The sequence below is a fragment of the Glycine max genome, chromosome 12, assembly GCF_000004515.6.
Source record: "Glycine max cultivar Williams 82 chromosome 12, Glycine_max_v4.0, whole genome shotgun sequence".
Lineage (NCBI taxonomy): Eukaryota > Viridiplantae > Streptophyta > Magnoliopsida > Fabales > Fabaceae > Glycine > Glycine max.
In genome coordinates, this window is record NC_038248.2 from 1673899 (window position 1) to 1744408 (window position 70510).

General features: G+C 32.0%; 9 protein-coding genes and 1 pseudogene across 13 annotated transcripts in view; 5 read left to right on the forward strand and 5 right to left on the reverse strand.

Annotated features, from left to right (window-relative positions):
* Window positions 1-15103: 15103 nt before the first annotated feature.
* Window positions 15104-19346, forward strand: LOC100793408 (lysine histidine transporter-like 8). The gene is made up of 5 exons (NM_001370949.1): window positions 15104-15429; window positions 16367-16500; window positions 17173-17618; window positions 18405-18536; window positions 18658-19346. Exons 1-5 carry the CDS (start codon window positions 15104-15106, stop codon window positions 19141-19143), a joined length of 1524 nt encoding a protein of 507 aa, NP_001357878.1. The 3' UTR covers window positions 19144-19346.
* Window positions 19347-21433: 2087 nt separating this feature from the next.
* LOC100783160 (uncharacterized) lies at window positions 21434-24260 on the reverse strand. Of its 2 annotated transcripts, XM_003540399.5 has the most exons (3): window positions 23644-24253; window positions 23380-23565; window positions 21434-21902 (listed from the first exon to the last, which is right to left on the reverse strand). In XM_003540399.5, exons 1-3 carry the CDS (start codon window positions 24121-24123, stop codon window positions 21615-21617), a joined length of 954 nt encoding a protein of 317 aa, XP_003540447.1. In that variant the 5' UTR covers window positions 24124-24253; the 3' UTR covers window positions 21434-21614. The 2 variants fall into 2 exon arrangements, with proteins under 2 accessions (XP_003540447.1, XP_025980332.1); XM_026124547.2 differs by having other exon boundaries at window positions 23380-24260.
* A 6778-nt stretch (window positions 24261-31038) lies between these two features.
* LOC100793934 (L-ascorbate oxidase homolog) lies at window positions 31039-35530 on the forward strand. The gene is made up of 8 exons (XM_006591972.4): window positions 31039-31445; window positions 31573-31682; window positions 33302-33572; window positions 33690-33789; window positions 33909-34254; window positions 34413-34778; window positions 34889-34967; window positions 35073-35530. Exons 1-8 carry the CDS (start codon window positions 31290-31292, stop codon window positions 35277-35279), a joined length of 1635 nt encoding a protein of 544 aa, XP_006592035.1. The 5' UTR covers window positions 31039-31289; the 3' UTR covers window positions 35280-35530.
* A 3201-nt stretch (window positions 35531-38731) lies between these two features.
* Window positions 38732-42123, forward strand: LOC100789706 (rop guanine nucleotide exchange factor 1). 2 transcript variants are annotated; one of them, XM_003540412.5, is made up of 5 exons: window positions 38732-39142; window positions 39231-39365; window positions 39697-40217; window positions 40547-40903; window positions 41456-42123. In XM_003540412.5, exons 1-5 carry the CDS (start codon window positions 38887-38889, stop codon window positions 41891-41893), a joined length of 1707 nt encoding a protein of 568 aa, XP_003540460.1. In that variant the 5' UTR covers window positions 38732-38886; the 3' UTR covers window positions 41894-42123. The 2 variants fall into 2 exon arrangements, with proteins under 2 accessions (XP_003540460.1, XP_003540459.1); XM_003540411.5 differs by having other exon boundaries at window positions 38734-39142; window positions 39249-39365.
* A 6983-nt stretch (window positions 42124-49106) lies between these two features.
* Window positions 49107-53211, forward strand: LOC100794455 (uncharacterized). Its single transcript, XM_006591973.4, has 5 exons — window positions 49107-49450; window positions 51175-51441; window positions 51643-51861; window positions 51950-52078; window positions 52863-53211. The coding sequence occupies exons 1-5, from the start codon at window positions 49232-49234 to the stop codon at window positions 53082-53084; spliced, it is 1056 nt and encodes a 351-aa protein (XP_006592036.2). The 5' UTR covers window positions 49107-49231; the 3' UTR covers window positions 53085-53211.
* Window positions 53212-53636: 425 nt separating this feature from the next.
* XIP1-1 (aquaporin XIP1-1) lies at window positions 53637-55248 on the reverse strand. Its single transcript, XM_003540423.5, has 2 exons — window positions 54874-55248; window positions 53637-54488 (listed from the first exon to the last, which is right to left on the reverse strand). The coding sequence occupies exons 1-2, from the start codon at window positions 55000-55002 to the stop codon at window positions 53679-53681; spliced, it is 939 nt and encodes a 312-aa protein (XP_003540471.1). The 5' UTR covers window positions 55003-55248; the 3' UTR covers window positions 53637-53678.
* Window positions 55249-55981: 733 nt separating this feature from the next.
* LOC100794978 (probable aquaporin PIP2-6) lies at window positions 55982-59756 on the reverse strand. Its single transcript, XM_003540577.4, has 4 exons — window positions 59593-59756; window positions 58215-58257; window positions 57752-57841; window positions 55982-56735 (listed from the first exon to the last, which is right to left on the reverse strand). The coding sequence occupies exons 1-4, from the start codon at window positions 59754-59756 to the stop codon at window positions 56046-56048; spliced, it is 987 nt and encodes a 328-aa protein (XP_003540625.1). The 3' UTR covers window positions 55982-56045.
* A 1492-nt stretch (window positions 59757-61248) lies between these two features.
* LOC100795509 (type III polyketide synthase B-like) lies at window positions 61249-63347 on the forward strand (annotated as a pseudogene).
* A 303-nt stretch (window positions 63348-63650) lies between these two features.
* On the reverse strand, window positions 63651-66761 carry LOC100803652 (ER lumen protein-retaining receptor erd-2.2). The gene is made up of 6 exons (XM_003540435.5): window positions 66323-66761; window positions 65646-65845; window positions 64740-64880; window positions 64573-64653; window positions 64010-64134; window positions 63651-63872 (listed from the first exon to the last, which is right to left on the reverse strand). Exons 1-6 carry the CDS (start codon window positions 66543-66545, stop codon window positions 63824-63826), a joined length of 819 nt encoding a protein of 272 aa, XP_003540483.1. The 5' UTR covers window positions 66546-66761; the 3' UTR covers window positions 63651-63823.
* Window positions 66762-67732: 971 nt separating this feature from the next.
* LOC100796039 (probable alkaline/neutral invertase F) overlaps window positions 67733-70510 on the reverse strand; it is a 3705-nt gene continuing 927 nt past the window's right edge. For 2 of the 3 annotated variants that reach the window (XM_014764424.2, XM_006591975.3), the window contains exons 2-5: window positions 70105-70510; window positions 69430-69861; window positions 68627-69185; window positions 67733-68329 (exon numbers count right to left, since the gene is read on the reverse strand). The exon at window positions 70105-70510 is cut by the window's right edge and continues 60 nt beyond it. In XM_014764424.2, coding sequence (XP_014619910.1) covers window positions 68040-68329; window positions 68627-69185; window positions 69430-69861; window positions 70105-70497 — 1674 coding nt within the window. In that variant the 5' untranslated portion in view covers window positions 70498-70510 and the 3' untranslated portion in view covers window positions 67733-68039. Of the gene's footprint in view, window positions 68459-68626; window positions 69186-69429; window positions 69862-70104 lie in introns of all 3 variants that reach the window. The other variant, XM_014764425.2, reaches the window with a different exon arrangement.

The following is a 70510-nucleotide window of genomic DNA, read 5'->3' on the forward strand; positions in this document are numbered from 1 at the left end:
ACTACACAAATCAACATATTAAAAATATGATGTTTACTTAAGTGTTTTTTTAATGAACCTTTACTTAAGTGTATTATTTTTACTAAATTTATTTTTTTTATCCATAAAAATTAAACTTAGATATCAAGAGAGTTTATAATAATTCATGCACATTATTCAATTAATCAAACTAAATCTACTTAGTATTTTAAACTTGATTAGAAATATTATAAGAAATTATATAAGATTAACAACAGAATATACAATATGAAAAGTATAATAATTGAAATTGAACAGTATAATTAAATTATTTTTCTGTAAATAAAAAATTATAATATTTTAAAATTAATTTAAAAAACTAAATTATAAATACCCAAAAATATATTTTCATCGATAAAATAAAATAAAATTTGATATAAAAATATTATTTAAATATGTATATTTATATCATTTTATATTTATCAACCAAGATAATTTCACCAAACATTACAATTCAATATGCTAACTTACCAAATACTTTAGAGATTTACCCAAATTATGATACAAAATATTTCCCATATTGTTTTTAATGACTCCTAACATTAATATTGTGGTTTTGTGTTTTTATCAATTAAGAACAAATTGATGTATTTTTTTATCCATTAGAAACATGTGCTTCTTACTATTCCTTCCGGTCTTCTCTTCACCCACAAGACTCACAACCACCAAAATATTTAAGAGGTCTTCTTTTGTCTAATTACTTGATAGTAAATATTGCTCAAGAGCCTCCACATGATTAAAAATAAAAAGAAAGGCTAATAACACATTCTTTAACATATTTTTTATGATTAACTTAGATGTATAAAACATCACGATTTTTGTAGATCTCACTGATTATTTAATGACTTTCACACTTTATTTTATAATTTTCAATAAATTCTAACAAATTATAGAATGTGTTTTAGAAAGAGTTTGATAGAGGGTATGTTGTGAGTATTTCTCAAAACAGAACTATTAATGCTTCAAGATTTGATATTTAGGTATATATTCAAAATTTTACATTTTTGTGATATATTTTGAATACAAAATAAATTTTTTGATTATAGTTTTGTTGTTAATGTTACGAATACTGTTTTTCTTTTTCTTTGAAGAGAAAGGAGTGAGAAAATGATAATAAAAAATACGTGAAGTTATGTGTATGTTGCCTCCCTATATACAAACAATTAGCCATGTGGTGTTGTTAATGGTAGACAGGCGATTTGATGTATTAAATAAGACTTTATACATATATAACTGTTTTAATTTCTGCTCTTTGTTCACATTCATGCATCTTACAAAAAGTGTATAATAGTGTGGATTTATCCTATATGATATTTCAATTATTTTAGGAATATGTTACCTCCCGGCCAGATGCCTGCTTCCTAAAATGCTAATGTATGGTTCGTGTACCTTCTAGGAATAAATGACCCTACAAGCTCAATTCCCTGTTATGTGGTTTGTGTATGATGCCACGTGGCACATGCACCATATCAGCACAACACCCCGTATGCACTAGCATATGGTGCTGTCTAATTTTGTGCATATAAATACCAGAACAATTGGTATCCCATTCAACAAAATTTGCATCAAACTTAATAACTCTACATTCCTTTTTCTCTTCTATCAAGTCGTCACAAAGTTCCATCATAATGATCATCAGCACAAATAATGTTGATCATCATATATATGCATTCTTCAACAGCAAACAAGGGACACTTGCTTGTTTATATACCCCTTAAATATCTTAGCACAAACGTGTTCAGGGAGCTACTAAATTGGTACGAAGAGGAGTTTGGGTTACCTTCCAATGGACCTATTACGTTGCCTTGTGATAGCGTGTTATTGGACTACGTAATCTTGTTATTTCGAGAACACGTTCCTGAACAAGTTGAGAAGGCTTTGATCACTTCAATGGTTGCATGTCATCACGAGGCTTCATCATCATCATCTTCGCTTGCTCTTAGGCAGAGCAACGAGCCAATGATTATCTATGGCTTTTGAAGAGATCTATATATTTTGAACTTGTGTATACAATAGTACTAATATAGATAATTAAATTGTAGAGCCACTATATATTGCTTGTTCTGATGCTTCAGAACCAATTTTGTAATTAAATATGAGAACGAATTGAAGTATCTCTCACGATTTATGCTATCAAATCTGTGTATACCACTATACTATGCCAGCAATAGCCGTGCATATATATTGCTCTATGGATATCTTGTACATACCATCCAAAAATCATTTTTACAGAATACCCTTTCCTCTACACTTTCCAAAATGATCTCCTTATAGTCATACAGCCACACGATGCATCTATAATTATCTAAATTCTATTGATTATTAAAGATGAGATTGTTTAATTTTTTTTACTTAAGATTAGTCACACAAACCCTTTTTCACACAACCACACACATCATTTTCTCTATCATTTGCCTTCCATTTCTTTTTTTATATCTCAAATATCAAACACATGGTTGATAAGTGGATTGATTAATATTAATGGGTTTTTTTAGATCATAATTATTTTTATAGGAAATTATTGTGTTTGAAACGATAATATACACCAGTGAATTTTCTATACATAAATTTTAAATCTGGGACCTTATATTAAAATAAGAATTATACATATATATATTACTTATACACTAATGACTCATCAGTAAGAAGGTTGTGATTTTGAAGCATAATAATGTTAAAAAAAAATTGTTCCCAAATAACTGTGTACATGCATATTTTTTATTTCTAAATCATATTTTAATATATATATATATATATATATATATATATATATATATAATTATTTTTATTTTCTTCATGAACCTTCAAAAATGTAACTGCTGTCATTTTCTTTTAAAAAAATTATTACCACTTTTTTTTTAATATAGAGACACGAAGTGGGTGTCTCTTTTTCAACTAATAACAATAATGCAAAATGTCACGGAAACAAAATCATACCTGTATGAATGATTATGAATAGATATATAAGTATATCTTTTTATTTCCAATGAACACCTTTCTTAAACTTGCTCCGATCTTTATTTCTGTCTCCCATTTGCAGAAAATAAATGTAGCAGTAAATAGTGCATTAATTAGATAATAGGAGTTTTAAAAACTAAATCGATTTAATTAAAATTTAAAATCTGATGAGTGGAAAAATTGAAAATTAAACAAACTAGAAAACAAAAAATAAAATTAATTGATTGATTTTTTTAATCTAAACACGAAAACCCATCCAATCTAAATGTAACCAAAATTTTATACATATATTTTGAAATAACTTTTTCTTTTTGCTGAAAATTTACTTAATAAATTTTCATATTATCTATACTTCAATATTTTTTTATTGTTATATGTAACTGAAACCAAACTAAAGCTTTAATTTTTCTTTAATTCTAATATGTACTAATTATAAGATTTAAAATTTTATCTTACGCACACGTTTAAACTTTAAAGTATCATTATGGTTTTTTTAAAAATATTTTTATGAAAATATACTATTATAAAAAAAAGAATCCAATAAAAATCTAATTGGTTTGAAATAAAAAAAAAATGTCTTTGTTGAACCAAATAATCGAGTGAGATTATAAAATAAATAAATAAAATTAAAATTGGTACTTTAGGCCCAGTAAATATTAGGCTTCAGCTTGACACAGTATTATGGTCGTGGAGCTTAGCCTCCACACACACACACACAAGTGGATACTAATCCAGGTCTATCAATAGAATTATTTGAGCAACGTAAGCCTCTTGAAATAATCTTTCTTAAACTATTGATGCAGTGAAAAAGTACTATACAGTGTACATTTGATTTAGCCATGAAGTTCTTGTGTGAGACAGTTCAGAAACAATTCGGGCCCAACATGTCCCGTATCCTTACCTTTTTCATTTGGCTCATCACCATCATGGCTTTGAATTGTCCATTAGTCGGCGAATGCCTACAAATTTCACAATTAGAGGCATGAGCACATGCTTGAACAATATTTGTACAAACTTTGGAAAGAGTTAATACAATAATATTTATTTTCCCTATGGTTCTTGGCCACCATTCAGTCCTATCTTAGATCCAATAAACCATATAGCAAGTGGGCAGTCACAAATATTGCATACATATCAATTTGATTTGGGACACACTCGATATAAATCCATTCCCTAAAGACCAAAACAACGTCCATGCACCCTTGCAAATTCTACTATATGTTTATGTATACGTCACATGGTTTTGCTTCCACATAAAAGTAGGCATAATATCAGCATCATTGAAGAAATTGTCTAAGTGGGGCTCTTATATATTATATAAAGAACCAACGACTTCATAGTATCCCATATCCTATAGTTCACTATATCAATAATCAAAGGTAATCAAAAGAATATGATTAGTTCCAAAAAGATCATCCAAATGGCTTGGAAGTGGCAGAAAGAGGTGACAAATTACCAAATGAAGAGAATCCTATGGCCAAAGACTCAAGAAAATGTAGCAAAAGCAGAGAAGAAGGGTCACTTTGTTGTGTATAGCTCAGATAAGAGGCGCTTTGTGCTTCCTTTGCTGTATTTGAACAACAAAATCTTCAGGGAGCTTTTCAAATTGGCAGAAGAGGAGTTTGGTCTCTCTAGCAACGTGCCCCTAACGTTGCCATGTGAAGCCACGTTAATAGAGTACGTAATAACGTTGATCCAGAGAAACGTAACTAAGGATCTGGAGGAAGCTGTGTTAATGTTCGTAGCTACTAGTCGATGCCAATCGCATGTTGATCTTCATCGTGAACGAACCAATCAACATTTGCTTTGCAGCTATTAATTAAAGCAGTATTCGTAGATGGTTTCATTTTTTATTTTGTTTTTTTACCTTCTTACTAATAACCTATTCTTTGAATTGATTATTGCTATCAACTGAACCTGTTTGACAAATGTATTAATAAATGAATCATACATTGATCATTCGAATACGATTCACCTTTCATTCCAAGGCATGTGCTATAGACATTTGTTTAGTGTCTCCAACTCTTGATGTTTGCATGAAATATATAACTATATTTAGTCATTGTCTATATAATTCATATAGTATGAAACACTATTATGATTCATAAAGGAGTTGTTTATTGAATATATTGTATTAGAATAGGGATGTCATATAAAACAATAATTGATATAAATGGTAACTACTTGTATTTTATAACTAAATTTTTTATGGTTCAAATCTTGATTAATTTTTATCAATAACATGATCGTAAAAAAATTATTTTATTTTTTTTTGTATTCAAATTACATTAATGCTATTTATTTTTATAAAAATTTATTTTGATTTTTTAATTGGTAACCTTAAGTTAGCATTCACTCATTCACTTTTTCATGTGATAAATAATTTTTTTTTATTTCTATAACTTTTCATCATATATCTATAGTCTATATACATACAATAAACATATCTTATATAGAAGTATAGAACAAAATTAAAATCTAACAAAGATTTATCTTGTTGATAAGAGTTAGACTTATATCTTATAAGGACACAAATTCAAATCATGTTGTCATTGTGAGTCTTTTAGTGAATGATCTATAATACATTTATAAGTGTTTAATAAACCTTAAGATATCTTGATTCTAGTAAATCTCGAATTCCTAAGATCCAACTTACTTAAATTTATTAATAAAAAAAAAACATAACTAAAAAAACAGAAAGAGAGAGAGAAAATGAAGAAAGATTACAAACTAGGAAATTATAAATTTTAATTTGAATTTATATGGTTTCCCCCTAATATATTTTTAAAGGGCTACGTTTTCCACTTAAATATAAGTATACGATATTTTGATTTATTTATTGGTACAAGTTGTGTATATGTTTTTGCTTGTATTTTGATTTCCTAACAAGTGGTATGAGAATGAGAGTCACTTGATTCAAAATGTCAATACCAAATTTTGAAGTGGAGAAGTTTGACAGCCTCCAATGACTTCATTCAGTTTATGGAAAAATGAAGTTGCTGGCGTTGTTGGACGACCAGTAAGGTTTTTTTGACAAAGGCATTGGACGACGTGGATAATTTATAAAAAAAATAGTGGCACTTTCTTCTAATAAAGTTAAGCTTGACAAACAATGTGCTACGAGACGTATTGGGAACGAAAACTGCAAATTCACTATGGAAGAAAAATACTCCAAACTACCTTTACCAAAGAAACTGACTCTGTAGTCTGTACACACTCATATACTTCAGAGAAAAATCGCTTCAATATCATATTTGATTAATTACATCAGATGATACTGGCCGATGAGCAAGTAGTTAGAATATAAGTTATACAAATTGACAAAATTACCATGATCTTATTAACTTTCCTCTCTCGTCCTAGGTATCATAAAAAAAATTACCTTCTTCAAATGAATACTAATATATGGGACTCAAAATGAGTTAAATTAAACTAAATTTAGCTCGATTCGTTAATATTTAGTCTAATAGTTTGATATGAGCTTCTTTTTTTATTTTAAACTTGATTCGATTTAAATTTATAAACAACTTGTTAGTTTGAATCATATGAATCAAGAGTTATTTTTTAAAAATCTTACACATTTCAAATTTTTAATTTATTAGTAAATTTTAGATAAAATGATTGTTCAAAATTTTAAAAAAAGTATAATTAAACTTATTTTATTAGTTTTGTAAGACCACAATGCATGACCAAAAAAACATAATTAAAACTAAAGGTTTCATTAATAAAAATTATCTCCCTCTCCATATATAAAATGATAAAAAAATTCAATCAATTATATAAATTTAATATATATATGCAGCTCAATGTTCATTTATTTAACGAATGTAATTTTAAGCTTAAATTTAATTTATTTGGTTCACAAATAAAATTCAACTAGTTAATTATTGAATCAAATTTTGAATTATTTTTGAATTGATTTGGTTGAATGTAATTCCTACAAATATATACCATGTTTGCGTGCTGAAAAGAAAAACAAAAATACATATATTTGGAAAAATATAACCTGTACGAACTACAAAGTAGTTTTGCTGTGAATGTATGAATTTTGACGTCAGTTCCTTTCAACTTGATGCACAATGAGAGAAAATCGATTCCAAAACCAAATGAACTGAACTCATACACGCATTGCCTTTCCTGAATAATTTGATTATCACCTTAAGAATCTCAACCGATTCACTATTCATTACTTCAATGTTCTTTATTATTATTATTATTATTATTATTATTATTATTATTATTATTATTATTATAAATAGCTTTAGAATAAGAAGGCATTCCCATTAACTTAGGTTTGGTTAATTTCAGCTACCTAGACTAGGAATTGATAAGGGTATTTGTGATTTGGTTAAGATAGGCTTTTGAGCAAAAAAATTATTGAAATTTGCTTTATCCTGTGTTTATAGAAAAAATTGTTAAAAAAATCTAATTTGATCATAAAAGAAAATTGTGGTTCAGTTTGAATGATTTTTTTTAAAATATCAAAATTAAATCAAGCTCATACTATATTTATAGTTTGGATTGGATTAAAGGTGCTTAAAAAATAAAGTCATTAATCTTTTGGAATTAAAAATTTCAACAAATTTATCATGTTAATTGTAATTCAATGATAATGCACGCGTACACACATATATATTTATAATAAATTATCAATTTTTGAAATAATAATAGTCGATTTTTCAAACATCTAAACTATTTATTTTATTCTTGCTCACTTTAGACTAGCTAAATTCTATTTTTTGGTCAACTGGCTAATGAAATTTTGTTAACAACTTCTAGAAAACCAACTTTAATATAACTTTCCATAATCCGAATATTTTTCCATTGTGTAGTGGTTCAACATGTCTAGAAAAAGGGTATACATGTAATCATGATCTCCACGAACAAGGGCTTATATTTCAAACGAAAAAAATTACGATATGGCATGCCTTACGCGATAATGGATTTGCGGGTTCACATTGTGCAATGGAAAATGTTAAGATGCAGAAACAGCAAATCCATTATCCAATTCGTTTCCCTTATGGAAAAAATGTCCAAAATAGTTATATACAGTTCATTTATTAGGTTGGTATAGAAATTTTGAGGTTTTATATGAAATTTATGTTCTTTAAAGTTTATTTTAATATATATTGTCTGTTTTTTTGTCGACTGTAAAATTATTGATTAGAGTTTTACAATTAAGTGTTTGTAACATTTCATTATCAATATATAAAATAAAAAAATCATTTAATCTTTCTTTTAAGATAGTTAATAATAAATAAAATTTAATGGTTTATAAGTTACTATCAATTGATCTCATTCCGTTAAAAAAATCAATTGATTTCCTTCTAAAAGAAACAGGTATTATAATTATTAGTTTATCTACTTTATATATTAAAGTTTGATTATTTGTAATTATTTTCCTATGAGTATACACGTGTTCGTGGGTTTATGCATACAAGTTTGCGTTGAATTGGGTTAAGTTTTTAAAATTAAATTCAAAATCCAATTTAATCTAACAAAAAAAATGTCAAAGACTAGTTTCTTGAAATATAAAATTCATCGAAGAGGCCAATTTTTCTAATAGATGTTCTTTCTGCTAAGTATTTTTTGAAATGTTAAATTTTTTCTATTTCTAGAAAGTACTTTTTGAATGTGTTAAAATTTTGACATTTCAAAAAGTAGTTTTCAAAATAATATATATATATATATGTTTTGTAAAAAATATATATATAAAAGAAATCATATTAAAAAAGTTGGGAGGTGAAAATAACAATTATCATGCTTTTTTTGTCAAACAAAGAATTACCATGTTTTATTTGCGTGGTTCTTACTTCTTAGCTCTTTTTGGCCCCATTTTTGCAGTTAACATTAAATTAGATAAGTTCAGGAATATTCTTATTGTATATTAAATTTATTATAAAATAATTAAAATATTCAATTTATGAAGGTTAATTATTCCGTTGTCAATATAAAACAATCTTAGTACTAATTAACGCGTTTTCATCTGAAATAAACAATTTAATAATTTCGCCAACAACCAGTACAAGATGACGTATTTATTAAGAGAATAAAATTAATATAGATATCTCTTAAAAAAAATTACACACACACACATAATATATATATATATATATATATATATACACATTCCTTAAGAGTTTAAATTTAAAAAACTGATGTTTTTTTTTACATAACATCTGGTTTAGTTTAACTGGTTAAGTAGCTTGTGAGACATAAATTGTTAGTTTAGAAATGTTTCATATATTTTCACTTCCTTATCTCCTTTCTAATATAAACTATAAAATATACCCTCTCGTTAAAATAATATTATATTTAATATTTTTTTTGTTAAATTTATATTTAATCATTTTTTGATATTTAATGGCACTGAGTATAATCTATCAACTCATGCATATTACTTAAACTCTCTCTACAGCTAAATTTATATCTAATATTTTAATCACATGTTTTACATCATTAAGGATTCTTAAGTAATTATTATAATAATTAAATAGTTTCTTTGATATTTTTTAAATGAGTGAATACAATTAATTAATAATATAGTACACCATCACATATGGACTCAAATGACAGTATTAAGGTTGTCTGAATAAACTCATATTGGTTCGTCTTGGTGGCTTTTTTGAATGTCACATCATATCTGGTTTACATTGTTTTCCTCCACTGAAGAAAAAGAAACTACATTTTTCTCATGTATTTGGTTGTTGAGGTGTCTGGTCTCATGCATGACTCGTACTGCTTAATTTAATTCATGCTTCTGCCAATTGTTTAATAATCAAACCTTTAATATATATATATATATATATGAAAAAGGATTGCCACTTGTATTAATTAATGGAAATGAAAAATAGATCTAGCTATTGTATTACTAGTAGCAATGCACTTAAGAGAGGATGTGTCACACTTAGATAAAGATACATTTGTCTGTTAATTAATTGCGACACTCATAGTGCTCATGCCCCTACCATTATATTGTCTGCAATGTCACAAGGGTTTCCCTTAATAAATAAAAAATCCTACTGAATGTGATATCGATGTATTTATATTTTGTTGTTTTATATTTGTCGATTGATGTTTAATTTAAAACGTAGTTTTATTTTATTTTATTAACATATTTTATTGTTTATTATTTATTTTTTAATTTTCAAAAAAATATTTGTTTTCTCTGTATACTTTTTTTTTTGTTTTGATCCTTATTACAAGTTTCAGTTTAAAATATTTTTTATATTAATGTTTTTTTATATAGATTCTCTTAATTAAATATAATTGAGAATAACATAATAGTACTGAGAAAAGTGCAATTTATTAATATTTGTTAATTTTATATACATGGATAGTTTTGAAAATAATAATTAATTATTTGAAATTTATAATAAAAAGCAGCGTGAGTATTTTTTATGAGTTCACTGGATTTATCAACCTTTCCTGATTAGCACTAAAAAAAATGGGAGATTGTGAAAGTGGCTACTCACTCTGTTCCAATTGTGGTTAGTGGGAAACGGTGACAATGCATAAAGAAAGGAATCAAAATGGATATAAATAAATAAGTAAATAAATAATAAAAATAGAGAATATTTTGTATATTAAATATATAACATTCAAACAACAAAATAATATGTGCAATTAATTCAAAAAAAAACTATAAATTAAAATAGGAATATATTTAACATTATAAAATGTTTACGTAATTATTTCATAAAATTAAAAATAATATATTTCATTATTTAAAAATTAGATTAAAAAGTAAAATTAAATTAATTTACAGTAAAGAGTGAGAAAATTTAATTATGCTCCTAAATCACTTAATAAATCATCCACATAAATAATCAGAACTCACAGAAGAATGAGATATGGCGTATTCAAGATTTATATTCTATTTATTTTAAGGGCAAAATATCAAATTATATCACTTTGATTTTATTTTTTATAATCTTTACGGGTTAATTTGATTTTAAAATAAAATTGAAAAAAGTCTACAAATACTAAAATAAATTATGAAACACATAAATTAATCCAACACCAAACATATACTTTTTTAATGACTACACCAAACATATAGGTGAAATTATACATTCAAATTGTAAGTTAAAAATAACTGCACGGCCTCTCAAAGGAAAAATGCACAATCGATAACAAATTCTTCGATCGTTCAAACAAGTTTTTGAACATGTATTAATTAATCTATTTGTTTACAATTTAAAATACACAACTTGAAATGTGAAGTTACTGTTCTCTTCAAATTTTGTATTAGACATTTTTAATATTCTTTTTTTGGGTGTATATTTCATCAACTACTTTCACAATTAGCCAACAAAATTCTTTTTCAACCATCTCAAATATTCTCCTTTTTTTTATAGCTATACTTAATCTGATTAATTAGTTATCTCTTTCAATTCACCCTCATCTTTAAATTAGACTTCATTAATTATTTAAAATAAATTGTCAATAATTAAAATAAATTATATATCTCTTTTAAATTATTTATTATAAACTCAAAATATAATTTATATGTATAAATGTATTTATTTATTATAATATAATTTTTATATTAATATTTGTTTATGATAAATTTTAATATATATATATATATATATATATATATATAATTTATCCTATTAGAATACAATTGTTGTATAGTTTTGAATAATTATGAAGTTGGATTTAATTTGAATTGGATTCATTTTCAACACAAAATCTTAAACTTATACAATCCATTTGAAAAAAAAATTGATTTTCTCAAATTTTAATTTGTTATAAAATTAGTTTTTCATCAATTATTGTGGTTGGTATTATTTTATAAACACCTTTAGAACATTCCACACAACACACTTTGGTCCACTACAACTCAGTTGATCTTACTAATTTATTATTTTATTTAATTTTATGATCTCATAGATATGAAATATTTATTAATTTTATTGATTATTATTTTTTATTGAAAAGCTTTAATGACTATATTTTTTAGGATCTCATCTCTATTATGTTTTATTTATTATTAAGTTATACAACAAATAACAACAAAACAAGAGATGTCACTATCAGTATATAACTAATTAATGTAAATAATTTTTATTTTCTATAAACAACGTCTCAAATTTGAAATTAGTGTATCAAAATTCTCAAAAAAAATATTTTTCATATGTTATAAATGTTTTGAATTTAAATAAAATTCTCTCTCTCTGTGTATATAAAATTGACTTAAACATAAATATTAAAGGTATATTTTAATCTCAATTTTAATTTTATTAATTATGTATTGGATATAGATATAAATTTTCCAAACATTTCTTCTCGGGTAGCGTAACTTATCACTCTCAGAGCATTTTTAGTTTTTTTTTTTTTAAAGACTAATATTATTTGTTAATATGATAGTTTTGGTCAAAATTTTCTTAGTTGTAATAGTCCATGAGGCAATGACACTTAATTCAATTTGATAGTATTAATATTTTTTCCTTAATGATGGCCTCTTTAAAGAAGTGTACATAGAACTACCATTAGGTATAAGGCTCTTGACAAGATCGAACTTGATCACTTCATCCGAGAATTAGTTGTTGTCAACACTATCAAACTGGTTAATGTTCCGTGCTAACACCTATTAGCTTAGTTGTTTACCAAAACTCTTCCAAATTTTAATTTTTCAATTGCTAACAAGAAATCCTAGATATTTTTTTTTCTGACATCAAAATATCATATTAGAGTAGAAAAATTATGAGACTGATTTTTTAAAGAAGCAAAATACCAATTAATTAAGGGAAAACTTCTCTCCTCACATGTGCTGCTATATGTATTCACATAATTAATTATCAAATTCCTAACATATACTTAAAAGAGCCAAATTTTACTTGTCACTTGTGTTACATATTGTGGGTGAAATTGTAGATATTCACTTCTCACCTTTGCAATTTCTCTTAAAAATTTTAATTAAATCAAGAGACAATATATTTTGACATGATTAAATATTCTTTAATTTAAAAAATTATTTTAATTTAAATGTAAAATAAAAAAATTTCTTAGTAAGAAATTAAGTTATACCTCTATCCTGTACTTGTCTTTCTTTTTGTTTATATCCTTATTATTCTTCTCACTGATCCTACATCATAATAGTTTTCAATATCTTTTTTTTTGGTTTGAGATAATAGAAATGTCAAAAGTTAATTAATTTTGTGTTTTTTCATAATTACAATTAGTTGTGTAGCATCTAGTGGCATATTAATGGTAATTATAATTTTAATTCTCTTTTAATTTTTAATATTTAATTTTTGTTCTTCTATTTCTTTGACAAATTCAGTTTTCATATTTAAAAAATTTACAATTTTAATTCAATTCGCAATCTTGTAACTAATTTTATCAACTAACTTAATTGTGCGTTTTTTAAAAAATTAAACTTGAGATCTTATTTAATGAAATTGAACTCAATTTTATACGGACTAACTACTTGTTGATATATTATTATATTTAGCAACATATAACTCATCTTATTAAATATATATTTTATATTATTAACTTGTTTATAAAAAAAACAGTATTTAATAATTTTCAATGACATATTTTTTATTATTGAATTAAATTATTAATTACTTTTATCAGGCATAATTTTAATGTTGGGGTTTTGCGAGGGAAAAGAGTATATATTTACAACACTTAGGCATCTCTAATGACAAAAATTTAAAATACTCACTTTGAATATCTTAAAACATATTAAATAATTAATTATTCTTAAAAAACCTTAGATTATTTATATAACATATTCATCCAAAAACTTATAAAATTCACAATATCAATTAAACTTATTTCAACAACAACAAATAAATAAATAAATAAATAAAATTTTATCTTAAGAAATTCATTAAACATCTTCCATTAAGATGGCCTTAGTTAATTAACCACAAGTTCCTTGGGTGAGTCTAGTTACAAAGGTAAACGCCAGAATGGAGAAAGGAATATTGACGTGGCTGTGTATGACCAACACCAACAGCAAAGATCCATAAGTTGAGGAAAAAAGTTGTTTCCTTTTTACCCTACTTCTTCTTTTTTTTTCGTTTAACCTTGCAGCCAACCGCAATGGAATTCAACTCTCGGAACAACGTCGAACTTGTTTGGTAGCTTCTTTTTCTGCAATGCAAAAATTTAAAATATAAATGATTCTACCCATCCAAGATTTGTAATTCAACTGACCCTAATTGTCAGAACGTTCAAGTCAATATGGCAAAACTTTTGAAAAACAACTGTTTAATCTTGACAAAGAACAGAGCAAGCCTTAATTTATTTTTTATTTTCATGACTTTTAATGAAACAAAAGGTTAATGCATAACTACCGACAATGTATGCATGCAGAATTTAATTTTAAAAAGTATCAATGTAAAAATAGATTTATAAACATTATAAATCTTTTTTACATTGATATTTGGTGAACTCCGCTAGCAAGTGGTTTGTGATAATGTCAGAATTTGCACCTATTTAATTTGTACCTATTTAGTGATCAATCTGCTAGTTTCTTTGATCTTACTCGGTCTTCCTTTTGTCAAGTATATTATAGCTGGGATTAAGGATTACGTGTGTTTGTTTGATTTATCGTTGAGAGATTCCAAACAGACCTTGAATAAAAAATCATGAATTTTTACTTTTCAAAAAAAAGTATATGAAAATATATTTTCGTTCAGCTTAATATTAAATCGAATGAACTTAAGATCTCTTGACATGTTAAGATCAATTTATAGAGTTAATATTGTTTTATATACACAAATAAATAGAACCTTAATCTTTATTTAAAAAATAAGATTACATGTGAATCATGTTATAATGTTGATACTTTTGCACATTGATATAATCACATATATATGATGAGTTTGGCGATTCATTTTCAGTCAACAATCTCGAAAAAAAAAATCTAGATTGTCAAGCGTCTTGTGACCATGTCATGTCATGTCAGGTGGTGAGATGAGCAAGGTGATGTCATGCTTAGTGTGGAATCCACACGTTAGGACTAAAATCCATGTTTATGGTGTATAAAAGCTAAAACGTAAAGCAGTCGCTAAGCAAATAAATCATTTGCAGCTGAAATTGGTTTCGTTCATTAATTCCTTCCACAGATCCACTAATAGTAATTAAGAAGGGAAGAATACACATGGAAGAAGTGGCTGAAGAAGCTCAATATTTCAGATCAGAAATAGCTCTGTTGAATTTCTCGGATGCCACCTTCAAACCCCCACTTTCTCCTCTGTTGATACACATTGATCCTCTCCTACCCAATGGTCACACTTGTTCTGCATCAGAATCTGATCCATCACCCACTTCACAGCATCAGCAGGAGCAGCATCATCCAAAAGATGCGTGGCTTCCAATCACTGAATCCAGAAATGGAAATGCCTATTATGCAGCCTTCCATATTCTTAATTCCAACATTGGATTCCAGGCTCTCATGCTTCCCGTTGCCTTCGCTACTCTCGGTTGGTACGTACCTTACTTTGCACTATCACGTGCTGGAACTTGGAATATCATGGGAACCTTGCCAGCATATTAATTTCATTTATTTAATAAATTAAATCACGTCTTTTTTTTTTTTTGAAGTTATTTCATTAAAAATATAGGATTTTGTATATATTCGGCTGAGGCAATTATTACTATTATTTAAAAATATACTTATTGTTTTATTTTAAAGTTTTTGTCATAAAATACATTTTTTTAAGATGAATCAAGTCTTGAATACTCATCAAATATAGAACAGAACTCAAATTTTATATTTAAGAAACATCTAATTAGTTACAGCTTAGATAGTGATACCTGTTTAATTTTCAGCCCGGACACAATCAATCAACCTCTCCTTCCAATTCCATTGATCTCTAGTTGTAGTATTGTATACGTATATATCTGTCAAGGATTCATTGGGAGATTAATTGCTTCTAGTTAATTTTATACTATTAATCTCTCAAATATTTCTGCATACAGATGCTTCTATTTTGTTGAAAAATCAAACCAGAATAGGTCTAATTAAGTTTTAACTCTGATAGTCATTCTTCTTCGGTAGGTAGGTAGTCTAAGTCTCGTGTATAAGGAAGACAACACATGCATGCACCTGCTGGCTGCTGCACTCAAAATCAAAATCTTTTTGGAAATCTCTACTTATCTAATTTTCACTATCAGATAGATGAACAATTACGAATCATGACTTGCATACATACAAATTAAGCCAAGTATATAGAAGCAAATAAATAAACCTTAGTCTACGCGAAAGTCTAAGGCTGGGCCTACGTACGGTCTACATCATTCATGTTCTGGGCTGTGTGTGTGTGTGAGAGAGAGATATTCTCATTTCATGCATACTCTCAATAGTTTATAGTGACATGTATAGTTTTTATATGTAGTACTGAATAATATCAATGATTTGCAGGGCATGGGGTACAGTATGTTTGTCACTAGCATTTGTTTGGCAGCTCTATGCTATATTTCTTCTTGTTCAGCTTCACGAATACGTCCCTGGAATTCGTCACAGCAGATACCTCTTCCTTGCTATGGCTGCCTTCGGTAAGCACAAATTAAACCAATTCAGTGTTCATCTTCACCAAGTTCACATTTAATGATTATTTTCTTCCTTTTTTGTTTGTTTCGAAAGTGCTTTCTACATTTTTTTTTTATTTTCCGCTCTTCATCAACGGGCACAATTAAATTACGCTATGCCACTGCATTATCTTTTCTTATATGTATACACACTTTAGATACAGGCTCTACTATGATTGGCATGCACAATATCCCATCAGTTCGTTTTTTTTCTACAGAAAGCGTAGATTTTTTTAATGTAAAATGTCAACATTGGTTAGTTGTAGTATTATATTTAATTTTATTACCCGAGGCAAGACTTTCGACATTGGGAAAAGATAACAAATGTTAACTTAAAGACACGTAGAATTTAATTTTTTGTCGTGCAGGGTCAGTCAAAAAAGAATTAATTAAAGGGCTCACTTTTGATTGGTGGCTAAGAAATATAACAGAGAGAAGCCAAATAAGAATAGTAGAAATAAGTTGTGTTTGAAGGAGTCAAGATTAAGTATAGGAATGAAAATTTGAAAGAATTGTGGGACTTATTATTCCTCATTTATTTTTAAAAAAAGTTATATATCTTTTAATTATTAATTTTGTTTTGTCCACCTAGTTTTTGGTTTCTTATTAAAGGGGCACTAACATTGTTACTATGATTAGGAAAAAAGTTAGGGAAGGTGGGAGCATTATTCCCCGTAATGTACCTTTCAGGAGGCACATGCGTCATGCTAATCATCACCGGAGGTGGGACCATGAAACAATTATTCAAGACGCTTTGCGAAAACGATAATGGGAAAACATGTAATGCCCATGCACTTAGCGGGGCTGAGTGGTTCTTGGTGTTTACCTGTGTCGCCATTCTTATTGCACAGTTGCCCAACCTCAACTCAATGGCCATGGTTTCTCTCGTCGGCGCGGTTACCTCTATCACTTATTGCACCCTCTTTTGGGTTCTCTCTGTTAAGAAGGGTAAGCCTAACAACGTATCCTATAGCTCATCCCTGTCCCAAGAACACACACCAGTTGCTAAGATCAGTGACGTTCTCAATGCCATTGGAATCATTGTCCTAGCCTTCAGAGGGCATAATGTTTTGCTCGAAATACAGGCAAGTATTTCAATTTCACATGCACTTAAACACATATCACCTCGTGTATATACATGATGCATGAGCAAGGTTCTTATTAAGGTTTTTAAATATCGGTCACACTCGCATTATAATTTTGTCGTGTTTGTTGATATAACGGCAATTGCCACCGCATTGTAATAGTGGACAATTAGAAAATCTTGTTTTCCAAACCACGATCATGAACTGTTTTTTTAAAACCTTGGTTCTTATAAATATAGTACTAATTAAGTGCATGTTTGATACTATGTGATATGTCAATATAAAGTTCATGTTACAATATAATTGTGCAATTTGAGCATTAATCATGCTCTCTCCTTCTCTTTTTTTATTTAATTATTCCATCAATTTTATATCTCCTTATAAAAACATAACTAACGTGGGAAACATATTCTCTATAATATTTCTTGTAGCACAATTTCTGTTATTGTTTATTCATTAAAATCTATTTAAAATTATAATTAAGTTAAACTCGTTAAAAAGAAAATGACAACATTTTAAAAAAGTTATAAAATGTAACTAATCATGAAAAATATAAAACCAATGTGTGTTAGAGAGCAGTGTCAAAGCCTTTTCTGGATGCCTTTTCTAACTGTCAATGCCTTTTCTAAAAAATATAAAATTTTACTAATTAAGTTGTTAATATTTTCTGACTATCAATGCCTTTTCTAAATAAAAAAAACTATCAAAGCCTTCATTCATTTCTTGAAACTAGGTTGATAGCATAGCCTAATCTAAAGAGCAGTGTTTTGGATGTTGGTTTTGCAGGGGACGCTGCCTTCAAATTTGGAACAAACATCCAAAATACCAATGCGAAGAGGAGTGAGCATGTCATATGTACTCATTTCCATGTGCGTGTTTCCCCTCGCAATTGCCGGATTCTGGGCCTATGGAAACCAGGCAAGCACCTCCTATAATTAAAAAAAAAAAATCTATATATTAATCGGCATTCCAGATAATTAACTGATGATATTTTTTCCTTTAATTAATTAACTAATCAATTTATATTCATGTATTCCAGATTAACGATGGAGGATTGTTATATTCGTTTCCAGAATTCCACAAGAGGCAAATCACAAAATTCTCTATGGGTGCCATATATGTTCTAGTAATAATACATTGTTTAACCAGCTTTCAAATATATGCGATGCCTGTTTTTGACAACCTGGAGATAAGATACACGAGCATAAAGAATCAGAGATGTTCACCATTAGTGAGAACATGCATAAGATTATTCTTCGGGGGGCTGACATTTTTTATCTCAGTCACGTTCCCTTTCCTTCCAAGACTATCAACACTACTTGGAAGCATGACCCTTGTGCCTATCACATATGCATACCCCTGTTTCATGTGGTTATCCCTCAAGAAACCTCGTCCAAGAGGTATAATTTGCTGCTTCAACGTTGCACTCGGTTCTGTAGGGATGCTTCTCAGTGCTCTTTTGGTAGCTGCAGCTATTCGGACTCTAGCTCTCAATGGCCTTGATGCTAACTTCTTCAGACCATAACAATGCCATATATCAGCAAACAGTAAATTAGCAATAATTTATTCTAATTTCCTGTTAGTGATATACAGAAAATCATTTTTGAACGTGTTATCATGCTATTGTTTGAGATGCTCTGCTGTTATGTCACTTGTTAATATGTTCATCTATGCATATAATCAATCAAATAGACAAAAAGTATATATAACGTGAAGTTTTACAAACTATAACTTTTTCTCCCCTCCACAATGCAATTTTTTATTTTTATTTTCTTGTCACAATTTTGATTTTCTAACGATCGAGTTGTATTTCATCATGACACTCCGTTAATGTATACAAACATTCAATTGATACACTTTATCTCTATCCTTATCATATTATAATTACTTATCAGAGTTATAATTTTTCTTTGTTCTATTTCTTTTAACTTTTTCTAGGTTTAGACACACTTTAATGTGCACCAAACATTTTTCTTTCCTAAAGTATGTTATCAGTAGTTTATTACATTTTCTTCTCCACACGTTAAACATATATATTTGTGTTCAATTAATGTCTTTCCGTTGATCTTCCACTGTCTCAGTCGCTCTTTCCTTTTTGAAGTTTTCCTAAACATATATACTTGCAAGGGGCCCCCAAGAAAATTTTCTCACTTTACTGCTATTTTTTGCGACTCTATATATCGTTCTCCTTTTCTTTTGGTCTGCTTTTATCGTGTATTTCTCTATCTTTTTGTTTTGGTAGGTGGGGGAGGGGTCCTCCAGTAGGACATGAAAAATTCTAGAAGCACCATATTTTTTACCACTTTTTTATAATTAAAAGAGAAAAGGAAAAAGAAGCAGATACGTGACATAGAGAAGGAAAAAAAAAAACATAAAAAAAAGTATATAAAAAACTTATGTAAGAATAACATTACTTTTAAGACATACAGCTTAATTTCAAAACGGATATAGAAAGGAAAAGAATTGTTAAGTCACATACTATCTAACAAATATAAAATTATTAAACAATTATAAATATTTCCAGCCAATTTTAAAATATAATTTAACAACTAAAAGGTAATTAAATATACAACCCTTATTTTTGCTTTCGGATAGTAGTATCCAGAGGGATTAGATTTTAATATTTTTCGAAATTTCTTTTCTGAAAAAGGTAATTAAAAGAATAAAAATATATGAGAGGTGCATTTAGCCATTGCCTTCAGTAATTGTTTTTGTATTAGAAAGCAGGCTGCTTAGTGTAGTAGCATTTGATAATTGGATTAGATAGCAATAAGATACCAAAGCCCACCTTGGTTGATAAAAAAAAAAGGTGTTCCTATTGATCCCAATGTCTTTTGCTATTGGTGCTTATAACTCCTCAAAATTCCAAGATTATTCTTCTCCGGCATTACGGCATTGTGTTTCTGCTGCATAAAATGGGGGAAAGATAATTTGGTCATTGCTGTGGCTGAGGCTGATAGGGACCAAGAACAATTTTGTTGGGACTAAGATCTATAAGAAAATTGAACCCACCGTATGGTCATTGTCATCAGTTTGCATGGTGTATACCAGCACACACACAGGGAGTGGCCCAAATCACTATGTTGACCAAAAGCCCAAATTCCTCATTAGTTTTAAGAACACGAAGTCAAAGTTCAAAAGATTGATCAGGATTCAGGACACTTAAAAATAGTTAAATATATACAGTAAGTAATATACATTTTTCCTGAATGAAACAATGAGATATTTTGTTTTTTTGCAACGAATGATTTCTAAAACAATTTTGCTTTGTTGTATCCAATTCACCTCAAATTAGGAACTTAAAAGCAACTTTTATTAAATATCTAAGAAATTAAGAATCTCAGACATACAAAATTTATTTTTCAAACATCCTGCACAAGTGCACTACCCCACAACCATCTGATTTCAATACTTTAAGTACTCCTACATGTCTCAAAAAGGAGGAGCACCGTCGTGCAGGACAAACATGGCTTCTATATCACCAAACGGTAAAACGGATTACTATTTATAAGGCAAAGAAATTACAAAACTTGTTTTGCATTATGTTAACTAAACTGCTATGAGCTATCATATGCAAAAATGCAATCATCGTTCTAGTGAATGTAATTCCCTTCCCTGTTCTTTTATCCTATTTGCTTATTTTAAATGACAAAACATGTATATCCCGGATGGATGGGAAGTTAAACAGAACTGTACGAGATACTATAGGCTGGATGAAATTGGAAGTACTCATGGTCATTGGTCATAGCAGCTAGAATTGCGCATAAGCAGGACCAGCAAGAGAAAAGGAATCAAAATGAAGCAATGAACACATATTACATTAAAATTGGCGTTCAGATATTTACGGAGACAAATGGACATTGGACAAGTTCGTTCTGCTAGATGATGGGTAACAAAAAACTAAAAATAACGAGCCAAAAAATGTACCAGCTATCGTTACAAGTAATAAAGTGAAAGCATGTCGTCTGAGCCATTTAAGGGATGAGGGAATAAATATCACTTGTAGACACAGGAATCCGTTAAATTAAGATGTTTTCCAAGTTTGTTGCCATGCAAAGTGACAGAACATCTGATTCTTCGAAAGAATTTAGACTTAACTAATCTTCCCAAGATGAAGGCCCTTGATCTCACTACAAATGTCAGGTTCAGTGGCAATGCAACACTCTCCAAATGCTCTTTAGTATTCCCTAAAACTGACACGCCACCATAGAGAGGAATCTGGTGTCCTGAAACCACTACAGCCAAACTCCGCCGACTCTTCCTCGATTGATAGAACTTCTGCATCTGATAGCCAATTTACACGAGTGAGTCAATCAGAAATTAGCTAGTCAGATTAGTTGCATCAACAATATGCAAAATGCAGATTTTCCTGTTACAGTGTATGTCCAAGTGTCTCACCATACAGATGCAGAATGTCTTTAATTGTCCCAAAATTTCTAACACAATACAATTGAATCGCGCATGCATACAGCCATGTCATGTTTCACTTTTCAAGACAATGAAAGCATGCTCTGGACATTGCATTGAAGAAATAATGCACAGCATTTAATGTGCTATAGAAATAACTCGTAGCTTGCAGGGTATGATATATTAATTAATATATTAAATAAAACTGCATCTGAGACTTCGCCGTTCATTTATGTATTGATAGTTTGATGCACTCTTTTGGATTAAAAAAAAAACTGTAGAGGATGATTTTTGTAAGATAAGAATATATTCAAAAAAATATTTCTTGCAATAATTTCCACAGAAAATGCAAGGCTAGGTGCTGGAAAGGTTAGTGGCGGGCAATAAAAATCGCAATAAGCTATAAACTTTATAGGTTATTATTAAACTAACCTACAGAATAATGAGACAAAGTATAGCCGTATGCTGCAAAGCTCAAGGCATTGTTATATTAAGTGAATGAATTAAAAATTAAGTTTAAGATGCAATGAAAATGACGATTGACGCACACTAATAATATTTATAATGAAAAATTATTTTTAATCCCTTAATTTTTAAGACTAATAGATTGAGTTTAGATGCCTATTTGGAAATAGAGTATGAAATAAAGCAACAAAATAAATCAGGATAAAAATGGAATTAACTCATTAAAAACGTATATGTACTACTCCATTATAATCTCTTTTTTTTTTCTTGAAAGGGAAAGGGTGAAAAGGAGAGATTGAGAGCAAATTCATGGTGGTGGTTATGTTGTGAGAGTGAGAGTGAGAGTATTGGGGAAGATGAGGGCATTTTTGTTGTAAATTTCCATTAAACGACCATGTGCCTTGCATGTGATTTATTTCTATTAATGGAAGCAGCAGGGTCACGGCATAGGAGGGTATTTGTAACGAAATTGCAAAAGTTAGAAGAGTTTTGTGGGAAGGTAAAAAAAGAATGAGAAAATAGGAAGTGTAATGAGTGTTTTGGAATGTGGTAGAGCAGTGACCTAGAACTAGCGTGTCCGTTCCGGAATGTCTGTGGGCGATGGGGCTAATCCCTTTGCTTATCGAGAATCTATGTCTCCTCCCGCTTCAACAAATAATTGTTATAAAATTACATAATCCTAATCCAAATACTGTGAAAGTCACGTGACATTACAATGAGAAATAAAGTCTCTGCGATTTTCAGTATTCATAAAAAGAAAGAATCATCAATTTGAATATAGTTTTGTGGGCCCCTACAAGTAGGATGATGTAGGAAGGTGGCAGCTTTTATAAAGAGGGAGCAATGAAAATTGAACTTGTTGGGGAATTAAAAAATAAGAAATAGGTACCTGGCCAGAGGCAATTGCAAGCTGGTAATAGCTAATGAGAAGAGGGGTAGAAGTGACATGAACGCCGAAGAAAGTGGCAGGATTTCTGTACAATATTCTGACCGTTGAGTTCAACGACAACATATCAGTTGGTACCCCAGTTCCATCGTTTCCTGACTGAACATACAAGTTCTCCAACACTATACTCTGTCCACCCCCATAACAAAAACCAAATATCAAATCACAAAGACTACAGTAAATAACAATACCATTTGGACAAGTTACCTTGACAATGATTCGAGGCTTGTAGGTCTTGCTGGCGGCCCAGAGGATGAAAGAGAAGAGGGTCAAAAGGAGAAGAAAGAGGAGGAAGAACCACAAGTACAAGCGGAGGTTGCGGGAGGACTGCTTGAGGTGGTGGTCGGCGTCGTCATGGTCGTCGGGGTCAACGTCGCGGTTGGGGTGAGGGTGGAGCTTCTTCCAGGAGGAGGAGGAGGAGAAGTTGCGAGGGTTTTTGAGGGAAGCGGAGAAGCGAGAGGTGGAGGATTCGCGAGAGTGATGGATGGGGGAAGAGAGGTAGTAGTGGAAATGGTGGTGTGGGGAACCCATGGGGCTTGAGCCGTAGGACATTTTCTCCACGTCGTGGTTTGAAGGACTCTGGACGTAGTAGAGTGGCCGCCGCGGAGGAGAACGCGCCGGCGACGACTGCTCCATGCTGTTGCTCGTCACCTCCGAGTCTGATTTCGTGTGCATTCTTCCTCCCATTTTTCTTCTCTTTCTCTCACTCAGAACAACTTTTTATACAACGGAAACAAAATCAAATCAATATTGCACTTTTCCCTTTCCCTATTAAATAGTTTTCAATAATTGTCTTTTGGAAAATACATTATTCTCTTCATTTGTGACCAATTGGGAAAGACAAATTATTTTCTTCCCTAAGATGTGCTTAAATATAAAAATTAAGACAATTTTTTACTAAAAATAGAAGAACCTACTACATTTTTAACTCCAATTATTTTTTTTTTTCTACAACAATGACCTGAAATATTTCTAATAGAAATAAAATTTAAAATTGTGACATGAGACTTGCGACGTGACAACTGACGAAGAGAAATAAACATTTATACTATTGTATAAACAATATAATTTTTCAAAAAAGACATAGGGACATTATTATTTACTCTTTTTTATCCTGTAAAAGGGCAAAATCTAGTGATTGGTGAAAGGGAACACCGAACTAGAAGGGTTACCATATATTTGTGCCTTAATTTTTGCACCAGAAATAAAATGCTTGTTGCCATCTTATAGTGAGTCTTTCTTTTGGTTTTTGTCTGCTTACGCTTGGTTACAATGATCCATTGCTATGGAAGCACCAAACATCCCAGTTATGACTTATGAAGGGGATCATTTAATTTTAAAGTGTCTAGTTTACCCTTTCGCATTCTCGTCGCGCCATAATGATATTGCAAAGGCCATTTTTCCAATGTGGTGGTTGATCAGGGGCATGCATGGAATCGGGTAGATTAGTGTATTTAAAACTGAATCAAATAGTTGTAAATTACTAAACCGATGTTCACCAAAAACAATCACTAAAAACCAATAAAAAAAAGTGAAAATAAATCATATCATAAACCGAAAAATATACTTATTTTTGTGGTATTTTTCTTTATTCCTGTTGTAAAAATTAAAGCAAATAAAACGAAATTAAACCACGCAGTAAAATTTGTATCGGTAATTATTATGGAGTAATGTTTTAATTTTTTTAATAGTGATAATATATAATTTATAATGTACTTCTTTAAATAAGAGAATTATAATGTGTTGTTTTTTTTCTCTATTGATGATGAGTATTAAACTAATATTGAAGTTCACTATTTACTTTTATATATTATAGTAATGATATACCTATATTGTTAAAAAAATAATCTTAAATAATAGGTGTTAAAAATCTTACATGAACATGAATTAGTAATATGATCCAAATATAATACAATAATGATATATTATTCTAACCTTATAAGTTAATTTTTATAGTACTGAGTTAGACTTATAATTCATAATAGTTCTAAAATCATATTAGAGTCTCTTATAACAAGTGTTATTCGACCTATTGGATCACCTTTTTGTAAGGTTTAATTAAATACATTACCACAATTATAAAAAAATTAAGCAAAATACGTCAAACTACAGCTAAATGGCTACTGGCATCCCAGTTAAACTGGCACCTCAAAAATAAGTTAACTAAACCAGTAGGCCAAGAAATATATTACTAAAAAGATCAGAGAACAACACTTGCTATAGCTTACCTCAAATTCAACTAAATTAAACAAAAAAAATTAGAATTTACAAATTGCCTTGAAAAATATTCTATTGTCTCTCTTACTTCTTTCTATCTAAACAACCATAAGAGTTTTTGTGATTTTTTTTATAAACTATTTTTTTTTCCGTGGGTACACTTGGATTGTGGGGTTATTTTCTTAGATTTTCCATACATTTAATAACAAGAAGTCTAAGGCATGGCTTACGGTTTTTGGCCGGCAATGCAAAGTTAGAATTGGAGGAGCATTTGGTACGACGCGGTTTCATTGAGAATGAAAGTTAACAACTAATACTATTTTTTATTCTTTAAATATCATTTATGATAAAAATAAGTTTTTATTGAATATTGTAAGTCTTACTTTTTATTGATAATAAAGCTGAGATAAGGTTTTATTTAATAACAAAAAATGATCAGAACCAGTAATTAACTTTATTTATAATAATGAAAATGGCTCGACGGGATCAAGGTTTGTGGAGCCTTTCCCAAACTGAGATCCGATTCAGCTTTCAGTGATTGGGCTGAAACTGCAACGAATTAAGTCAAGGCCTTTAGATTTTGTTGAACAAAGTGACCAAAATCGAAGGGCTTACGCCGCTGCATCTGAGTCTGATATTTGACAACTAAGATGCAATATGCTATTGTGAGTCTACTGACACCAGTTACTATCAACATAATACTGTATTAGTTAAAAATAAGTTTAATGTAACTTGATTTATATTTTGGTATTTTTATTCAAAAAGTATTTTTTTTATCAAAATGAAACTTGTGTGGATGATATTAACTAAAAGTATTTTTAAATGTGTAATTACTTAAATCAGTACAGATTTTATAATGTGATATTAATATTATTAATTATTTTTTTAGTATATAGGAATTAATATTATATTATTATTATTACTGTTTACAAAAACAAGAAGTTTGAATAAATGCAATTTCGTATGAATTTAATCACAAGAAAATTCATGCAATTGAATCTCCCTTGCGTCCACAGTGATTCGGATGACCAATTCTAGAACCAAATTTGCTATTCACTGATAATTTGCCTTTAGCGTTGCTGTTGGTGCTACACATTCAACGGAAAAGCAACTCCATAGTTGCTTTGGAGATAAGGTTCGTTTTAAGGAAAATCAAGTTCAACCCAACTAACTGTGGTTTGGAATTGTGAAACAAATATGCACACCGTTCTATGAAGATAGAACATCCATTTGAGTGAATCAAACACACTGGCAATAGTAAATAGTATGAAGCATCAACTACTTCAAGCGAATATTAGCTGGGAAGAAAACGACCATAGCAATGTGCCCAACAGTACCCATTACAAATTTCCCACTCCAGTTCTGATATTTGAGTGAAAACATCACATCAAATTCTGATATTTGATTATTTTACCACCTACAATTATGAAAACAAAAGAATCTTTGAAATTGACCTTGGTAAACTCATTTCTAGCTGGTATAATTTTGATAAGTATTAATCATTTTAGACCCTTATTTTTTGTATGCATAACGCATTAATACTTAATTTAGTTCCTAACTACATCATTAATATCAGCTAAATAATGAGGTCGATTTTACCGAATAAAGTGACTAATTTGATAATGTTAGGAATTAAATTGATTGTTGCTATTAATTTTAAAAACTAAATTGATTAACAATTAAAGTCAATGACTATATTTTTTTTTTCTTTCAAATATAAAGAACGTAATTGACAAATTCTTATTGGATGGTCTCAATTTTAAAAAAAAAAACAAATAGCTTGTCTATATCATTCTTGGGTAACGTTTCATATAAGAAAATGTTTTAATATTACTTTGAGAAAAATGATTTACAAATCAATTTTTTAAAAGGTAATAGATGTAAATAAAAAAAATCCTATTGTAAGGAAATCTTGAAAATATTAATATGTATATAGGTAGGAATAAAAACTTTCACCTTATTCCTAAACTTTTCGGTAAAAATGAAACATTATTGGAAATAAATTTAGACACAAAAAAGTACTAATCTCTTAGAAAATGAATATATTGTATCTCTTGTTGAGAACTAATCCTTTCCCCTGACTTGGGCTAGACTTGGGCATAGAAATTTTTCTCCAATGATAAAACAGAGTTTGAACCTAATATAAACAAAACTTTCGCAAATTTTTCTAACATTATCTTTTCTATAATATTCTATTGGTCACTGATGACCATTTGCAAACGTTCGATCAATTTCTATCTTTTTTAACTTCATTGTCATGGAGGCAAAATAAGTTTCAACAATCTAAAAACAATTTATAGCAAGATGGAATGATAGGCCAACAAAAATAGGATAGTATCGATGTCTCACATTCGTATAACAGCGGTACTTTTTATTTTTGGAGTATTAAGGTTTCCTGAGTTAGGAACTTTTATCATTTGTAGAATAAGTTTATGTAAAGTCTTTTTTTCTTAGAAGAAGGAAGTAATCTCCCTTTTTAACCCCCATTTTCTATCATTCTTCTTGAATGCCATAACTCTCAATGACTAGTATACTTTTGAGCCTATTGACTATCCAATTGAGTATCTTTTTATTAAAAATAAAAGCATTCTATAATTACATTGGCCCCTATAATCATACACCAACTAGAACCATATCATATGCACAAACATGCACCGTGAGAGTCATATATGCTTGATCGATACCTCAAAGGCCAAAGTAAATGATAATTATAAGAAAACTTACTGTAACCCCAGCCTTGCACTCTACTTTCTTACTAGTCATAATTCATATATTCTTGGTTGCTGATACATAGGCAACACGCACTATTTAGTACTTCTCCAAAACCTCTATAAACAAATCATTTGTCTTATAAAATGACTGTTAAAGCAATTATATTATTTTACAGCCATAAAGATCCATAGCCGTATCATAATTACAAGGATCTTCCCATTTGTACGTATGTGGTAAATTTTCTTAATGAACTAATACCATTAAAGATTCGTCCAGAAGCAGCTGAAAGGTAAATTACCGTGTGTGAAATATATCGGTGATACTCAAGGATTAGACACTATACTAACTCTAATTTTCCCAACGTGGCTTTATTTGAAGCTTCGTGATAATAGTTATACTAACAAAGTAACATGCAAAGCCACCAGGAAAATTTGTATTTTTTTTTATATATAAAGATAAAAAATAATATCAAAAAACTTATAATAGTTCACCCGGTCTACACAACCAACCTAACTAGAACCCTTGTTGGATTTGATTTCTTGTCCACGATTTAATTTGGTACAAAAACAATTATTAATTAATTTGCTCCCGCAAACTTGCAACAGCATTCCAGTCCAAACAAACTATAAAAATCACGGGCTAGGGCTATCCTGATTGGAAGCGACCACAGCAGGCCCATTATTACTGGGCTGGGCCTGGTTGTTAGTTTCCTCAAAGGCTTTGACAAGCTCGGGCTCCCACGTGGGCTCCTCCAAATCGGCCCATTTAACCAAAAACTCCGGCGTCCCTTCATCGGCGACCCTTTTCGCAAGCACCGCCTCAGCCACGGCGTACTCAAGGCCAGCCTCGTAGTCTTTCACCAAATCCTCCGCCACAAACTTCGCCTTGTAGAATTAAATTTATTAAAAAAATAATTTTAGAGTATATTAAATTATTTTTCCAAATAAGAATTCCAAAAACACAAGAATAAGATACAGTATCATTAATTAAAAAATAGTTCAAGGCAATTGCTATATCCCTCCCCCTAATTGCTTAGTGCACTTCCCTTTTCATATTTTTTTTTTCCCACAATATCCTTTTCTTAGAAAACTAAAACACCTTCAGAATACTTTGACATAGAGCTTTTCACTCAAAAGCGTGTCAATTCTTTCCACTCAATATGAGAACAAGACCTCGCCAATCTCATCAAAATGATTGATTCACACAAAGGATCACCCATGAACCTCACTCAGCTAGTGCTTTCATCAATATTTTGTATCACTTCAAGAGTTGCGTTTGGCAAGAAATGCAAAGAGCACGAAGAATTCACAACATTGGTTAAAGAAGGAGTTGCAGCGGCAGGAGGAGATTTGTTTTCTTCCTCTTGATGGCTTCAATTTGTCACTGGTTTGGATGGTAATGATATTAACAATGATATTTGTTTAACTGACGACAATATCAAGGCAATAATCCTCGTAAGGATATTAACATCGTCATCTTTTTGCAAATCCTTTTATTTCCAATAAATCCCGCTGCACCTTGGTTGGGAAACCGGAAAGAGAGGAAAGAAAGAAAAAAAAAACAAGGACGAGAGAGGAGAGAGAAATGAAAGATAAGAAAGAAAGAAAAAGAGTAATTGGAGGATGGAGGTTCTTGGGGGGAGTGGAAACATTTCAAGCCGTGTTTCAGTTTTCTACAAGAAAAGGATATTATGGAGAAAAAAATATGAAAAGGGAAGTGCACTAAGCAATTAGGAATATAGGATATAGCAATTGCCTAGTTCAAAATGTAATTCCCAAATAAAGGCCCGTGGTTAAGCCCAGAGAGTGCACTGTCTCTATACTGGTTTTGTGTTGTTCAGCCCGTTCTCTACCGCTGGTTGTTGTAATCATTAGACAAAATACAATAAAATAACGGCTGAAGTGAAATATTTTATACGCCACCAAAAATATTAATATGTGTGGACATTTTTGTTTTCCTTGCACCAGCTCATACGCTTCGATCAAGCTTTGTACAAGAAGAAAAAAAACGCTTCAATCAAGGTGGAAAATCATTCAAATTGATTTATGAATGTCATAACCCTTGACAAAGAAAATAAAAACAATCGTACTAATAAAATATGTCAATTGAAATGTCATTTGTCAATGGAGCATATGAAACGGGCAACCTCGCATGTGACTCATTTGAAATTAACCAAAGATATATATATATTACATAAATTAATCGCATAAGTTGTGTATGAAGTGAAATAAAGGGTGTGAACATATTTTAATTCATTTTTTTTTATAAATCTAATTATACACCAAATAGTCAAATCCACCAGGTTGTGATTAGACAGTCAACAATAATCGAAGTTTCCACACATTGACATAGATATAGGAGTTGGAGTGTACATTAGTGTGATTTCCGCGGGCACATGGAGCTTCCAAGTTAAAATTGTTATTATTATTGCTTCCAACTCCAATGAATGAAAAGAAAAGAAGCAACAGCCAACAGCCAAACAACATACATAGAATGTCCCAGAAGCGACAAAGCCATTATAATTGTTTCCGCGTACAAATATCATTGTTTAGGGAAAAAATTAAATCCGATTAAGATACCGCGTGTCACGTCAGATTTCGCGGCCTACAGCTTCAACATTGCTAAGTTGCAAACTGAATAAATATAACCACAGGCAGCCACCGCCTCTATTTTCCATTCCCTTTTCCCTCGTGCCAAACCAACAACCAGTTTCATTCCCTCTTCCACTTTAGCAAACAAATGTTAAAATAATAATTGTTTTATAGTTAGTAACCTTCACTATTAATGTATATATATATACAAGGTGTGTGTGTCTTGTTACTTCAACTCTAACCCCTCTCTACACTTCTCTTTCCTTCATTTAATTCATTGCCCCTTCTTTCTTTTTCAAACACCAAAGTCCAAACCATTTTTTGCTGCTCAACATGAAGCTGATTAATAAACCATCGCAACTACGTGCCCTCTTCTGCTCCATTTTGCTTCTTTTGGAATTCGCTTTCGTTGCTGCGGAGGACCCTTATAGATTCTTCGACTGGACCATTACCTACGGTGACATTTATCCCCTCGGAGTTAAACAACAGGTTAACAATTAACATGGTTTCTTTCTTCGTTTTTTGTTTTTTTTTTTAAATAATTTGTTATTCTTTTGATAGTATGTGATTTTGATGCTTGTTGGCTGGTGTATACTAATATGTTTTGCACTCGCAGGGTATTCTTATCAATGGCCAATTCCCAGGCCCTGAAATCTATTCCGTTACCAATGACAATTTGATCATTAACGTGCACAATAACTTGACCGAGCCGTTTCTTCTATCATGGTACAGTAACTGTAACTAACAACTCTCTCTTTCTTTTTAACGCTTCATTTTTTTTTTAATGTCAACAATACCTTTCGCCAAACTATTAAGAGCAGAAAATAGAATGGCACGTCAAGTTACAATAAATATACTTGTTGCCTAACATTTTTATTGCTCTAATTAATTCATACTCCTATTTATTAGGAGGTTAGAAATGTGGAAATGTACATAAAAAATAGGGTGCAAAACAAGTTTCTTCAGTGCAGGTCATGGGTAACGCTAACGCGGCCACTTCTTAAAATGTTAAACGTAATCCAACTGGCAAAGTGGTGCACTTTTTTTTAACTAAAGCATGGCTTGCTTCGTCCAAAATGTCTTATTCTGTTTTCCTTTTTATTTCAATAGAACTAGTTATGGTTAAGTTTTATATTCTACTTGATTCATCCTTTTTTTATCAAGGCGCGTGTACCTTGGTAGAATAGCCTTGTTTTTAAAACTCGTTAACTCATTAATTAGTGAAAGCATTCAACTGTAGACGAATCTAAGTTAAAACAAGTACTAGTAATAGTATACACACATATATTTAATTATTACCTGCTTTAGTTCATTATTTCATTTTTTAACAAATTTATTATTTCTTATTACTAAAAAATATCCATGTATTGAATGATTTAGAAAAAGGATTACATCATTCAATGTTTTACTTTAAAAAGGAAAAAGAAAGGGAATTGAGATTCATAAGATATATGGCTAATTAAACATACTATTATATAATATATTAAAGAACAGATTTCACCATATATATATATATATATATCAAAAGAAATATTTCAATAATCATTTTGTGTAATTTTTATACACATGTATTTCATTTATAAAATATAAAAAAATATATAAAAAACCGATTTCTTTTATAAAAAAATAGTTTAAACTAATTTTGGGAATGATTTGTATCTAATTTTGGTCGTTCTTTACGGATTTTTTATTTCACCAATATTTTAAATTGTGCAAACTTGTGACTGATAAATCTGGTCCCAATCATTTAGACTGTTCTGATACAATCTTAATTACTTTTGTATATTAGAAGCCTCTTTCCATAATTTGTCTGATGTTAGATTCCAAAGGCCGCAAGCAAGCAACTCCATATTTCTTTTTCTTTCTGTTATTGATGAGGAGAGAGGATGATACTTTTGTTCAATGATAGATGTATAAAAAACAAGACATTGACATAATAAATGTGTCTCTCACCCATCACTTCGGCCCTTTAAGTTACATCACGGACCAAACCCATTCAACTACAAGCCCAGCTAACTGGAAGTTGTATTATTCACGAGTGAAACCCTTAAGCAATTAAGTCATGTCTCATACCGTAGTAAAATTCTTCACGAGTGAGGCTCATCCTTGGTTTGGACTCATTAATGTCAATGGGCAATTGGGCATTTACACTTGCCTTAAACCCAAAGAAAATTTCATGTCATTTTAACAGAAACCATAATTGACTGAACAATAATTTGCATGTAACGACAAAAACAATAAACAACAACAACATGCATAATGAGATGTGAATGAATTAAAAACTTAGAAAAGGAAAAGAAATTTACATTATGGCACTCTAATTTTTGTTTTGGTGAATGCAACAGGAATGGTGTTCAACAAAGGAGAAATTCTTACCAAGATGGAGTTTATGGAACCACATGTCCCATCCCTCCTGGGAAGAACTTCACCTACACACTCCAAGTCAAAGATCAAATTGGAAGTTTCTTCTATTTTCCATCTCTTGCTTTCCACAAGGCAGCTGGTGGTTTTGGTGCCATCAAAATCCTTAGCAGGCCAAGGATCCCTGTCCCATTCCCTGACCCAGCTGGTGATTTCTCCCTTCTTATTGGAGATTGGTACCAAATCAATCACAAGGTAACAATCAAACACAAACGTTATTGGTCTAAAGTTTTGTGTGTTATAGCCTTGTAGGCCTCTTATTTCTCTTACCTCTACATTTTATTGACATGTGATTTCTTTATATGATTTCAGAAGCTCCAGAGTGTTCTAGATTTTGGACACAAACTTCCATTCCCTCAAGCCGTTCTCATCAATGGTCGTCCAAGTGGCACAACATTCACAGCTATACAAGGTATGCCTTTTTTATGCCCTAATTGTTTATTTTACATATGTGGATTTTGCATTTTGGTTTAAGGTTATTGAAGTTTGTTGATAACAATTATTTTGCCATCTCTTAATGGACAACAACAGGGAAAACATACAGGCTTAGAATATCAAATGTTGGGCTTCAAAACACACTCAACTTTAGGATTCAAGGCCACGACATGAAGTTGGTGGAAGTTGAGGGAACTCACACCATACAAACCACGTATTCCTCGTTAGATGTTCATGTGGGACAATCTTATTCCGTTCTTATCACAGCTGATCAAGCACCCAAGGACTACTACATTGTAGTTTCCACTCGTTTCACTAATAAGATCCTAACAAGCACTGCCATCCTTCACTACAGTAACTCCCTACAATCTGTTTCTGGACCAATTCCCGGTGGCCCAACCACTCAAATCGATTGGTCCATCAAACAAGCTCGTTCTATCAGGTAATTCCCCTATACACATTTTCCTTCATTAGCATAATGCATACATCCAATTGACACATTGTTTACATCTTGTCACATTTTACTCATTTGATGAATCATTTTTGGTAGACCTTAATTGCTTTGTCTCATAAGTCAAAATAAACATGTGCAATTTGCAGGACAAACTTGACAGCAAGTGGACCAAGGCCAAATCCACAAGGCTCCTACCACTATGGTTTAATAAACATTAGTAGGACAATTACACTGGTGAGCTCAGCAGCACAAGTGAATGGGAAGCAAAGATACGCAGTGAACAGTATATCATTCAGACCAGTTGACACTCCTTTGAAGCTGGCAGATTACTTCAACATTGGAAGGGTTTTTCAAGTTGGAAGCATACCAGATAGTCCTTCTGGTAGACCTATGTATCTTGACACCTCAGTCATGGGTGCTGATTTTCGAGCCTTTGTCGAGATCGTGTTTCAGAACCATGAAAACATCATCCAAAGCTGGCACATTGATGGATACTCATTTTGGGTTGTAGGGTAGGCTTTCATATTCCACATTCATATACTATATCCACCATTCTTTAATTTTACACTTTTCACTTTCATATCACTGAAATTTTAACGTGGCATATTAATTTATGATGCAGAATGGATGGTGGTGTGTGGACACCTAATAGTCGTAACCAATACAACCTCAGAGATGCAGTATCGAGGAGCACCACACAGGTTAGTACTTAACTAGTTGTATTTGATTGGCAATTGGCATATTTCATGCGATCATAATCGAGTTGCAGCAACAACAACAACTAAATGATAAATTTTTTGTCTCAGGTATATCCCAAGTCATGGACCGCAATTTACATGGCATTAGATAATGTGGGTATGTGGAACGTGAGGAGTGAATTTTGGGCACGACAATACCTTGGACAACAATTCTATTTGAGAGTGTATTCACCAGTTGGGTCCATTAGGGATGAATATCCAATTCCTAAGAATGCTATTCTCTGTGGCAAAGTTGCAGGCAGAACAACCAGATGATCTTTATGAGAATCAAATCCCACACAACAAACATGTCTATCAACAACCTAGCTATGTAGGGATCCACTTGGTCCCATTCTTTGCAAATTCGTCTACCATTTCTTTGTATTACTACAGAATCACCATCTTGTTGTCATAACAATTAAATTGCCACCATTGATTTATTTTTTTAAATAAATAAATTTCTATGATGTCTTAGCAAATTTCTGTTCTAGTTTATCATAATAAAATGACACAACTTATTCAATCTATCTACATGTGTACCCTTAAGTGAATTTGAAGTGTTGTGTTTGCATTTGAAGCGTTGTACTGTTGTTTGACCCGATAATTCAACATGTATTTGAGAACATGTATTTGAGACAGACACTGAGACACGACTCTTGTTTTAAAATTATGCAATGTTCAAATACTTCTTTCCTAATCGATCTTTCAAATGAATGTGTAATTTACGCTTTCGTAAGCTTTCAGGAGCTACCATGTTTCGTAGAACTAGGCTATTCAGAATTACGAGTCCTTTCTACAATTTTGGTCATTAAAATTTGAAATCAACTACAATATTAATTATTTTTATTTATATCAAAATTATATATTTCCAAATGAAAAATTAAATAAAGCGAAAGAAACAATGACCAAAAGTAAATTAAAATTATTAATAAAATCACAAAATAAGGTCACAGATTATAAATTATATTAATTTTTTATATTATAAAAAGTACCATCCTAATATAACAATCTTGGTGTCTATTCTTTACCTGTAACACTGAATTGTTAGCATAGATTTATAATTACTCGTCACAGATTTTTACAAGTTTGAGAAATTTATTTCCAGCTCATATTATTTAGCTATTATACCACTCTTTCCGTTAAGGGATAAAAAATAATTTGGACAAGCCCACAGAACATTGGGTTAATGACTCACATAAGCCCACGGAACCCAAGCATGAATGTTAGCCCAAATCCTGACCCAAATAAAAGTTATTTAGACAAGTGGGTCAATAGTCAGAATCAGATCTGCCAGTGTGTTGGGGTTCTTTTTCTTCTCGAGGAATGCTTTTTTTTTTTAATCAGAAATGATAGTATCGCAGACTTATTTCATACATTATACCAAACCACGTTTTTGCACTTTGTTAAACAAAAGTTAAAAGTTTAATTATTTGGTATCTTTATTTTCATAATGTTTATGTTTTATTTCTATCTTAAAAATATTCGTTTTAATCGTCATACATATATACTTTTTAATCCATTGTAACTCTTATCATCAAAATTATAGCCTTTACATGCTTTATAATTGAATTTTAATTAGGTATAACTTGATTCTATTCCATTGAAGAGTTTAGTCTAAACTACGACTTTAAAGGAAGATTATGTAGATAATTATGTAGGTCCAAGTAAGCTTTTAAAACCAGAATTTGCTTTAAGTTGCTAAATAGGGTCTCGAACTCATTAGTTAAAGATTCTAATGAAACTACTTAAATAAAAAAAAAATCTAAATTCAGTGTGGTCCATGTAGTAGTAAAGTTATGGAAAGAAGAAGCTTAAGTGCATTGTTTTGGCTTGTAATAAGGGAATGGCTGTACGCTTACACGTTATCTATAAATTATTTTATTGAAGAAATTATTGTTTCAAACGAGCCATGTGCAGGTTTCATTGAACTTATGCTGTCATATTCAATTTATAATAATGTATAGGCAGTACACCAAAAAAAAATACAAAATAATGTCTAGGCATTTGGGTGTCAAGAGTAATAAGAATTAAATTTTTAATTTCTCTTGGACTTTAGGACATCTCCACCGTTAATATTTCATTTATTAATTTGATCATTCAACAAGGGATCACATTACATTGCAATTGTGTTAATCTTTTTTATTTTTAAGCCAGCAATTGTGTTAATCTTATTGAAGAATAGAATGGTCCAATAATTTAAAAGCTCAAATTGTTTGAATTTCACAGAACTTATACATGAAAGGTGTATTGCAATGATTTCTATTAAACGAAGTTGCATATATTAATAAATCATCCTTCAACCACATTGACATTTCCTTATTTACTAGTTTACGTACCCATTATATCATGAATATAATAAAGTATGATTAGTCATATTCTCCATTTGAGAATATCTATGCTAGACTCTATTGAGGAGCTCTGGTGAAGGAATGGAACTACACATAAAAAGGGAAGGAAGCGATCTGAATGATCAAACTAGGGCCTCCAAAAAAATGATCACATTAAGAACTATGTAGTACGAGAACCATAGGTAGTCGGCACTTACCAACCGACTATCACTCTTTGCACGACACCTTTAATTGACATTATGAACAGTTACAAACTTGGTAACTGTTGTCATATATAAGACAGAGCACATCACAAGAAAACATAAGTAATATTCAATACACTAGGTATACAATACAACTCAGACAAACACCGATGAAGTCCCTTTTCGGGTACCTAACCCGCACCGAAAAAGGTAGCATTTAGCAGATTAGACGAATGAAGAACTTGATGATAACAAGAACTAAGCCCTAAATTTTACTGATTATAGACAATTTCTTTGTAAAAATATACGGGGACTTGGACATAAAATATAAAAACTTGAAAAACCTAGCATGAAAGAGGCCATTTTTCTAGTGTACAGGTACAAAACTTTACACCTAGTTGTTGATGTAGCGTAGAATTGACCCTAAAGAAGCAGGTTCCACTAGTGTGGTCGTGGACTGAAAACAACGGGTACGAAGAAAGTTGGAGTAGATGAAAAAGCTAGCCCCTCTAATTTGCAAACGATTTTCGTGACGCAAAAGATTTCTGGCTCGAGGAGGCGACGCGTGCTTGGTTTTCCTGTTCTGTACCAAACACATTACCGCACTGTACTACACTAGCAGCAGCGAGAAAAAAGCCTATGCAATGCAATATGTAATAAAACTAAAGGCTAACGTGATGGAATTGGGAATACTTCAGTTACACACAATGTCAGTTTTCTCTGCGCCATGCCATGTTTTTTCATTCATAATTAATTCTTAAATTTTAAGAATTAATTCATTATATTTTTATATATTGAAGAATTAAATTTAAATTATTTATTTTTTAATTTTTCAGCATTTGAGAACTTTGGGATGAATTTGATTTTTTATTTTTTTAAAAATGATTTACATCAATAAATTATCAAAATACAATAAATTTGACATCACACCTTAACCTCCAACATATATTCCTTAGAATTTCACATATCTCGATGCAGAGATAAGGTCCGTTTGGTGCAATGTTCCGCCCTTCCCTCCATGGTGATCCCAGATCAACGGTTTCTCAAAGACAACAAACCAGCGCATGCCACGTAGCGAAGTGCAACTAAAAGGGAATGGACCCTACGGAAAAGGAGCGTGTCGGGTGCTTAACTTAACGGTGCTGTGACGGAAAGACAGTCTCTGCAAACGGCGTTTCTTTTCTTGCTTTTGGCCCTATCAAATCATGAGCAGCACAAGAACTAGAACACTATCTCAGAGAGTGAAAGAGAAGGTTACCAATTAACCCACACTTTACCAATTATTCACTCACTCACTCACTGTTGCAGCAACGCCATTGTGTGAAATCAATGTTTTGAGATTTGTTGGGAACAATGGGGAGCGTTTCGTCCGAAGATGGTTCCGACCGTTGTGGGAGTTATAGCCTCAGTGCTGATGTCAGCGAGTCCGAGAGCTGCAGCAGCTTCTCCGCACGCCGCTTCGACGCCGAGGGAGCTTCCAGCTCCGCCAACCTCTCGCCGCGGCCCGTCGCTGCTCACTTTAACTTCCCGCCGGCACAGGTAATGCTTCCCGTCATTGGCGGCAAAGACGTCGTCGTTTGGGATCACAAGCGTGACCTCGATTTGTCGGGTACTCTTTCCTCTCCCTTCTACGCAAATAGCTTCTTCTTTTCTTTCTTTTTTTGTCCTTTAACCGACTGATAATGTTGAATTTGAAGAGCAATTGCATTTTGCAGAAGTGGAAATGATGAAGGAGAGGTTTGCTAAGCTGCTTCTGGGAGAGGACATGTCTGGAGGCGGAAAAGGGGTGTGTACTGCACTTGCAATCTCCAATGCAATAACTAATCTCTCTGGTTAGTGACTCTCTTATGTGCTAATTAAGTAATTAGTTTGCACAACGTTGTAGATACATTTGACCATAACCACTTGTAAAACAACAATAATAAGATGTTAAAATGATTTGATATTCTATCGAAGCCTATAATTAACTTATAAACTTCAGATTTTTTAGAATTTAGATGAAAGAGATTCTATAAATATTAAGTGTGTAAGTTGATTTTGGTTTACTAAAGAAACTTGATTTTTTTTCCTCCTACAAGTGCTTAGGGAGAAGTTTATGTAAATAGAGCTTAAAAATGATTTTCCTCAAGGTGTCAAATGCGAGTTTTTGGATTGTAATTGCAGCAACCGTTTTTGGCGAACTGTGGAGGTTGGAGCCACTGGCGCCACAGAAGAAAACCATGTGGCGTAGAGAAATGGAGTGGCTGTTATGTGTGAGTGATTCCATTGTGGAGTTAGTGCCATCTGTGCAGCAGTTTCCTGGGGGTGGAACCTATGAGGTGATGGCCACGCGGCCTCGCTCGGATTTGTATATCAATCTTCCGGCTCTGAAGAAGCTTGATGGGATGCTGCTTAATATGCTTGATGGGTTTCATGACACGCAGTTTTGGTATGTTGACCGGGGAATTATATTGGGTGATTCCAAGGATTGTGATGCCTATGGTAGACCTTCGGTTAGGCAAGAGGAGAAATGGTGGCTTCCCTCTCCCAAGCTTCCCCCAAATGGCTTGTCCGAGGAAAGTAGGAAAAGGTTGCAGCAGTGTAGGGATTGCACCAATCAGATTCTAAAAGCTGCTGTTGCAATTAATACTTCTGTTCTTGCTGAAATGGAAATTCCCGGTGCCTACATTGAGTCCTTGCCCAAGGTAAGTAATGATGCTTTGCGCTGCAAAAAGGAAATAAAAAAGCTCCTGGCCATAATTTTTGTTTAGTTATAATGTATGAGTATCATGCTACTAATGGTCAGAAAGACATCAATTATAAATTTTAATCATGCATCTGTGAGTGGCCCAACACTACTAATTTTGTCAAATCAAATGTCTAGTTTGAGTACCCAAATCATAGTTCAAGTAAAATATTGGCAGGAATTCAATAATCTCTTGATAGGTAGTTGGAATTATTGATTCTTAAAAATATGCTAGAACTTGCTGAAGACTGAAATGGCTTTGTGTTCTTTTGGACAACTGAAATGCAGAATGGAAAGGCTTGTCTAGGGGATATAATCTATCGATACATAACGGCAGACCAGTTCTCGCCTGAATGTCTCCTTGATTGCCTGGATCTTTCAACAGAGCACCACACTCTGGATATAGCTAATAGAATTGAGGCTGCTATACATGTATGGAGGCTGAAGGACCATAAGAAACATCTAAGTTCAGCAAAATCCAGACGGTCTTGGGGTGGAAAGGTGAAGGGACTTGTTGCTGATGGTGAGAAGAACAAGAACAACTTTCTTGCCCAACGGGCTGAGACGCTTCTAGAAAGCTTGAAACACAGATTTCCAGGGCTCCCTCAGACTGCACTAGATATGGCCAAAATTCAATATAATAAGGTATGTTACTTTCCCCCTGAATCCTTAGTTTGGATTGAACTCATAATTTGTTCAGTTCATCTACAAGATGTGGCCACTGCTTGGAATATATGGTTCCTAGCTAGGCCTTTGTGTCAAGGCATTGGCTATGTGGAATATTTTATATATATGATTTGAGAAATTCTATTGTTAGTGCCAGTTATTTCAAACCTTTGAGCAACCATTCCAAGGTAAAATCCTGATAATGGTTTAAAGAACTATTGGGGTTTCTTTGCACAAGTAATTAGTAAGAGAATATGAAGAATTTGCTGATATTAAATGGTTTATAATTTCCACGCAAAATACATACTAGTGTTCTCTTGATTTCATTGTGCACATTGATGATTGATTGTAACATTTTTCAGTGTACGGTTTCTATCAATATTTAATTGAAACCATGACAAGTAACCGTTTTTACCTATTCTGGTGTTATAAATGGTTTGTGATTAGTGTACAATTACTAAGAGGATTGTGGTTGGGAGAAGGTGGCTTGGAACAGAAAATAAGCTTCTGTGGAATTTCTTTTCATTGCAGGATGTTGGACAGTCTATTCTTGAAAGTTATTCAAGAGTGATGGAGAGCTTGGCCTTTAACATAATGGCCAGGATAGATGATGTCCTATATGTAGATGATAGCATAAAGCGGTGTGCAGCTGCAGATTCTCTCTCGTTGTTCAGCAGGGGAGGTTTTGGAGGCATGCCCATTCAGAAGCGATTCTCTCCTAGTCCCTTCTCAATTCAGCACACCCCATATGCCTCCCCATTTGCAACGCCAACATTTTGTTCCTCCACTCCTGTTACTGGGAGCCCTTGCAGTCCTGCAAGGATACATGATGTGAAAAGGAATGCTCCAAAGGAGGGTGCAGATTCGAAGACTGAAAAGTTGGCCACATCTGAGTTTGAGAGGGTTTGGTCATATGCCGGAAACCTCAGTGCAAGAAGAGCATCTGGCGATGCTCCAGAAAGAGACTGAGTTCTACAGTTAGTATGACTTGCATCCATAAGATGGTCATCTCTTGTCTTTTTAATGTGGATCTGGCTAAAGTCCTTGGTCCTGCTCCCTGTATATGTGGGTCTAATTTTTGTATATTCTTAGGCAGAACTAGTAGGATTATGTTGAATGATCATGCTAATGGATCATTAGTTAAAAATGTTTCCTCCCCAGTATAAATTTCTAGAGATAGGCCATGATATTGTTTTTTCTACTGATGCCAAATTTTCTAAGTTGAGTTCTGGACTACATAACCCATTCGAGATTCAGCATTAATCATTTGCTGATGTACCCCTGCTCTCCTCACTGCCGTAACATTAAATGAAATTTAGCCACGCCGAAACAGCAATGCCGACGAATCCCAAGTCTTAAAAATCTACTATTTTTAGTTGAAGACAGTGATATGAATTCTTAAAATAGCTACTAAAGTAATAACCTATGTGCACTCCAATAATATCAAAAGTGTGCATGTAAAGAAAACAAGTTGACAAGTTGTGAAGATACACTCGAAAGTGTAAAATGTCTTGCCATCAGCAGTGTTCGTCATGTATATTATTGTCCAAGTAAACAGCTAAACAAGTCGGGTAATCAAGCGTTTGACCACTAGGAAGCAAGCTAGAATAGTAGAGACTAGAGCATGAACAATACTTGTATGTTGACATCTCAAGTGTTGTAATTACCACACTAATTTTCTCTTACAAAATTCCGTGTTTAGTTTCATGTTGGAAACCAAAATTTAGTCTGACTTGATTTTTATCTTTTACCAGAGTCTTGAATTAGACATAATATGTGCATGTTTTGAAACATACTCAACACTTAATGTTGCTTCTCACCTCACATACGTGGCTCGTTCAGGGTGAATTTAACATGCAAACAAGCATGCTCGTTGTGTATATTTGGATTCCCGTCAAGGAATTGTGTTCATATATAAAATTCACGTCAAAATAACAAAAAAAAAAAGAAAATGTGAAATCAAATAGGCAGATAGTTGGAAGTAGCTTGTGCATTCCGAGTTTCTCGGATACTGATTGGCAACGAGTAAATGCAGCTCATCCAACATTTATGGTGCTCTTTCCTTATTCTGATATGGATTGCAACTTCCTCATTCCTCAATTCTTGCAATGGATGTTACATTTGGTGGTGAAAATAAAATACTCAATCTTACCACTTCATTATTGAATTTCGGAGATTTCTTGCCATGATGAAAATGTAACAACTTCCGTCACTTTTGCAGCCGTCTTTGTTTATTTTTGTTACCCATTCATTTAATTTTTAAGAGATTTCTAGCATATATTTTATTTTTATTTATTAAATTAACTTGAATGAAAAATTTGCTACAAATCTATCTACTTATTTTATTTGTTTACGCGTATATCAAAATAGTCAGTTATAACATAATAAATCTAAAAATAATTACACACGAACATTAAAGCCTTATGTCTATACTATTAATAAAGGAAATTTTCCTTTTTGTCTACACTGTTAATAAATGAAATATCCCTTTTTAGTTTTTTTTTTATCATTTTAGATAATTTTATCTTGTTTTTTTATTTACTGAATTCTTTTTAGTTTTTAAATTTCTATTACTATCTTTTAATAACTATCCATTAATTTTATGTTGTTAGTTATATTTTATTAGTCTTATTTTTTAACTTTTAAATCTTTTTCCCTTTTCTTTTATTTTTATTTAAAATATTTAGAGAGACACGTCTCTCCCTAGTTTTAATAATTACCCACTCCAGAAAGAAATTCTAACTTTTTTTATAGGAAAGAAATTCTAACTAAAGTACTCAAATAACATTTTTGTTTTCGGTTGTTACCTAAATAAAAATAGACTTTAATGTTCTTCAAATAGCATCAAAGCCTATTTTAGTTACATCAAGATCACGTTTTTCTTATAGATGATATTCAAATAAAAATCAATCACGTTAATTTAAATTACTTTAAATTCATTTTTATTCAAACTCAATTCTACAAAATTAGTTCATCATCTGAACTTTATTTTATAAATGTCCATCCAAAAACATCAATATTATTATTGGATTTGATTTTATTTTATAGATAAATTGAATTTGATTCATAAAGTCAACTATTGGACCCGTGAGTGAGCAAAGTCCTACAAATTACAAACTACCATTTTTGGACATGAATTATTGCTTGTATCAGAAGCAATCAAAGCAATTTCTATGACACTTTGAGTAGCTCTCTGAACGCACGCCCTCTAATTCTAGGGCTTGTCCTGTGTAAGAGAAGTAATAATATAATATCTCTATTCTGTGCTTCCTTCCAAACCTTAGCTATATTGAACCACTTTTGGTTTGTGAAAAAAACAGTTGAATGCAATTGATTAACCATTTTACATATAGGAAGCACCCAAGAAATAAACACCATATATATATATATATATATATATATATATATATATATATATATATATATATATATATATATATAGGTCTAGCACGCTACGTTAGTCATAATTTTAGGGCTTCTAGCCTTACCGTCCAAGTAATACAATAAAAGCATCTGTATAATGTGGCTTCCATTTGTTATTTTATACAATAACTTACAATAGCCAAGAGCTCATTTTATGTACAAAGTATTTTTATGAATTTATCTTATCCCTATTCAGCCACGTATCTTTCTCATACGCGTATATTAAATTTAATAACTAGTTTTTAATACTCATAAAATCATATAATATTATCTCTAATTTTATCACTATTGAATGTCTTTTTGTTGGGTAACCAACCCTCTCTCAAATAAAATTACGCATACCCACAAAGGATCATAAAAACACAATAAAAATTACTCCATAGAAAAATAATAACAATCATAATTTAGCGTAATTCGATGCCTATTTCAATATCACAAAAAATAATTATAAGATTCTAATTCACCTCAAATAGTGTATCACTCTACAAACCCGAGTACCTCACTCAATGGTTACAAAAAATGATAACACTCTCACATAAAAACATTTCTTTCTCAACAAAATGACTTTATTTCACAATCTCTCTTCTCAGACACTCTCTTTTCATGTATTGTGTTTCTCCACTAATTCTCTTCTTTGTTTATAGTAAATAAGCTCTCTTGAAAATTGAGACAAAAAAACAACTTTCAATGTATCCATTTAACTAAGGTTCATCTAGTAAAATAGAATATTTCACTTTACATTTAAACCATATAAACCTTAGTAATAAAAATCTAATTCTCAATATGTATGTACCTTATCTTTTGACTTGAAACTCTACACTTATTAGTATTGTATGTAAGCTTTTGCAATAAATTAAATAAACTCAATATTAATTTATCTATCAATTAGTTATTCAAATAACAGAGATTAATATTTTTCATAATTTGATTGATCAATACTATATTTATTCAATCAACATTAGATTTAATAAAATATTTGTAAAATGAAATTACAATATTTTTTTATTAAATATAATATGCTTTCATATATTAAAGTTTTGAATATCCATATGTTAGTATTAATTATCTTTAAAATAATTATTTACAAGTTAAATTAATACCTCCTTCCTATTTCTTTTGATGTTTAAATTTATTGCACACAGATTAAAAAATATTTAATAAAATTAAAAAATATTATATTTGGACTAAAATGTCTTTATTTAATATCCTGATTTTAGTATTTACACCACTATATAAAGATATATTTGAGAGAGAAGAACATTAATTAGATTTTAAAATTTTAAAATATTAATTGTTTTTGGAAAAAACAAAAAACTAAAATATCAAAAGAAATGAGTAGGAATTAGTAGTAATTTTTTTATTTCCCCCCTAAATTATCTTCGAAAATGCCGCCATGGTAGAGTTGTATTTCTGTCTGTATTTTGTTGCTTGCGTGGGCCAAGCCCATCTTTCATTGGTTTGGGTTTAGTTGCTATAATCTTAGCTAAACTTTAATTTATGTGTACATATGTGAGCATCACTGTTTGACTCTTCCCCACTCCTCCCTCCTTATTCAAGAATTAATAAAATAAATTTGTTAAAATAAAATAAAATTAAAAAATAAAATAAAATAAAATAAAATAAATTAAATTATTTTAAATTTGTGCACAAGTCTTTAAATTGATTCACAGAGTGTTAAAATTACAATGAATTTTTCATTAATCTTCACATAAAATTACAAGTCTTTTTCTAAACTAATTTTTAAATATATTAGGGTGAGATTATTTTAAAATTCAGTTAATAATATAGTTATTTAATTAGAGGTAATCATTTTTAATGGACATCGTAGAGTGATTATATTTTTCATTGACTCTTAGAACCCAAATTTAATTTTGAACAAATTTTAAATGAGGATTCGAACGTTTTCTCAACATATATGGTTGACAACTCTACGTTTTTTTTTCTTCTTGTTATTGTTGAATTACAATTCTATTTCTTCAAAACTAATTGTTTTAAGTTTTTGATATTCCGTCGTGACTCTGGGTGCAGGAAATGACAATTCTGCTTGGAGATTTTTTAGAGTCAAGACTATTATAATTAAATAAGAAATTTTATAACTTTTAATTTATTTATCTCTCTTATTTGTTTTATTGTTGCACGTAATTTTGCTTTTAAAAATACATCAAATTCTTTTATCCAAAAAAATATATCAAATGCTTTGTAACTCTGTAAATATGTTTTATTTTTAAAACCAACCTCAACAAAAATTTATAATATTATTTACATATGGTCTACGAACATAATAAATTTGAGAATTAAATTCAAATCAGACATAGTATAAGTAGAAGATCTGATCAGATATTTTACATGTTTTTTTAACCTTATGCGTTGTTTAATTTTGCATCTTGAGTTTTTTAGAATGTGTCAAGTCTTCTATTTTGTACCACTTATAAAATAAAATAAAATCGAGAAAACCAAATCTATAGACTAGTAAAACATTTCAAACCCATCAAATCCAAAAGATATAGAGTTAATATTGATTTGAGTTGAAAAAACAAAAAGAATTACCTAGAGTGAAAGGGAATGTTCAGGAAGGCAACAATTCATAAATAATTTTATTTTTTATTATGATATTAGTATGAAGTATTTATCATTTAAAGAAATAATTAATCTTCATCAATCAAAAATCTTGAACACATATAAAATAAATATTATCCTCTGAAGATAGTTTATTTTATATTTAAAATTAAAATTTAAACCCTAAATCACATAATTAAAAGAGATAAAACGTTATAGCATGTATCAACCTTTAATACATTTCTATTAACCCAATTAGATGAAAGTGGAGCAGATAAGGGTAAACTGAAAATTGGAGTTTAGTGGTCCGTTGGCATATTATAAGATTTTCAACCGCCCCACATGTCCCAGCCACAATTTCATTCACATTATTTTCCTTTTTTGATACAATAAACTCTAAAGTCTAACCATTCTTTTTTCCTATCAACTTGTTTGTTTCTTGTCATCATGAGTAACACAAATTGGTAGTGGTCCTAGAGCCTAATGGAGAAAGTCCAGGGACTTCCATATTCATTAAAAATGTTCACCACCATTTTGCAAAATTAATCTTATTTTGATATAAATACAATTATTTTTTAAATATACTTGAAATTAAATTGACTTATTACGCAATTTATCAAATACATTTCTCTTAAAATCAATGTTAATTCTTTACATTTAATTGTTCCCACCAATATTTTGTGCTGAAAGACGTTTGAAAATGCTGATGTCTACACTCCACATGTAATTGAAATGATGATTAATTATCACTACGGGTATGTGGAGATTTTTATTTTTAAATTACATTTCAATTATCTTTAGAATAGTTATGTTGTTTTTTGGATAAAAAAAGATTATTTTTTAGATTAAAACTTTTAATTAAAGGTGTCATTCTAAAAAAATAATATATCCATTTCAATATAAAATTTCTGGCTGGAATTAATTCTAGTACATATTATAAATAAATTAATGATTTACCATTAATTTGATCGAAATGAACTGAATTTATTTTAAAATGTTATTTTTAAAAAGTAATTACGTAAAAAATCAATTGATTCAATGATTCACATCATATAGTACATGTTTTATTAAGATTTAAAAATGACCTCGGTTTTCTTGTGAATGTGTATGTATATTCATAATTTTGAGAAACATGTGGGTTTCTCGGTTCGCACTTCACAGAATCACACCACACCTCCAGAAAGATTTCATGATCTCTGTATCGTTTCTCCCGATAGGCCAATATAATACACTACACGTGTAATTAGTAAATCATCTTGATTTTCACCTTTTGCGCAATTAAAATAAATTCATTTCAACACTCCTTTATAAGATTTTCTTTTTAAATAAAATTATAAGAAGGCCAAGATATTACTTGATAAATTTAATAAAATTATGGAAAAAATTGTAAGACTAGAACCTTAATAATATTAACTCCTCAGTATTTATATTACTTACTATTCAATATTTTAAATGTTATTTAATTGTTTACTAGACTATTGTTCAACTAACAAACGTTGAAATTTTTTACATTTTGAATATGATGCTGATGCTCAAGATTTAATTATCTAGCAAGTTAATTTTCTTTTCTCTTTCTAAAGAACTATATATTTAAAACATTTACAGTTCTTTATTTTATTTTTACTTGTATCTTTTAGTTTCATATTATTATCCTTTATTGAATTTGATCTTTTCATTCTTTTTTCCCCCACAAATTCGATCCCGTTATTTTTTTTCATTTATGTAATCTTAGTTTATCTGCTAATTTAATGTTTAGTTTTTAAACATAAATGTCGATGTGTTAATAAAATATATACCGGATTGTATATATTTTTTTTATCGATCATCGGATAGTATATATTACATAAGAATATCACATAAGTATTTTTATTAAACATAAAAAAATGTAAAAATATCTGGAAATCACAGCAAGAAGGTAAAATTCCTAATTCCCTGAGGTTTGCCACTTAATAATACTAAAACTTCTTATCCCTCTCTAATAGATATATTATTACTGTCATTGTCATTGGATTGGAACTTAGAAGTCAATTTACAATGAAAGTAACAAGGGTGAAATACAAAATGAGAAAACTAAATTTACAAAATAAGACCAAATTGCAATTAATTAAATAAAATAGAATTATTTTGGTGAGCAATAGTTAATAAAGAAGGGCACTAGATGGTTGATAGTAGATAAGATAACTAATATAACTAAGCAAGGAGGCATGAAGGGTGATGTACAGAGTCAAGTTGTTATTGACTTTTGGCGGTGTGGGACTCACGAGAGCAGCAAGGGGAAGTCACAAGAGTCACAAGAAAAGGCACAGTTAAGAGTTGAAGGGAGAGAGAATGGAGACAGTTTGGGGCAGCCTGAGCAGGAAGAAAAGTGGTGGAAACGGACAGCTTCTAGACGCTTCCAATATTATGGAGTTGGTTGAAAACCAGCAAGTTTTTACCACCTTGGTGGACCATAAGTTTCACAGACAAAGATGCCAAACTCTCTGTCAAACACCTCCAACCTGCTGCTCTCACTCCACTAATCCTCATTCTCATCACATCTATTTCGAGGTTTCTCTTTCTCTCTACTCACTCATGTCTTCTTTTTCTTTCTTGCGTAAACTAGTCACTGTTAGCACAAGGTCTCATGTTCAAATTTGCCAAATGTTAGTTTTGTTAACAGAGAGATCCAACTTGTGACTTTTTTTTCCTTAACCATTGAATCCACCTTATATCTCATTGTTGTCCTAGTTATATACTCTCAAACAAAAAAAAAAAAACTTGCAACTTATGTCTTCCTTTTGCTGCCTATGCACCTATCTATTATATCTGCCTTGGAATTTTGCCAATGCTGTGAGCATGGTTCGTTCAACATGAAAGTTATGTGACTTAATTTGATTGATTTCCTAGGATTCTGCTACATTTGGCTTAGAAAGAACTTTTTTTCTTTACACAAACCTTGTTATTAGTTCTACTTGAGTTTTTACCGCTGGAGATTTTTTATTTTTTTTTTACTAATTTCAGCTAAAATAAGAACTAAGATTAAGTGGATATCATGCATTCTCACTGCTCAGAGAAAGACCCGAAGACAAATCTGTTGCCATGGACTTGCTAAGGAAATAATGTGGCGTATATGCTTGAAACTTTTTCTGTGGCTTTAGTTTTGGTTGTATTCCGAATTTTGTGTGTGTTTATGTTTTTAATAAATTATTATTATCGTGTCCAAGGGGGAAATATATAATTGACTTATATATCATCTTTGTGATATCATTATATCTTCATCTGATTTGTTTCGGTTTCAATGTCTGTTGTTTTTTCTTTATTAAAATATTGTTCGTTTGTGGTTTAGGATTTTGAACTTTGTTTTTATCCAATGTCTTTGGCTCATTTGCAACATTTTTTATGTGCTTTTAATGCTTCAAATGTTGATGGAGAGGCAGACCTAAATTGATTTTTCCAATAAGGTTTTGTATAATCATTTATTTTATTTTGGAAAATTTAACAGCATGTTGCTTGGAATTTATATCCTTTTCGGGCAATTATGGAGCAAGTTTATTTTTGTCAAGATTTGACTTGTAGTTGGTCCCAGAAGCATCCTAATCTGTTGTTTATGATAATTTGGACTTATCCTTCAATATGATAAAATGGTCGGTCCTGTGGGACTTGGCATTTGATTGCAAACTTGCAATTGATATCTCTGAGCTACTTAACTTTTTGTGGTCATTTTCTTATCTCCGTCTAAGGAGGAATCTAGTGAGGAATGTGGTAGAAACTAAAGATAAGCTGGCATTTTTGACCTCTGAGGTTTAATAATATGTATTTAATCTTAAAATATACTTCAATTTACTAATACTCGGTAAATGCTGGTAGAGAGTTTTGAGTTAGACTTTAGAGTGCAAAAAGTCATACTGCTATTATTGTAGTCAATGATAAATTACAAGGCCTTGGCCACTAGCTGCATTCAGAATGAGAAGGCAAAGTTCTTGTGGGGACAGGGCAAAGGTTTTCTTTAGCGGCATACTTTGGGGAAAAGCTTTCTCACCTAACTACCACTAAAGTTGGGCAAGCAATAAATTTATAAATGTCACAAGTAATTAGTTCTAAAATAACTTGACATTATGAGGATTAAATGGATTATTTATCTCTTCATTAAATTTTCCTTTTCGTCTATAAGATTAATTATATTTGTGTATCAAGACTTTGATTGGCCAATGTTGAGCCAATCAGGAAGAGAGAATTGACATGTAGAATGATTTATTCCATAAGTGTTGAATGAATTCACCCATGGGAAGCAGGAAAAAGTGAGCAAGAGTGAGTTCAAAGAGGTTCTCTCAGACATTCTATTGGGTATGGCTGCTGGACTGAAGCGTGACCCTATTGTGATACTTCGCATTGATGGGGAAGATCTTCTGGAGTTTGTTAATGGTTCAGGTTATGAAGCTGAAATGGTATCCATATTCTCTCAAATTGAGTCCCCTGACAGATCACTTCATGACCATATAATTGAAGCTCTTGGCAAGCTCACTGTTGAGCAAGGAATTCCTCCTACATCAGATTCTTGGGTAGCCAATTTATACAAATAATATCGTTGACTTTCTTTAGAGATGCTACCTATGTTATCAAAAAAGTCATGAGAAATTAAAACAAGTTTTCATTTGTTGCTAAGAAGCTTTATTTTATACTTTAACCAAGAAACATAAAAATCTCAAACTTGTTTCATTTAATTCCTTCCTCTCTTGGCTTATCATTTATTTTTGGTTTAGGTATTGAGCAACATTGTGGAACCGGCACTGCTATCTCAAGATGGCTCTGATTTGGATAAGCCTGTTTCTCAAGAGACATTTTTGGAGGAATTTAAGATAGTCGCAATGAGTGTGGCTAATCATCTTAAGGAACAACCTGTCATAGTTGCTCACAGTGAGAACACCTTTGATGGAAGTGGTGTTAAGAGACTATTATCCAACAAGTTTGAATTGGACAAGGTCTATTTTTCTTTATTGAATATTGCTTGAAATATCTTTCTAGTTCTCTGAACTTTTATGGAATTCACCCATATATCATGGGATGCAGACTTTGAGCTCAGCTATAGAGACTTTGCCCAAAGATCGAAATGGAAAGCTTTCAAAGGAGTATCTAAGGGTGACATTAGACACGGTGGCTCCATCTGCTGGTTTACCTCCTGTTGGTGCAATTGAAGAGGTATGTTGTCATCACATACGTACTGCCAATTCATCTTCAGTTACTTCATTAAACCGTGCTGAAAATATATTGGATCAGTATTAACTTTTAGTTGTCTCTTGAAATGCTATAATTAGTCCCGGGAGTAATTTGATTTATGATAAGTCCCTACGTGGCATATGATTTATTATAACTTACAGTTAATGCTTCTTAATTCCGAGTCATTAATTAGGAAGTAGAAATAAGACAGGCAACATGGAAAAAAATAAATAAGAATCATGCCGTTCAAGATCATCTAATAATTTCAGTAAGTGTGTAGGAAAATTAAAAATTTAAAGTCACAACACGATTATTATACAATTAATAAAAATTAGTATAAAACAAAAATTTTAAATTAAAAGAGTGTGTTTATATTTAAAGGTTAATTAGGACAAGTATGTGTAGACAAAATAAAATGTTACTATAACTAATAAAGATTGATCTAGTTGGTAAGAAATAAATCTATATCAAAAAAGGATGTGAGTTCGATTTTGACTTGACATATAATTTATAAATATCTCGGTAAGTATTTTTTGAATCTTGAGACCTATCGGAGTCTTGATGAACCCTCAAGTACCCAAATCACCTAAACTTTCTTTTATATAAAAAAGAATGTTACTATATATCATTTATCCGTGTATACAAGTTCAAAAAATGCAAGATGCAACTATTACTATGCGAAGTGTCCGTTAAGTGTAACAAATTCTTTTGGAATGTTTGTGCTTCGTTGGCCATTTATTGAACATTCACGTGTTTGATTTTACAGATGGACAAGGTTATTGGTGAAGTCTTTAAGATGGTGAATGCAGATGATGCGAAGGTGGTGAAAGAAGACGAGTTCAAGAAACTATTAACTGAAATACTGGGGAGCATAATGTTGCAGTTGGAGGGAAATCCCATATCAGTTTCTTCAAATTCGGTAGTGCACGAGCCACTAGACTCATCTTCTACACTTCTGCAGCCATCCCCTAGTGAAACAGCAGCATAGCTGTGTTTTAAGTATATGATGAGTAAAAGAACCGAGAAATATAATAAAAATTTTATTTTCTGTAAATTATTACTAGCATAATTTGTGTTTTGAGCTGTCAAATTTAAATTGTGTTGTACTTGAGTCATCGTTCAGGCTGTTTGATCGTAACCTAAAAAGAATAAGATCATTTTACTATAATGCATACATTATCAAACCATTATGGATATTTTAGATGTGATGTGATTATATCCTATTCCTAGCAGCACCACTTTATAACATTTTAGCCGTAAGTTTATATAAGGAATCTCGCTATTTTTTACTAGACAAATTAAGTCTTACAATATATAATATGAAGTATATCATTATATCTCATGCAATAATTTCTTCTAGTAGCATTTAGCAATGAATGTGAAAATGGCCGGGGTTGATAAAGCCCTCACTCAACAAGAAGAAAATCTATACATATCTTTTTTTTTTTTAAAAAAAATCAAATCAAATCACTGTTACTAAAGTAACTCAAACCCACTTTTAATTATTTGTTTGCGATAACTAAATGCAATGAAATCAAAATCACGAAGTTGTCTATTTTATTTGATACTTGAGACTTGAGAGTCAAGAAAGATCATTTAAATCCGTATTATTAGAAATAGTCCTACAAGAACCCAGAGCCAATCTTAAGACATCATATTCTCCATCAACCCAATTCAAACCTTTCTTTGGTAGATTAATGGAGACACTATAATAGATTATGCAGGCCAAGAAAGGCCCAAGCCAGAAAACCCAATGCCCATTCCATAGTGGGCCTCCATGAAGCAACGCTGGACCTAGGCATCTTGCAGGGCTCAGCCCAGCACCTGCATAGCCAGGCCTGCCAGTTACAGTTATGGACACAAACACTGCCAGTGCCAAGGATGCTGCAACCACCAAACAAACCATTGGCAAGCCCAATTCCTTGCACCTTTTCTTATCAAATGCCAACGTTAGACCCACAAAGAGTACTAAGAATGTGCAAGAGAATTCCAACAACAAAGCATCTTGTGGCCTTAGGCCAGAACTTTGTCCTTTGTCACCAAGGGCACAACCTCCCAAAGAATATGTGTCTGCTAATTTTGGCTCCATCACACTCTTGAGTACAAAGAAACCAATTATTGAGCCAATGCATTGAGCTGACACGTAAAGGAGAGCACGAGAAAGGGTCACAACACCCTTTAAAGCCGCAATGAATGTAAAAATAGGGTTCATATGACCCCCGGATAGAGGAACTATCACAATTAGAAACAAGAATACTATGATGAAGACTGCAAAGGGAAGAATAAGCTTTGGATTGACATCTTGTGACTCCAAACATGCAATATTGCAACTCGTTAGGGTGAACATTAGTGCAGCAGTTGCAATTAACTCTACCAAAGCTGCTTTCCACGTCTGAAAGAAGGAATTAAAAAAAAAAAAGCGTTATATACTTCCTCCATCCCCACCCATAAGACATAATTGACTAAATTTATAATATTTTTCTAAATTTATCTTTAACTTTATTGAAACCTATTCATCTTTTTTCATCTCCATCAAAGAGAGAAACAAATAATTTAAAGTATTTTAGTAAAAATAATAATTAATATACAATAAAGTTGAAATTAAATCTAATAATAAAAAAAATTATTGACTATGTCTATAAATAGGAATGAAGATAATAGTTTCTTACTGTTAGCTATCAATGAGAAATTAAATAACTCTTATTTGCATGTCACCTAGTATATAGATAATAATAGATATATAGACGATAAATAAAGACACGAAATGAATTAATTACCTCTATTGTGAAAAATTCGTGGGCACCAATGTAGGCAAGAAATTTGGGCTCTGAAGACTTCTCATGAACTAAGCCCCTAGGCATTGGCTCACGACTATGACTATGAACGGTCGAAAATTGGTCATCCATACCAACAACTATTTGAGTTGAAAATTAGATGGGTCTATGTGATCTCTGCCTTGAGAAAACAAATGTGCCTGGGGTTCCTATTTATCATTGATAAAGCTGACCAGAAAAACTACTTTATGATTGGGAGAGCTTGGGAAACGCTATTATTGCAGAATCGCTTTCATGGCATCTTTCTTTGATAAACGATTATTTATAAATAAATAAATAAATACTAGTATTTTTTTTCATTTTAAATTATACTGGTATATATAAACATGGTGACATCTGGAACAACGATGCAAGATAGTAAAATGGAAGAGATGAGAAAACGATGGAGTTGGAGGGCTCCGTAAATGATAAGGCCAAGGAAGTATAAATTCTGTGTGTGTGGATGAAATGATAAAGGAGAGGAATAAATCGTTTTGACTCGAATATTGGTTAATGGGCACAAAAGTTACCAGATGGGGAAATGGAACGCCAATTATTGTGCCATGTGTTACAATGAATATTTCCAAGTAAGGACACAAATTGTACACTTATAGTTTGCAAATAATGACACGCAATTTTCAAATTGATTCTGTGCATAGGCTATACGACCATTTGCGCTGCACCCAAAGGGTGGACATGAATAATTCTAATTAGAGTTAAATTAGGTTTTTAAGATACAATTATCTTTTTCTCTATAAAAAAACGATAAAATTATCTTTTATCTCTTTATGTGTAATTTATATTTCCATAGATAAAATTTTGTGAATGAAGAGAATCACACTTGACACATTTTCATAAACATGAAACTAAGAAACAAATTTACTTTGAAGTACTACAAACAAAACAACTACTGTAACTAATAAGGTAGTTAGAGCCATCAAATTTGGTAAAGGCAATTTACTCATTTGGTAGTTTGATATATGTTGCGCAGACTTAATTGTCTAGTAAGTTATTTGGTAAATTAATATTGACTTCCATCAAAGTAGACGCAAATGTATTTGTCCCGGTTCCAACTTTGATAAGTTTGTGGTACTAGAATAGAGACACAATGAAGTTATGAAACTGCTTCTTTCCTTTCATACTTGGACTTGGAACCCAGCACTTCGTTCTTCTAGTTGATCCTTTAAAACGGAAGTATTATAGACATTCCCACAAGAACCGAGAGCCAACATATCATATTCTCCATCTACCCAAACCAAACCCTCCTTTGCAAGGTTGATAGACACAGCATAATAGACTACACATGCCAAGAAAGACCCAAGCCACAAAACCCAATGCCCTTCCCAAAGTGATCCTCCATGAAGCAATGCTGGGCCTAGGCATCTTGCTGGGTTCAGGCCCACACCTGCATAACTGGCCTGCCCAGTTAAAGTTATGGACACAAATGCTGCCAATGCCATGGCTCCTGCCACCAGTAAGCACACCATTAGCAAGCCCAAATCCCTAGACCTTTTCTTGTCAAATGCCAATGTTACCGCCCCAAAGAGTACCACAAATGTGCAAGTGAATTCCACTAACAAAGCATCTTGTGGCTTAAAACCAGAATTCGCTCCTTGGCCATCGATGGCACAACCTCCCAAGGAATATGTGTAAGCTAATTTTGGGTCCATGACACACTTTAGTATAAAGAAACCAATTATTGAGCCAATGCATAATTGTGCTAACACGTAAATGAGGGCGCGGGTGAGAGTCACAACACCCTTTAAAGCAGCAATGAATGTGAAAACGGGACTCATGTGGCCTCCCGTGAGAGGAATCCGTGTGATCTAGCTCAATTTTCAAGAAAAGAAATGGGGTGGGAGGGGTTATGACTAAAAGGAAAGTAATATGCTTCACCTGTAAGAATATTCACTGTGCAAAAGTAAAGGAATATAGTTTTAGTTCTAGGCATTTATCAATGAGAACAAATGCAATTCTTTGGACTAATGCATCTCTGCAATTAAATAATTAAAAGCAAATCCGCGGCAGATAACCATTTATTCAACTGATAACAACACTCAAACGTGTATCATAACAAGTAAGGGTATGATAATTGTATTTGACAACAGATAAGTTCGTCATTATAAATGAATAGAACGATATCATATCTTGTCGTTCTATATAATTGTTTTCTTTTGAGAGTATACTGTTTCGTTTTCTCATATGATACGTATCCACCTCTGCTTCTTATACTAATAATTTTTTAACGTACAGGCTTCAGAATCATAGACTATGCATGGCACATTTAAGGTATATGCTATTGTGTATAACACTTAATTAACGGCGGGGGACAACCTTTTATAATTCTCTTGAAGCAATAAAAAAAGGGGCATTTTGTCTATTTATCACTTAACTGATTTCGAGGTTAAGATTGTTCAAATTTCTGCTCATCAACATTCATCATGTCTCCTAATGCTTGTAGATATTGGGCGGCTAAACTTTTTAACACGTATAAAGTTGTACTCCTTACCTTTAGATTTATATATTCTTATATTTTTAATTTAAATATAAATAAATTTAACTAATTTTATTTTTATTCTTAAAATATTTTTTATTTAATTATAATTCTATTTTCAACAATTTTATTTTATTCTTGATTTTAAGTTCGAATATTTTAAGAATAACTTTTTCTTTTACTTAAGATTTATAAAATTAAATAATTTTAACAAATTTTCTTAATGTGGGAAAATAATTATTTTTATTTATATATAATTTTTGAGATAGTATATGCTAGAATCTAACTAAAGATAAATATAAGAGGATCTAAAAAGAACATAATGACTAAAATTTGTATTGATTATACCTCTGGTCTGAAAATCTCATGTGCCCCAATAGAAGCAAAACACTTTCGCCTTAAAGAGTTCTTTCCCACCAAACAGTTTGGCTTGCTAGTCTGAACAGAACACGGAATTTGTTTAACAACAGCATGGAATTAGCTGAATCCATGATTCTAGAGATTTTAATGAAGAAAAGGGATGGTTAGATTCTATTCGTAGAACTAATTTTTTTTCAAAGCATATATATTAGCTTCCCTTAAGGGTGCAGGTGATTGAAACTCGTAATAAGATGTTATTTATAGAGCTTTGGCCATGGCATTTGAAGATAGCTAGAGTACGAGCTATAGATGCCAAAATAAGTCATGGTGTTGGACTACTGCATAATGGTTTGATGGAATAGTTAGCTGCGTGAATGTCTAAGACATGGATAGGTTTGAGCTCACTTACCTTCTACGTAACAAGGAGATATTATTTCTAGTTCTCTCCAACTTTTTCGCAGTGAACAAAGCCAAATTTTGGACCTATGCAATCCCTACATTCCAACAATGAAATGTTCAAAAGTAAACTAGTACGTGAATGTGTAAAATATTAATACTAATAATATCAAGACTCTGATTAAAAAGCACATCATATCGTCCAATGAAAAAGCATTAGTGATATTACTGTTGTTGGTGGTGGTTTCTGATTTGTGTTGTTATAAAAAATATATACAAAGCCACTGCATTGAATTTAGGGGGCATATTTTAGGTATATACTGTAAAGATAGGTCTTGACCGGATCAATTGGTAGAATCCTCTGTAATTATCAAGATGGGAATATGCATAATTTTATCTTGGCTTAATATGCTTTTGATCTCTGGGTCATCTTTATTTTTAGTACACGTAATTTTCTGCTGTTTCTACAATTAAAGCAAAATACGATTAAACAAAGACTGTTTTGATTTTAATTTTTAATTCTTGTCTCTGGAAAATGAAAATGGTTACAAAAAGGATCACATTTATATCTTTTGTTTGCTTCCAGACTCTTCAAGCATATCCATAGTAACGAATTAACCTCAGTGAAAGTTAAAAAATAAAAATCTCATAATTATATCTTCTTTTTATTTGACAAAAAAAAACACTTAAACTTTTTTTTTGGGTAGAAGCTTTTAGATTAGATAGTATGTAGGTGATTTTAAGACAACATGTGAACGTAACATTTGTTTTAGACCTGCATGTTGATTTCTTCGATAAATAATGAATTGTCAAAAAATTTAAATTCTAAAACCTTTACATGAAAAAATGATCATATAAAGATTATTTTTAACAAGATTCTTGACCTTTCTTCACTATATCTATCACTGGACATGCTTCCAAGTTTTCCCGCTTAAATGTTGGATTCTTGGAAAAAAATTCTCAAGAACAATCATTTTTAATTTTTTTTAATGTTTTCCTCCATGGCTAATTCATAAAATATATTTAAATGAATTGAAGTCTGTTGTGAAATTTACAAAAAATGGATCAAGAACTCAAAGTGAGATTTATCACTAAGCAAATAAAGAAAAAATTCTTTCATCTTATTTGACACACAAAAAGTGATCTAAAAATACATGCAAAATGGATTTTATCTCTAAAATGCTCTATATACATTTTGTGGTTCTCATTAGTCTAACAAAGTGATGATAATATTTACTCTTGCATACAACATGAAGTTATGAATCATAACTAGAACCTGACATGAATGTTTACAAACATGCAAGTGTGACATTTGAAAACTATATCAACATTGCATGGTACAGATAAACCTGGCTGAAAATTAAGGCTAAGAAATAAAATGATATGGCAAAAAAAAATGAACATTACACACCTAAACTAAAAAGTTCTATTACAAGTTGTTGTGGTATTGAGTGATCTTCCTAGAAGGAAAGGGAAGCCTCTTAAGATCACGTAAGAGATAATTCCTAATAATTTTATCAGCTTTGGTGATCCGAGTGAGACCAACAGCATCAGGATCTTGAAGAATGGGATTACGCAGAGGATTCAAACCTTCCATATTAGACCTCAGCATCTTATCCTTCCTCAAAAAGTCACCTTTTTTTTATCAAACCAATCACCCCAACCTTCTCTTAAAGGAGAAACCCTACTTCCCATGATCTTCAACAAAAGCGCGTCTTCCACGCCCTGCACTTGGATCGCCTTGGACCGCACGTTCTCCTCCACCGCGAAATCGTTGGAGCCAAACGCGGTCTTGCTTCGATCCTCCGTGGGGTCCACGAATGTTTTGTTGTTGTATTAATCATACATGGGCATCTCACTCAGATCGTATAAATATTTTAATTAATTTTTTATTCAATAGCTTTATTATTAACAATAATTTACTTATTGAATAAATTTTAATTATATAGGATTTTTTTATCTTATAATAAAGTATAAAAGGTCAAAAAAGTTTATAAGAAACAAAATTTATTGAGTGACTTTACCCTCGGTAGCTTGAGCATGTTTTTTAAATCAGTAACTGCATCTCCTTGGATGTGTGTGGTGCGATCTTAAAACATCAGTATAAAGAATAAGTAACTCATGGTGATTACACTATTAAAGTTGTTCTTAGAATAACACTAACCAAGAAAACTATAATACACATAAATACATTTTGTAGACATGCATGTTGCTGTTGCTTAGATTAGCATACATAATAATCATTATCGAATGCACACTGTATAATATAAGAATAGATCTTTAATTAATTCCTTCAGTTTTCGTTCAGTCTTTCCCCTTTTAGAATAGACACGAATACATATCACAAAACATGTATTTAGAGAGAAAGGGGATAAGAGGATTTATGCCTTCATTAAAGCTTGCATTTGTTCCAACCATCATCACTATGCAACTGGACTTTCATTTTTAAAGCTCACTAACACGTGATTTCTATTATTTTTTTTTATCAAACAATGGATTTTATTTAACATCAAATTATCTATTCAACTTATTTTATAAAATCAAATAGACGAATCAATTCAATTTTAATCCCAAAAAATGTTAGGTATATATAGGCTGTATTTTCCAATTGTAAGATACCATATTTGATTGGGAATGTATGGGATCTAATACTGGATACTGTGGCCCCCACCTTCCCTCTTCTCTCCATTTCTTGCCTTGCATTGTGTACTAGTTAACAAATCAATATTGTCCAATAATGTTGTTGTGAATTTTTCCTAACAATAGTATGATGTCGACGAACTTGATCATTAAAGTGGAAGTGCCTTAAGAATGTTCATGGTTGCTGCAATTTGTGTGGTTGATATAACTTCAACTGAAAATCAAATACCAACATCTTCCCATTGACTAATATAATACGATCTCCATGAACGACTTGCCTCCTAACCAACCCACATTTTATATTTATAATAACAGTCACGTGCATCATGTCTCACCCATAACAAACTTGTCACGCCAGAACCTCATAGACATGCTTTGGAGATTATATATACAACTAGTCCTGCTTTCTCTAGGTAGAGGAAATTAGATGCATCTTATATCACCACCAAATTAAAGAAGAAATATGGGAAACGAAGGTATAATGAATGGTGTTATAAAGCAGCGAGTCAACCCCGGGAAGGCTACCATATTAGCTCTTGGCAAGGCTTTCCCTCACCAGCTTGTCATGCAAGAGTATTTGGTTGATGGATATTCACAAACTGTGACAATCCTGAACTCAAGCAGAAGCTCACTAGACTTTGTAAGTACATAAATAAGCTTTCACCATTTCCGCTTTTCTATGTATATATAGGGATAATTATGATTCGTTGTCAAGTGATTTGTGCACTCTTTATTTATACCACACTTTACCATTTTAGCAGCTGGTTCTCGCATATGTTTATATTGTAGTTTGTAAACCATGTTTTGAATATACGTGTTTGTCTTGTTAAACATCATCAGGGTTGATTTTAAAACTTAAGTTTGCAATGAAGTTCATTTAATGCATATCTGGCAAAAGCCATTATCGGTTGTATTTGAACAATGATTACACAAAAGAGTTGGTTTGAAGCTAAACATAGCTACGCAAAAATTAATAAATAGAAAACCGTGCATATCACCAAACTGAGTTTAACAAGACAAACATGTATGCTCAAGGCAGCTGAATGAGACACTGACTTTGGCTCAATGTGATTTAAACAGGCAAGACAACCACAGTGAAAACAAGGTACGTGGTTATGTCAGAGGAGATACTGAAAAAGTATCCAGAACTTGCAGCTGAAGGCATCCCCACAGTGAAGCAACGGCTAGAGATATGCAACGAGGCAGTGACAGAAATGGCAATTGAAGCTTCCCAAACTTGCATCAAGAACTGGGGTGGATCTTTATCAGACGTAACACACTTGGTGTATGTGTCATTCAGTGAAGCTAGACTACCTGGTGGTGACCTTTACCTAGAGAAAGGACTAGGACTGAGCCCTGATACTCAACGAGTCATGCTCTATTTTGCTGGTTGTTCTGGCGGCGTGGCCGGCCTACGTGTTGGCAAAAGACATAGCTGAGAACAACCCTGGAAGCCGAGTGCTTCTTGCTACCTCAGAAACTACTATTATTGGGTCCAAACCACCAAGTGTAGATAGACCCTATGATCTTGTTGGGGTGGCACTCTTTGGGGATGGTGCTGGTGCCATGATAATTGGCTCAGACCCAATATTGGAATCTGAGAGGCCTCTCTTTGAGCTTCACACTGCAGTTCAGGAGTTTTTGCGACACACTGAGAAGAAAATAGATGGGAGGCTGACAGAAGAAGGAATAAGCTTCAAGTTAGCTAGGGAACTTCCTCAAATAATTGAAGACAATGTTGAAGGATTCTGTGACAAATTAATGAGTGTTGTTGGGTTTGAGAACAAGGAGTACAACAAGCTGTTTTGGGCTGTACATCCAGGGGGGCCAGCCATCTTGAACCGCATTGAGAAGAGACTTGATTTGTTGCCAGAGAAGCTGAGTGCAAGTAGACGGGCTCTCATGGATTATGGCAATGCTAGCAGTAACACCATTGTGTATGTGCTGGAGTTTATGATAGAGGAAAGTCTCAAGATTAGAAAGGATGGCAGAGGAGATCTTGAATGGGGCTTGATACTTGCTTTTGGACCCGGGATTACATTTGAGGGAATTCTGGCCAGGAACTTGTGTGCTTGAACCCTCTCACACACAAATGTGGCAGAAAGCTTATTGATATTATTATTACAGGATGTGTTTATGTAATACGTGACTCTATCAAAAGCATATTCAAGCTTATTGATATTATTATTAACCGCAAAATCCTTTCGAAGCAGTTTTATGAAGAATCCCTACAATGCTTATACGATCAATTGCAAATTTATCAGCAATTTATATAACGTTTAAAGATCGGAACTCCTTTTTGTGGCACATTCAACTAATACACAATAAAGATGGAAAGGGTCAATTTTGATAAAAGAATAGACTAAAAGATAATTTAATTTACTGTGAAACCTCTGATTGATGCAGGAAACAAAAACTGAACTGAATCGGGATTTCAATCTTTATTCTTTATAATGCATTCAACTAGAATGCAACCATGATTTAAAATCTAGGAAGGCTCCGAAAAGAGAATTCGAAAACTGAATGCAACCATTTTCGAAGATCGGTAAGGATTCCTCATGCATGATGAGCAGGATTCACATGGAGGCATGTCAACATTAACATTTAAGATAACATCTCTGGACTCAACAATTTAGATTTGCTTTGTGCAATGCACCATACATAAAACTCACAGTATTCCAACTGCATAGAATAGATCTAAACCGCACAGTCCACGCATTTTTACGTAGGCAGGGTTCAATCCAAGACTTACTGTAGAACTTGAGCACAAGGAATAGTTATATAACAATAACTAAATTCCAAGAGTCCAAGCAAATAGAGACTTTATGTGTAAAGCACTTCCAACCATATATAACAGTACCGTAAACATAAATATATTTAGTTTCTTTCATCCCCAACTTTACATTCCACCAAGGAACCAAACAAGTGTGTCAACACAAAATGTACTCGAACAAGGGTAACCAACCATAAAGCCTGATTAAGTTAAAATCAAATGTGACAGTACACACCAAAGCAGATCTTCAATCACACCACTCCAGAGGGAAGACGTAGAACAAGTTGTCCCCCGAAGACACTGCAATTAAATAAAAATAAATATCATGAGGACAACTGGACAAGAGTCATGCTGGAAAGATCTTGAGAAACTCTTCAGACTGTAAAATGAATGACATGGGAAAGAAAGAAAAGAACTATATTAGAAACTAAACCAACCTTTTGACATAATAGTAACAGAAATCTGCTAAGATGAAGGTCTGGACAATTTCCGAGATAAGAACCATTGATGGCCATAAACCATACCCCAAGGCCACCAGCAAATGCCCACGGCTATCTAACACCTGTAACAAGAAACAGTAAGTTGGTAGGAGACCAACAGTTGGAAAATCCAGTAGATACACCTTTAAAGAACAAACTAATAAAAGCAGCAATCATGTAACTGGTTTACTATCAAAATGGTTTTAACTTGATTTAGAAACTCAGAACACACCAACATTTGAATTTAAAGGGAAAATTAGATACAGGCAGAACATGAGAACATGCCCTTGTAAAAGTTCTGCTAGAGGAAAGATGTCTTAGTTGTACTATTTAAAATGAAAGAGAAACTAAAATTTATAAAATAATTTTCACATTTCAGTCCTTTCAACAAGATAGGCATTCCAAAAAATATTGGTCTTAGGGACACTGATCACCAGCATGTGTCAGAAAAAAAGTGAGCATCAAATTTGCAAATGAATAGAAGAATTGACTAATGCATTTTCGAGTTTTCATGAACAAACCTGAAGAACCCAATGAGCGCAGCTCAAGAATCTTGCAACACCCAATGCAAATACATAATGAGCTGTGAAAGGTTCAACAATCTGAAAGTATCAAATGAAACAGAAAAATAGAATCAGATCCCATACACAAAATGTTGGACAGAGATTCTTAAGTTAAGAAATAATACCTTGGTGTTCTGCATGACCCGCAGTTGGGGCAGGACTGAGACAGCTTCTAGATATACACAGAATGCCCAGGAAATCCTGTTTAATAAATGATGAGAAGTTGATGGATGAATGAGCAAGGCTAACACAGCACAGGGTACCACCTGCATCCAATTTCAAAAGTAAAGCAAGTTGACTCAGATTAAAGGTAATGCAAAAGTTACAAGCAATGAGTGACAAAATCACAAATTTATGAAAAGGAATAAGTTAAATCCTTCAAAGTAAACCGACAAGCAAAAGAAAGGAAGAAAGAGGGAGTAAAATGAAAGCCACACTCAGATATGGTCTGCAGCAGTTTTATTTGACATGATGGCACTTGGCTCTATTAAAATAAGAGCATCGTAGTAAACCATAAGCATAGAACATCCCAAACCCCACTCTAGTGTGGGGGATAGGATGAGTTTCAAGTTTTTGTTCACAAAAATAGGAACTCCACTTCATACAGTATCTTGGCATCATGTCATGGGAAACAATTCTCCCATGTCACTCTACAGATCCAGATTTTCTGGTATTATTCATCCAGAAGGCTGATTGCATTGGTATCATATTGATAATATGACTATTTCAATATAACAGAAAAATAAAAAAACAACTCAAGTGAAATTATGACTTTCAGTATCGCAATGCTACCACATCTCACAACTAATGACTTACTCAAATTGGGAGACATCCCATAGGACATAGCTACCATCTAAAGACACTATATGAAATGTTCAAACTCGGAAGGTCAAATTTCCAATTCCACCAGAATGAACAATATTAAAAAATGTTTCACCCAATACAATGTCACACTCCTTTGAAAGGACAATATAGATGGGGCTAGGCTTCTAATCTTAGGATGAAACAACAGGTGGAGCACTGGAACTTACCACATAGTATATTGCAAAGTTATCCTTCTCTTCCATGTAGCTAGCCTTCAGCTTAAAACGAATCATGTATATAACCCAGAGCGTTGTTACGAAAGTAGCGAAATCAAGTAAGGTGTGGATATCATATTCCATGACAAAACTGCAGTACAGCCTAACAGCTAAAAAGATAGCCGTTAATTCCTGGGATTTGAGTGATAACCCTGTGTACATCATTCAAAACCATTAGCAAAATGTAAACCGTATTTATATATATATATATATATATATATATATATATACCTCTCTCGTATGTCCAATAACAAAAGACAAGACATTGAATTGTTTGAGCCAACACACGCACGTAAATCAAATCAAGCAAACAGTGCCGACCGAATTGTCAAAAATAAATGAATAATTTGGGAGGTATACAAGAAAATAACAATCTTAAAGTAAAAATCAAATTTTGGTTAAGGAAATCTAGATGGATTAAATTAAAATCTGAGGAAACTAATCCCCCAAAAAAACTGATGTTTCTAATTTTATTTTCTAAGCATTCCATTCAATGAAATATAGTGTTGAAAGAGCTGAAAAGGAGAAACTCTTAACCTAGCCAGGCCTACACAATTAACAAATAGAAATAGAAGATAAATGTTTGTTGAAGATCAATAATTAAAACAAGTGAGTGGTGTTAAACGTACCAGCACATGTCCTCTCCTTCATGAGCTTGTAGATGAGGACGGAAATTCCGAGGGAGTGGACAGCCTCGGCAGCGACGAAGAGGTTGTCGTGATCGTGGACGATGAAGCGAAGGAGGACGAGGGCCGCCATGCCGGAAACGACGGCGAGAAAAGCCTTCACCTTTGGGGGCTGTCGCCTCACCCATGTCGTGACGGCGTGGATCGACGTTCTCTGAGGTCTCATGGGGTCGCTGATTCCAATCCCAATCCCAATCCTCCCAACACAAACACACACAACCAACGTTGGATTGGAACAAACTAAACAAGACCCCAATGCCAAAATGCAGATTGATTTTTTTTTTCTTTTCTCTCTCCAAAAGTTTCAATTCAACTCAAACACAAACAGATTGGTGAATCGTATAATATTTTTTTTTTTTTATGATAAACAAACACCAATAGGTGCCCTAAACCCTAAGGATATTATTTTAAAAATAAATATTACTATAAAATCAAGTATTATATCCATCAATCTGTTGGATATTATATCAATCATGAATATTAATTTTATCTTTTTCAATTTTTACCTTTTAAAATATATTTTTATAATTTTAATTTGATCTTATAATTAGTTCATTTTTTTTATCTCTTTCCATCTACCATATTCGATAATTAAAATAATTTTGTATTATAATATAAATTATTTATGATAAATCTAAAAGAATCATGTTTAAAAAAAATTATTTACTATCGATTTTAATTACAATTATACAACTTACATATTTAATTTTTTTCTTTATTATAAATTATTAAAATAAACATTAAAAATACTAGTTTAACATACTTTTTCATTAGCTATAAGTATTGAATAAGATATGTTCTCTTTTTTAAGATATTAATTTTCATAATTTTTTAAATTCTCTTTGCCCGGTCCATTAATGGCGACAATTAAGTATCATAATTGTAAATTAAAATACTAAACACATGCATGGAATTTGTAAGTCTTTGATTGTTCAAATCTACAATTACCTGACCCCAATTATTAATCATAAATAATCCGAATGAGTGACAACTAAATATCTGTAAATTGTCTACTTTTCATATGTAGGGAAATTATCATTAACACGAAGCAGTTTTCGTAGAATGGAGTTTTAGCCACCAATGAATTTTTCTTTATTCTATTTGAAAATGTGCTGCATTTGATGACACTTCACTCGTGAATAGATCTCGGAGATGAAATTTCATAGGATATAAGACTGTTTCATATTTATACTTTCTGGTCCGCTGGCCTTACAAAAAATTAATTAGCATTTAATTAGGTAAGAGATCTGGACACAATCAGTATGTAGTCTAATTCTACTTAACATAAACTGATAAAAGGATGGAAACTTAATAGGGAATCATAGGGCTGAATGATATGAATTGTATCTCGCATTTTGTTTGTGATGACGCAAACTATATATCAGCTAAATACATTCAATGTCTGGTGTTTAGTGATCTCGATCTAGTTTTACATATCATCCGCTAAAAAATTCATGCAATTCCTAAGAACGAACTTGTGTTTCTCTAAGCACTTAACTCTAGCACAATGCAATTAGCTAGAGATGCTTAACATAATGCATCTCAGAAAAATAGTACATAGAACCTAAAAGTACGAAACAAAATCTTGAGCTTCTTTTCAGTGTTGCCGCCCACCTTGCCCTTCTTAATTCCTTTTTTGCCATTGCAAGTCAAAATCAACTCACAATGAATTTGATCTTCTGAGCACAGGTTTTTGGTGTTTGTCTTCCTCTAGTGCCACCATACCTAAATGTGATGGATCGTCCAACAACATCTTAGCCACCAAGTAACCAGCAATGGACCAAGTTTGGCATTTGCGGGCTTGCTTCCCAATATAACGACCAAGCTTTCCATCATAATATTCGGGCCAGTTGTCCTTGAACAACCTAGTTTCAACAATTTCAAGGGCACGTTTTGCAATTTGGGGTCGTCCTGTCTTGATAGAGGCAGCAGCAAGAAGCCATAATAGAACTGCATCCACCACAATATCCAAAAATGTATCTCAGAATTTCTTCAACGATATGCTAAATGCCACCTTGCCTCAAAGGACCTCATGTTTACACTAGATAAAAGACTCTAAAGTATATCTCAATTGAGTACCTAATTAAATAACATGTTGTAGTGTTATCAGTAGCATTCACTGCTCTAATCTAAATAATAGAATCATTAATCTTTTCAAATAAAAGTATTGTGTGCAATAGTTACTGAAAATTCAAAGTTGTAACATAGTTCAATGAAAATCTGGCCTAAGGGCAGAAGAACGGATACCTGGCCAAGATCCTCCATTGTGGTAACTCCATCTAGTGTTTTTTGGGTCACATCCAGTTATGATTCGCCACTCATGGTTTTCAAGGGCTGGATAACAAACTTTTAGTGGCATCTCCCCAATCAGTTCCTGCCACCGAGATTCAATGAGATCCATGATTGCAATGGATTGCTCAGGAGTAGCCAAGCTGGACAAAATAGCTATGCAATTACCAAGGCAAAACCAACGGAAATCCATCCTAGCAGGACTGACATTCCCAATAAAGTAACCACCTTTAAGTGGCATGAAATCAAAAATCCAATCAGGTAGAGAATCAGGAATGACATTAAACTTGTTGACTGCAGTATGTGAGTATTCTTCTGTTTTGAAGCGATATACATTGTTAAGTTGCTTCAAATCCAACCAAAAATAGCTTCTCAGGTGATAGCTTAAGGCATGCAATCGTTTGGTAATTCTTTCTCTGAACTCCTCGCCTTCAGCATCTTCCTTTAGCAATATCAAGGCACACCTTAAAGCCATGAAGAAAAGTGCTTGAATCTCAATTGGATAACCATAAACACCCTGATATGTCAAAAACATGTGAGTAAGAAGAAATACTGAAACTGTGGATGTGTTTTCATTAATGGAGGCACAAAATTGGATTGTTCTTGACTAAATAGGATTGAACTGTTCACAATATTAATCTGCGAAACCAGAGAAACCTAGAACTAGAACAAAAATGTTTTCTTACAGCCAATTCCTTATTTTATTCTCTAGGCGATGTAAAATATGATGTTGCAGTTATCATAGAGTCCAACAAACTCACCATTCTACGATCTATCATGCAGCATCCATCCGCACATAGTAGAGTGGGGAAGGTGTCAAATCCCTCTGAAAGGCATAAATTCAAAATCAAGCGCATGCCCTTCTGACATTCAGGCAGTTCAGCCAAGGAATTGTCTCCTGTAGACTTTGTGTATGCACGAAGTAATATAATCCACCAAAATCCCGAATCAATAGGAGCAACCCGGCCTATTGCACTTTCACCAAAGTCTGCTATCAAGGTCTCATGGTTTCTGACTGGATCATGAAGTACTTTAAAACTTGCTGGCATTACTCCTTCTGCTAGGTGAAACTTATCAATCATTTTCTCCCATGATTGAAGGCGAAGGGTCTTCAAGATAAAATTTCTAACAATTTCAGGTTCCCCCTTCATCAGAAAAGCCAAAGCACTAGGGACAAAGTCTCTTACAAACACCTACACACAAGTATAACATCATAGGTTAACTCTCCTTAGCAACTCAAAAGGGGTAGAAATGGCATAATATATATAATGATCAAAGTCATTGATCTGGACAGATATAACCAACCCATTTTCAGAATTTCACAATCATTATTCATTTCCTAGTACATTACACAAAAGTTTATTTAATTTTGAAAACCACACACTCTCCAGAAAACAATAAGTGGAGGCAATTAGGAGATGACAACATGTGTGCACCTGGTCGTAATTGATTTTCTCATCAGAACTATCCATAGCAGCAATTGTACCAACACGCTGACCACGAAAATACACCAAGGAACGCATCAGAGCTTCCCAGCCTTCAGATACTATTGGATGTGATTGTGGATCCAATACCAATGATCCTGGGGTATTCATACCCGATTTTGGCTGAAGAGAAGCTGCCTTATCAAGATGGTCTATTGAGTAAGAAGAGTTCTCAGAAACTTTGGACAGTTCACTTAGTGATCTTACTTCGCATGATTTGCATCTTTCTATAGGCCTTGGCTTGTCTACCTTTGTGAAATCAAGTTCCTCCTCATCAGCTTCTGCCGCAATACATAGTGCATCTGTACTTTTAAAACTTCCGTTTTGATTTTGACACCAATCCATGGTAAATGAAGAT

Bases quoted from the DNA above. Each gene is read 5' to 3' on its own strand.
- LOC100783160 (XM_026124547.2), bottom strand. From the start codon at position 24,123: ATGGGAGGAAGAATGCACACGAAATCAGACTCGGAGGTGACGAGCAAC. The intron at 21,903-23,379 runs GTACCTATTTCT...ATTGGCTATCAG, and splicing joins TTGCAATTGCCTCTGGCCAG to ATGCAGAAGTTCTATCAATC.
- LOC100803652 (XM_003540435.5), bottom strand. From the start codon at position 66,545: ATGAGACCTCAGAGAACGTCGATCCACGCCGTCACGACATGGGTGAGG. The intron at 64,881-65,645 runs GTAAGTTCCAGT...AATTGGATGCAG, and splicing joins ACTTTGCAATATACTATGTG to GTGGTACCCTGTGCTGTGTT. The intron at 63,873-64,009 runs GTTGGTTTAGTT...ATTTAATTGCAG, and splicing joins TGTTACTATTATGTCAAAAG to TGTCTTCGGGGGACAACTTG.
- LOC100794455 (XM_006591973.4), top strand. From the start codon at position 49,232: ATGGAGACAGTTTGGGGCAGCCTGAGCAGGAAGAAAAGTGGTGGAAAC. The intron at 49,451-51,174 runs GTTTCTCTTTCT...CATGGGAAGCAG, and splicing joins CTCATCACATCTATTTCGAG to GAAAAAGTGAGCAAGAGTGA. The intron at 52,079-52,862 runs GTATGTTGTCAT...TTGATTTTACAG, and splicing joins CTGTTGGTGCAATTGAAGAG to ATGGACAAGGTTATTGGTGA.
- LOC100793408 (NM_001370949.1), top strand. From the start codon at position 15,104: ATGGAAGAAGTGGCTGAAGAAGCTCAATATTTCAGATCAGAAATAGCT. The intron at 16,501-17,172 runs GTAAGCACAAAT...TACTATGATTAG, and splicing joins CCTTGCTATGGCTGCCTTCG to GAAAAAAGTTAGGGAAGGTG. The intron at 17,619-18,404 runs GCAAGTATTTCA...TTGGTTTTGCAG, and splicing joins ATGTTTTGCTCGAAATACAG to GGGACGCTGCCTTCAAATTT.
- XIP1-1 (XM_003540423.5), bottom strand. From the start codon at position 55,002: ATGGATGACCAATTTTCGACCGTTCATAGTCATAGTCGTGAGCCAATG. The intron at 54,489-54,873 runs GTAATTAATTCA...TCCTTCTTTCAG, and splicing joins ACGAATTTTTCACAATAGAG to ACGTGGAAAGCAGCTTTGGT.
- LOC100789706 (XM_003540412.5), top strand. From the start codon at position 38,887: ATGGGGAGCGTTTCGTCCGAAGATGGTTCCGACCGTTGTGGGAGTTAT. The intron at 39,143-39,230 runs GTACTCTTTCCT...TTGAATTTGAAG, and splicing joins GCGTGACCTCGATTTGTCGG to AGCAATTGCATTTTGCAGAA. The intron at 40,218-40,546 runs GTAAGTAATGAT...ACTGAAATGCAG, and splicing joins ACATTGAGTCCTTGCCCAAG to AATGGAAAGGCTTGTCTAGG.
- LOC100793934 (XM_006591972.4), top strand. From the start codon at position 31,290: ATGAAGCTGATTAATAAACCATCGCAACTACGTGCCCTCTTCTGCTCC. The intron at 33,573-33,689 runs GTAACAATCAAA...ATATGATTTCAG, and splicing joins GGTACCAAATCAATCACAAG to AAGCTCCAGAGTGTTCTAGA. The intron at 34,779-34,888 runs GTAGGCTTTCAT...TTTATGATGCAG, and splicing joins TACTCATTTTGGGTTGTAGG to AATGGATGGTGGTGTGTGGA.
- LOC100794978 (XM_003540577.4), bottom strand. From the start codon at position 59,756: ATGGAAGGTTTGAATCCTCTGCGTAATCCCATTCTTCAAGATCCTGAT. The intron at 58,258-59,592 runs GTAATAGAACTT...GTTGGAATGTAG, and splicing joins ACTCAATACCACAACAACTT to GGATTGCATAGGTCCAAAAT. The intron at 56,736-57,751 runs GTATAATCAATA...AAATTGAGCTAG, and splicing joins ATGAGATTTTCAGACCAGAG to ATCACACGGATTCCTCTCAC.